The 63,497-nt window shown below is 44.5% G+C and overlaps 1 protein-coding gene across 1 annotated transcript; it reads right to left on the bottom strand.

Moving 5' to 3' along the window:
* Window positions 1–15,543: 15,543 nt before the first annotated feature.
* On the bottom strand, window positions 15,544–40,496 carry CA12 (carbonic anhydrase 12). Its single transcript, XM_075855148.1, has 10 exons — window positions 40,392–40,496; window positions 39,936–39,956; window positions 28,223–28,402; window positions 27,665–27,807; window positions 25,192–25,284; window positions 21,619–21,682; window positions 19,185–19,342; window positions 18,075–18,201; window positions 17,909–17,996; window positions 15,544–16,950 (listed from the first exon to the last, which is right to left on the bottom strand). Exons 1-10 carry the CDS (start codon window positions 40,447–40,449, stop codon window positions 16,881–16,883), a joined length of 1,002 nt encoding a protein of 333 aa, XP_075711263.1. The 5' UTR covers window positions 40,450–40,496; the 3' UTR covers window positions 15,544–16,880.
* Window positions 40,497–63,497: the final 23,001 nt, after the last annotated feature.

Below are 63,497 nucleotides of genomic sequence, written 5' to 3'. Positions count from 1 at the left end.
TTCCTATCGCTGGAGTCCCCGAGCAGAGTGCTAGTAGATGATCTGTCCTGGGACTCTGGCCCTGGGAGAGCTCCTCAAGTCACTGTCCATATATGGACAGTGACATCAGGAGTAGTGCTGGAGTCCCAGGGCAGCGCACTAGCTGATGCTCTGCTCAGGGACTACAGCTATAGGAAACTCCTGAGGTCACTGTCCCCTCTACTAGACGCCCTAATCTCTGCACCCCCAGTGCCTAGTGCAAAATATGAGTGTCTGAGCAGCTGTTAATCCTGTATGACACGAGGCATAGGGGCGTAGCCAGGGGTGGGCACTGGGGCATGTGCCCTGGGTTGCCAACAAGCCACTTTGCCTTAGCCAGGATATTTAGATAAAGGGAGGAGAGTAGCAAACTGAACCTTTGCCCCAGGTTAAGAACAGCCATGGCTCTGCAAGCCATGCATGCTCAGCAGAGTCAAATGTACATGTTACTGGGTGCTTTTGACTGTGCTGAACAAATGTCCTAGAGACTAAGATTCAGAAACCCCTCCCTTGGTTACCAAGAGAACTTGTCCGATCTCTAATCCTGATCAAACAGTGTATGTCAAGAAAGATAGATTTTTATAGATTAACTGTAAATAAATTTCAATGAATACATTAGCATTAGTCTAGCTGTGCATCAATCTCATTAGCACACTATGTGCATTGAGTTACGAAGAGGCTGTAGAGAGAGAGAGAGAGAGAGTGTGTGAGAGTGTGCACACATAGTAACTTGGGTTCCTTTGTTATATGCCTTTAAGGTTTGTGCTAATGACAGGCATTTTAATCATCTCAAATAAGACTGCATTTCACTGAACATTTCCCGTAAGCGTCGGGAAAGCTCCATCACATACGTCAAACGTACCAATAGGCTTTTATTATACCGATGTTGGCCCAAAGAGTATCCTTTTAGTTTCCTTTGGCAGTATACGTCAGGTATATATATATATATATATTTTTTTTGCTGGATAGAACAGCATAGTTGACGGTGCTATTGTATGCAGTAGTATCCAGTAAAAAAACAAAAAAACATATAAAGATGCCATAATAGCCTTTGGATGATGGATGCAACTGTGTGGCATCAGTTGCTGGCCTCTGTTAAACATTGGGACTCTCCAGTGATGTAACTATCCATATATGGGCAATTATCACTGCAGCTTCCCCAGGCAGGGATAACCCATCACAAGGCGAATGATCCCGATCCATGACAGAGCAAGGGTGCTGAGAGTCCGTCACCTTACACTGTTCTGTCAATGACTGAGGCTAATGCGCCATCCATTCCTACCCCCAATAGATAAAAAAAATAAAAATATATACTAACCTCACCACTTCTATTCTCTGGGTCCGCTCTGCATGCTGCAGCCCATACAATGTCCTGACGCCAAGCAGTGTCAGGGCCTTATATGCGACGCAGAAATCAAGGTCTTCAGTGCTGCATCGCATGCACTACAACATCCTGATGCGGCCCGGTGTCAGTACGTTGTATGAGCCGTGTCCTGCTGAGGGGACCCAGAGGGAAGAAAAGGAAGGGTAGGGTGAGCCTTTTTTTAAATTTAAATTAGTTGTCCAATGCGGGATGTGGGGCCGAGATATGAGGCCCAACATGGGCCTCTATCTTGCTACGCCCCATAATGTGAAATCTGAGCCGATCATTACTCTGTTTTTTTTCTTCTATATGGTGTGAAATCTATGCCAGTATTCTGGCGTGAATTATAATAAATATGTCAGGCCGCTGTGAAGCCATGCTTATTTTTACAAATGTGGCTCGGACGGTGTAAAAAGGACAACATTTTGGACCTTTGTCCATATATTTATTAACCTTTCTACACCTGTTTTCTGGTGTAGAAAATTTGGCAAGTGACGTCAAGGGCTTCCCCGAGCACAACGCTTAAAGTAGCGCTGTGCCCGTGGAGTCCTCAGTGAGCGGAGGGGCTCCCTCTAACTCCTCCACTCAGAACCAATTCTGAAGCAAGGAGCTGGTTCCCTGCTTCAGAAATGGGTTCAACTGAACTTGCATCCTGAGGACACAGATACAGTTAACAGCGGGACATGTCCCAGGCATCTGGGGGTACTGCCTGGAATGCGGGACTGTCCCGCTGAATCCGGGACAGTTGGGAGGTATGACGGTCACATGGTATGAAACATCATCCAAGGAGGCCGGCCTGGATGACGTCATGTTTCATCCCATGTGACTGCTGCTGCAGCCAAGCACAGGCTGGAGTGGTCTCCTGGATGAAACGTCATCCCAGGAGACCGGCCTGGTAGCAGGCCGGCTAAATGCTCAGCAGTTTCCACAGCAGATATTCCGGGCGAAAAACTGCACCACAGTTTGGTGCGTTTTTTTTGCCCGGAATTCATTGCGGCCACCGGAGCGGATACCAGATACCGCGGCCCGGTGGTTGGGGGATAACTGATCTACAGCACAAGTCGATGAAACTATAAATCACCCAGTGCAAGTATAAAGGGTAAGGCCACACTGTGCGTCGTTTATGCGGTTTTGCTGTGTTTGAAAACCGCATGCGGTCAACTGCATGTGTTTTTTGTCTCTAATGCTGCAGTTCTGTTGCGTTTTTAAAGGAAATAATTGATGGACATAGTTTTCACCCGTGCTGAAGTTTGTTAGGTGCTTCCTGTATATAGTTCATTACAATGCATTGCAGAACGGTTAGCAAAACCGCAAGCAGTTCAGCAACAACTTTGGCAGCGCGGTCAGTAACTGCATGCGGTCGGACATTATCAAGATGCAGTTAACTGCACAAAAAAAAACACATTGTAATATAATAGCAGCATGACCTGCCTAGGTAGAGTCGTGTGTTAACCTTAAACCATACTATCCCCCACCCCCATTTAGTAACGACACATGACACCGAGGTTGGATGTGAAATGGCCACAGCAGCCGTTTATTAATTTCACAGTTTTATAAAAACAATTTAAATCCGAAACATTCGGATAACTAGTTAGGAATCCACCAGAGAATTCCTCCTAATAATTCACATGACCCAACATGGGTCAGAATCATAAATAACCATTAAACGTTAACATTAACCCGAGCAGAGGAAGTCCTTGAAGCCCCTTCAGATGTTCCTTTCAAGAACACACCGAATTAGCCATCTGCAAACCACTAATTACCTCCAGCCGTAAACCAGCTCGGAAGCACCGTTCACCTCTGCAGATGGCTCCACCCACTAGAAGTCCACTTCAAGGGGATAACACCCGTTGAAGCCCTCAAGTGATATACCGACCACTAGAAGTCCACTTCAAAGGGATAACACCCGATGAAGCCTTCAAGTGACATACCTTCTACCAGAAGACCACTTCAAAGGGATAACACCCGATGAAGTCTTCAACCATGTACCTTTTTTGGGGGACGCATACCCCCGATGCGACCCCCCCACCATTTTGTACTGACTGGCCTCAAGGACTCCCCCCGCCAGCTGCCATGACAACAGAACCTACTCCGGAAAAAAGAAAAACATGTTAAATAAACACACAAAATAAAACACAACGCCCATATACGGACGTACAGAAGACCTAAGGAGTAACAAAACAAGGGTGGGAGGGTGGGAGCTTTGCTTCTTGTGTACTACTCCTCCCGCTGCTTCCGGCTCAATGCCGAGAAACAGCGGGAAGCGCAGTAACGGCCCCCCCGTCCCCCCTAGCTCCTCCCCGTCCCTCCTTCAGCTTCTTCACCTTTCCCTCACCTCTTAACATTAACCCTTTCCCTACCAGGACGGTCATGTCGGCTTCCCTCAAGCCTGCAGCTGCGTCCAGCCTCTTCTTGACCTGCCTAGGTAGAGTCGTGTGTTAACCTTAAACCATACTATCCCCCACCCCCATTTAGTAACGACACATGACACCGAGGTTGGATGTGAAATGGCCACAGCAGCCGTTTATTAATTTCACAGTTTTATAAAAACAATTTAAATCCGAAACATTCGGATAACTAGTTAGGAATCCACCAGAGAATTCCTCCTAATAATTCACATGACCCAACATGGGTCAGAATCATAAATAACCATTAAACGTTAACATTAACCCGAGCAGAGGAAGTCCTTGAAGCCCCTTCAGATGTTCCTTTCAAGAACACACCGAATTAGCCATCTGCAAACCACTAATTACCTCCAGCCGTAAACCAGCTCGGAAGCACCGTTCACCTCTGCAGATGGCTCCACCCACTAGAAGTCCACTTCAAGGGGATAACACCCGTTGAAGCCCTCAAGTGATATACCGACCACTAGAAGTCCACTTCAAAGGGATAACACCCGATGAAGCCTTCAAGTGACATACCTTCTACCAGAAGACCACTTCAAAGGGATAACACCCGATGAAGTCTTCAACCATGTACCTTTTTTGGGGGACGCATACCCCCGATGCGACCCCCCCACCATTTTGTACTGACTGGCCTCAAGGACTCCCCCCGCCACCGCGAAACAGGCCTTGACCACCTTAAGCCTGTGAGTTCCTCCACACCACCACCGCCCTTTCTATGCCTTCTGCTATAGCCAAGCTCCAAATATCAATGCCAACCTCGGTCAGATGAACCCCGTCACTCCTCCAGAAATTCCCCAATCCTGACTCCAAATCCCTATGCCTCACGCAAATGCCCCCGTTCTTTGCCACAAAACGGGACACCGCCCGGTTAACTTTTATCCGAGCCTTATTGACTCTCTCCACCGATCTAGCTAACCGCCAATGCTTCCTTGGGACTATGTCCGACCACACTACCACCAACTTGGGATAAGATACCCACAAACACAACAAATCATGTTTGATATCCCGCACCAACTCACGAAAAGGGCGGACTCCTAAGTCATTCCCACCCACGTGCAACACTAAAACCTCCGGAACCCTATCAAGCCGCACATATGTCTGGAATTCCGCCAACACCCTGTTCCACGACATACCTCTAAACCCCAGCCAATGCACAACCGCATCCTGTCGCGGAATGCGCAACTGGCGACCATCCGGGCGGACGTCCGCCCTCAAAGCCCCCCAGTGCACGTACGAATGACCCATCAACCACACCAGACAAGGAGGCGAATCTGAAACGGAAAACACAGTTAGGCACCACCATATACATTTGCAAGCATAAACAACAAAATTACAACATATGGGGGCGGACATAGGACTTAAACCTTTTAGACTCCCAACGACCAATACGCCTCACCCCCTCATCATCCAACCCCCAGCGCCCTGCTTCCGTTGCTGCGCCAATCCGGAAGGAATGAGATGAATATGAGCCTGCCGCAACCCCAACCGCCGTCAAACATTTTTTAAAAACAGCTTCAAACTGAAACCTGGACAAGAACGACCCGTCCACATGACATAACAAAGGCAAATCTGGAGACCCCCTGTTTTTTGTAAAACCACGCATGCACTCTACTGGGCACATGACCGACCCCGGGAGAGCGAACAAAACTATCAGTTTTCCCTTCCCTAATTGGTCAGTTTTTGATCTACGCAACCATACCTCCAACCGATCTGCAAAAAGGCTCACCTCCCCAGATCTCAGCCCCCCTGCCTGTTTAGTACTTGGCGACACCAACTCACCTATTCTAAATGCTCCGAAGAACGCCAACGAGAAAGCCAACCGAAACAAATCCATTTCATCTGAAGAACGACATACCGATGCCAATGAACCACCCAACAAGCCCAGCAAAGCAAACGACACCGGCCTTCTACTATCCGCCTCCACCCTACCTCTGCGCAACCCCTTCAAAGCCTGCGATACCAGAAATTCCTTCGATACATCCCGCAAGCCCCGCAACTTAAGCCCAAACGCCACCGCGGATATAAACCGGTTCACCTTCGCTACTGAAAAACCCCGCCTCCCAGGCATCCCCTAACCAATACAAAAGTGCCACCAACCTGTCTCTATCCGTATTGACATCACCCAACTCTCTTACCCACTCCTCCCACTGCCTCCAACAAGCAGCATAAGCCCTCCACGTCGTGCCCGCCAAAGACCTTTGTAACAGCTGCTCTACGGGACCGATACCAGATCCCATAGATGATCCGGACACGCCAAACCAATACGTTCCGCTCCCGGAGCCAATTGCCGAAACCGGTCCCACTGCGAGCGAGAAAGAGCATCAGCAACACAATTCCGTACACCCGGGACATGCACCGCCACCACCCACGCGTTCAGCGACAAACACACCAACACTAAATGTCGCAACAATTGAACTACCGGAGGAGAGGACGCCGTGATGTTATTAATGGCAAGCACCACACCCATGTTGTCGCAGTAAAAACGGACCTTCTTATCCCTGAGCCTGTCCCCCCAAATGGTAGCCGCCACCACGATGGGAAACAGCTCGAGCAGGGCCAGATTCCGCGTCAATCCACTGGACACCCAGCTAGCCGGCCATTGACCTGCGCACCACGGACCTCCCCCGTAAGCTCCAAAGCCACCCGCCCCAGCCGCATCCGTGAAAATATTCAGATCACTCGTATCCTGCGCTGGGGCCATCCATAGCGAGCGACCATTGTACTGGCCCAAGAAGTCATCCCAAACCTGAAGATCAGCTCGGTGCTCCTCCTTGAGCCTCACAAAATGATGCGGCGCCCGCACTCCCGCCGTTGCCGCCGCCAACCTTCTACCAAACACCCTCCCCATCGGCATAATCCGGCAGGCGAAATTCAACTTCCCCAGCAGCGACTGAAGCTCCCTCAACGACATTTTCTTCCTTCTACAAGCCCGTCGCACCTCCAGCCTCAAAGCACCCAGCTTATCCGCCGGGAGCCGACACTCCATTGCCACCGAGTCAATTTCGATTCCCAAGAAACAAATCGTCGCTACCGGGCCCTCCGTTTTTTCCGGCGCCAAAGGGATCCCAAAATCCCTCGCCACCTTCTGCAGGGCATGAAGCAAGTTACCGCAAACCGGCGAACCCCCCGGGCCAACGCACAAAAAATCATCTAAGTAATGGATCAACGAATCGACCCCGGATACTCCCCTCGTTACCCACTCCACGAAGCTACTAAACGCCTCGAAGTATGCACAAGAAAGAGAACACCCCATCGGAAGGCACCGATCCACGTAAAAGGCCCCATTCCAAAAACAGCCCAACAGCCGTTGGCTTTCTGGATGCACCGGCAACAACCTGAACGCCGCCTCGATGTCGGTTTTTGCTAGCAGCGCCCCCGGACCCGCAGCCCGCACTAACCCCACCGCCTTATCGAATGAGGTATAAACTACGGAACACAACTCGTGATCAATCCCGTCGTTTACCGACGAACCTTTGGGATACGATAAATGTTGAATCAAACGAAACTTTCCGGGCTCGCGTTTAGGGACAATACCCAAAGGGGACACAACTAAATCTTTCACCGGCGACTCCACAAATGGCCCCGACATGCGCCCCAACGAAACTTCTTTTAACAACTTTTCCGACACGACTTCCGCATGCACGTAAGCCGATTTTAAATTTCTCCGCGTAACCGGAACCTCATAAGGAGGCGGAGGAATAACAAAACCAACACTAAACCCTTCATAAAGCAACTTAGCCGCCGCCCTATCCGGATACTCATTTAGATAAGGGGCCATCCTTTCCACCCTCACCGGCGACACCCCCTTGACCAGCCCCGTGCTGGTTCCCGGACCTCTTTTTACGCAGACATTTTGCCGCCCCGTGTGATGCACCATTACACTCGGAGCACACGTGCTTGAACTTGCACGTGGCCCCGAACTTACACTGGCCTTCATTGAATTGCCAGCAAAACCCCGCCTTTCCCCCGCCGCTTGGTCCACTCTGACTAGTCTGGCCTCCCTGGCCACCGCTCCCGGGAAAGGGCTGCCTAACCGGAACCGTAACCCGTAACCAGAGAGCAATATCCTTCTGGTCCCACCGAATCGCCGGCCGAACCGCCTTCCGCTGACGGAATTGCTCATCATATCGCAGCCACGCCTGACCCCCATACGCCCTATGAGCCTCCCCAATAGCATCAAAATAACAAAATAACGCCGAACAATTTTCCGGCGCCTTTTCCCCTATCACACTAGCCAATATGGCGAACGCCTGCGACCAATTAACGAACGTCTGCGGGATAAGCCTATACCGCCGCCGTTCCTCCTCGTCCTTTTTACTCTCATCCCGCTTGCTCTTATCCAAATTGAATTTTGCCAGCGGCAAGAGAGAAAAAATTTCAACATATTCATCTTTCCAGATCCGATCACGCACCTCCTGCTTTAAATGCGCCCCCAACGGACCCTCAAAACAAACATACACCTCCCCCCGAGCACGATCGTCCATGCGCACTCGATCGCCGTCCTTCTGTGCCTCAGTCTGCACCGACACCGCGACCGCCTCTCTAACCGCCACCACAGGACGCGCCTGCAACGATCCCACTTCCCTGGGGCCTTCCCAAACTACCGCAGGGGACACTTCCGTTACTACCGGCGCCGCGGCCCTATCCAGGCGCCCCACCAGCTCCCGTAAGCAACCCACTAAATCTGCCAAACCCGCTCCGTCGCGTCCGCCCGCGCCACTACCGGCCCCCGATGCTATGCTAGCAGCCCCCCCGCCGACACCCGACATAAAAATCGCTGGATAAGACAATAAAGGAGTTATACACTCACCGGGCTGCACAGGCGCTGTGTTCCCGTCAGCCGGACCATCCTGACCTCGACGATAGACGTCCAGTTCACCTTCCTCCAGTTCTTCTCTCGCCGACGACTGTCCCTCCCAACGACCTCTTCGGAAAGGGGATGAGGACGCGCTGACCGATGGGCCGGCAACCTGCCGCCCGACCGCCGGGACCCAGACTTCCGACCGGACCTGTTGCCTCGACGTCGCTGCAGATCTAGTCGTCCGTCTAGACGATCCTGACGAAGCCTGCCCCCTGGCCGGAACATCACCATGCGGGGCGGCCGTACCTTGCCCTTGACATCTTCCATCTGATGGGGGAGGGGTGACAGGGAGCCCGGCCTGCGACTCCCTGCTTACCGCCGGACCCCGTCGCGGCCTGGGATTCCTGCCAGGACGCAGGGCCTGGGAAGGGGCGGTCCTCCCAGCTGCCTGGCCTGCAGCGTCCGGGATCGGGCTCCCTCTGCGACGCCGTGTCCGCGGGACTACCTCCGGACTCAGGCGCTCTGGAGGTCGGGACCGCCGAGAGGGACGGGTCGACACAGCCTGCATCGCCGTCACCCCTGCTACCGCTCTCTGCCTGCCCAGCGCAGGAGCGGTTGTTGCCGACTCCCCCCCCGCCGCCATAGCCATGCTCGTAGGGGGGCCGGGGGAGGGGAGCCTGTCCCTTACAACAGACCCCGAACGCCGTGCCCGACGTGGCGAAACGGCGTCCGGGATCCGCGTTAATGCAGCCACGGTCTCCTCCAGCCATCCGGGACCGTGGTGCACAGCAGCGGCACGCAGCCGCTCTAAAATCAGGGCCTCTGCCATACTAAAAAGCCGGGCAACGGGGAGCTTTGCTTCTTGTGTACTACTCCTCCCGCTGCTTCCGGCTCAATGCCGAGAAACAGCGGGAAGCGCAGTAACGGCCCCCCCGTCCCCCCTAGCTCCTCCCCGTCCCTCCTTCAGCTTCTTCACCTTTCCCTCACCTCTTAACATTAACCCTTTCCCTACCAGGACGGTCATGTCGGCTTCCCTCAAGCCTGCAGCTGCGTCCAGCCTCTTCTGTCTGTCCATAACACACATTTCACCATTGACTTCTATTGAAAATGACTTGCTGCAGTTTTAAAACGCAACATAAACGCACCGTAACTGCAGTGTGTGGCCGCACCCTAAATTGTTGTTCTGCCTGATAAGATACTTGCTGGAATTTGCCTGGACAGTTGCAGAAGGCTAGAAGAAAAACTGTACTGATTATAGAGTTCAGGTAAGAATCCACATGGGCAGTGGCGTAGCTATAGGGGTCGCAACGGTCGCAGTTGGGACCGGGCCCCTAAGCCAGCATGTTTTTCCTAACTAAATCTTCGGTGCAGTGAAGCCGGCACTTCCTGGTTACGGTCACATGGTACACTTCATGTACCATGTGACCGTGTTGTCACGTGACACGGCTTCCAGACAGAGCAGAAGAGTCGGTGCGGAGGACTCCAGGTAAGCTGCAATGTAATGTATTGTGTTGTAATGTATTGTGTTGTGATGCCTTGTAATGTATTGTGTTGTATTGTGTTGTGTTTGCGGTGGAGAGGGGGGGGGGGTGTTAAATCACAGCCCCCCCCTCCTCCACCACCACAAACTGCATAATACAGTATAGTACACATGACTATGAGAGCGAGGCTGCGGCTGAGTGATACAGTCACTGCCCCGCTCCTGAGTCCTGACATGTGCGCCCCGTCAGGATGATGTGATTCGGCCGGCGCTGCACTAATGATCTGCGGCACTGAAGACAGAACATGGCGGGCGCGCTACAAAACACCCCCATGTTCTGTCTTCGGTGCCTGCGCCGCCGCTCATTAGTGCAGCGCCGGCCGCATCACCTCATGCTGACCGCGCGTGCACTTCCTGTCAGGAGCGGGGCAATGGCTGTATTACACAGCCGCAGCCTCGCTCTATAACGGCGGAGATCAGAGAAACCTCTCCTCTCCGCTGCTATTCTCCTGAATGCTGCAATCAAAGCTGACTGCAGCATTCAGGGGAAAATGAGAAGGGGGGGATGCCCCTGGATCGCATCACAGGGAATTCCCTGTGACGCGATTGAGGGACATACCATATATGGGCAGACAGCCCAGGGTCCATTGAAGGACCCCAAGGCTGTCCTACCATATTTCCTGTTAGGGCATACTGAGGTATGTCCTAACAACTGCCTGTGTACTATCAGCTAGCATATAGCTAGAGGCCAGGACATTGAAGTTTAAAAATAAAGTAAAAACAAAAGTAATGTTAAATTAAAAAAATACACATACACCTTTTTTACAATAAACATTAAAATAAGTCTCAATACATAAAACATACACATAATCTGTATTGGCGCGGCCGTAATAACCTGCACAACTATTTTTTTTGCATCATTTATGATGTGTACTCTGTAAAAAAAAATAAATTGCTTTCTATCACTTAGGCCCCATTCACACGAACGTGCCCGCAATCACGGCCCGCGATTGCGGGCACGGCCGGCCGCCGACTGCCACCCGCATTTTCGGGCCGTACTCCCCTACAAAGTATGGGAGCACGGCCCGCAAAAGAGCAGACATGTTCCATAATTTTCGGAACATTTCTACAGCACGGACACCCATCCGTAGCGCTACGGAAATGTGTCCGCGCTCAATGAAAGTGAATGGGTCCAGGTGCGATGATGAATTTAACCTCCATGTGCCTCACATTAATAGTAATTAACCCCATCATGTACCTTACATATTAACCCATCATGACTGAGAAACATGATGGGATTAATTACTATTTATGTGAGGCACATTCAAAATTCATCACACCTCGTACCTCACATTAGAAAACAAAATAACTTTTTTTTTTTTTATTACTGTTGGCAAAGTAAACAAAGTATCGGTATCGAAGTCCAAATTTTGGTATTGTGACATCCCTACACTGTGGGTCGCGTCCCCCTGGGGGTTCGTGTGAAGACCTCCGGGGGGTCGCGAGTCACTCACCGAGGTCCCGGTTCCATTCAATCCTGGAGCAAGGAGCTGACATCTCCTTGATCCAGCATTCACTGTGCCCTGAGCGGCTCGACGCAGGCAGGCGGGATGTAGCGACATCATCACGCCTGCCTGCGCTGAGTCACTCATAGCACACACCGGAGGAGGTGAAGGATCCTCCACTCGACGTGGGAACGGGGACAGGTAAGTAATTATGCTATTTTTATATTATGCACATATGGGGGCATTATACTGTATGGGGAACTATACTGTATGGGGGGGCTGATATGGGGAGCATTATACGTTATGGGGCATTATACTGTGTGGGGGCAGCTATGGGAGCATTATACTGTGTGGCGGCATTATACTATGGGGGCTGTTGGGCAAGGCGTCTGGGCATAGGTGCGCGCAGGGGTCTGATGATGATGATGATGATGATGATGATGGTGGTGGTGGTGAGTGGTAGGGGGGCCCAAGCTGAATTCTTGCACCTGGGCCCATGAGCCTTTAGCTACGCCCCTGCACATGGGCAGTATTTCTAGATTTTCCCTTAATATAGAGCTGCTGTTCTTATTTCACCAGTTCCTTTACATGATATAAATAGTTGTAAAATGTAATTGTCTGGACAGTAGAGCAGGTCAACGCAACGACAAACCTCAGAGTCAAGGGAATATTTGTATCTTCAGGAGGTATCTTTTTCCACTCTGCAATTTTTTTACTCAGAACAAGGAGTTCTTTACCCTAACTTGTAATACTACAAAACGTGTGGTTTCTTAAATCCATTTGTTTGGAGCCAGTCATGCACAATAATAAAGGATCTAACCATAAGGGCAGATTCACACGAACGTTGCGTTTTTGCGCGCGCAAACAACGCAGCATTTTGCGAGCGCAAAAACCATTTGACAGCTGTGTGTGTCATGCGTGTCTGATGCGCGGCTGCGTGATTTTCGCGCAGCCGGCATCATAGAGATGAGGCTTGTCAACGCCCGTCACTGTCCAAGGTGCTGAAAGAGCTAAATCTTTCAGCACCCTCGACAGTGAATGCCGAACACAACAGCGAAAAACCTGTAAAAAAAAAAGATAAAGTTCCTACTTACCGAGAACTTCCCGGCCGTTGCCTTGGTGACGCGTCCTTGGTGACGCGCCTCTCTTGACATCGGGCCCCACCTCCCTGGATGACGCAGCAGTCCAAGTGACCGCTGCAGCCTGTGATTGGCTGCAGCCTGTGCTTGGCCTGTGATTGGCTGGAGCTGTCACTTGAACTGAAGTGTCATCCCGGGAGGTCGGACTGTAGGAAGGAGACAGGAGTAATCGGTAAGTTAGAACTTCGTTTTTTTTTTACAGGTTAATGTATTTTGGGATCGCAAGTCACTGTCCATGGTGCTGAAACAGTTTAACTCTTTCAGCACCATGGACAGTGACTATCTCCTGACGTCGCGTACCGATAATTTTTTTGCCGGGATCGGCCAAAACGAGTTTGGCCGAACCCGGTGAAGTTCGGTACGCTTGTCCGGCTTCGCTCATCGCAAAGACACTCCGTTTGGATGTTCAGAAACAGAAAAGCACGTGGTGCTTTTCGGTTTTCATTCATCCTTTTCACTGCTGTTGCGCGAATCACGCTCGTCCCACGGAAGTGCTTCCGTGTGGTGCGCGTGATTTTCACGCACCCATTGACTTCAATGGGTGTGTGATGCGCGAAATACGCAGAGTTATTGAACCTGTCGCGCTTTTTGCGCAGCAGACAAACGCTGCGCAAAAAACACGGACTGTCTGTACTGCCCCATAGACTTGTATTGGTCCATGCGTGCCGCGTGAAAACCACGCGGCCCGTACGGACCGAATACACGCTAGTGTGAATCCCCCCTAAACCTGTGATCTGTTCAGAGAATCAGGTGCAGTAGGAAATCTCTCTAAACAAGATGAGTAAATAAAACATAGAAGAATGAGGTCATAGAAAAAAGGGAGTAGGGGATGGAAACACGGACCAAATTTACAGGGGTTGTCCAGAATTAGAAGCGGCACGACATCGGTCCATGGCATGCGTCTGGTATAGCCGCTTATCCCTATTCAATTGAATGGTGCTGAACTGCAATATCAAAACACCATCAGCACAAAAGAGACATAGATAAACTTAAAAAACACAGAAAACACCATACTTACTGAGTGGTAGGTAGGTAAACACCCGTTCCCACCAGGATGCAGACAGGTCAAGAATGCTGGAGAAGTGGTTTTTTTTTCTGAGTTGCGATTTTTTGTGGCGGAATTGCTGCGACTCCGCCGCAAAACTTGGCTTTCTGTTGCGGGTTTGCGCCATTGAATTCAACGGGGATGCAAAACCTGCAACAGAAAATCAACGAAAACACAGCATAAATTGACATGCTGCGGATTTGAATTCCGCACCACAGGTCAATTTATTAACGCTTATGCTGCGTTTTTATTCCTCAGTGTGGGCACGAGATTTTCTGAATCTCATCCACTGTGCTGACACTGTATATGCTGCGGAATTTCCACACAGAACTCTGTTGCGGAAATTCCATAGCATTTACAAACGGGATTTTAAAAAATAAATAAATCACACAGCGTATCCAACATGGAACATGCACCACCTTCAGTCTGAAAAATCGGACCACATTATGGTGCGGTTTTTCAGACTAAATTTCCGCTGGGAGAAAAAAAAAAAAAAAAGCGCTCATACTTACCCCCTCCTTTGACGTCCGTTCCGGCCTCCTACGATGATGCTGCAGTGGTCACATGGGGTGAAATGTCATCCCAGACTGCAGGAAGAAGGAGGGCGTTCTGGGTAAGTATGATGATTTTTTTTTTTCCTGCGGTGTGGGCATGAGATTTTCTGAATCTCATCCACTGTGCTGCTACAGTAATTCCCACCCAGAACTCTGTTGTGGAAATTCCGCAGCATTTACACTACGTGGGAACCCGGCCTAAGGCTCCATTTACATAAGTGTTGGATGGATACGTTCTCCAACATCTTGTCCTTTGTACCAGAAACTGCCCTGACTTTAATGATCCTTCATTGCACAAACTCCATAGTTGTTGTTTTTTTTGGGGGGGGGGGGGGGGGGGGATTATATTAATTTGTTTATATATGCTGAAACTTTAGGTACCGGAAAAAAGTAGCGACAAAAGAAAAATCTCAATAGGATTATATAAATAGTTGCAGTTTCTGTACTTACGTTATACACGTGTGTTTTAAGACTATGTGAGATATTTGGTACTTTTCATACACCCATCAATATTTGTGTGAAACCAGTGGAGGCAGCAGGCAGAAATACAGTAGGTCCCTACCATGATAATTTAGAAAGGAAAATAAGCGTAGGTGTGATGGCACAATGATTTCTGCTTATTGCTCAGTGACGTATTCTTGCGACAGTGACATTTCCCTGTAGAAATATGACAATGCAAAACCCTAAGGGTATGTTCACACGGCAGCGTCCGTAACAGCTGAAATTACGGGGCTGTTTTCAGGAGAAAACCGCTCCGTAATTTCAGCCGTCATGGCATGTTGAGGCGCTATTTCGCTGCATCCATTACGGACGTAAATGGAGCGGTTTTTCCATGGAGTCAATGGAAAACGGCTCCATTTACGTCTGAAGAAGTGACAAGGCACTTCTTTGACGCGAGCGTCTATTTACGCGCCGTCTTTTGACAGCGACGCGTAAATATACGCCTCGTGGGAACAGACCAACGTCAAACCCATTGCTTTCAATGGGCAGGTTTGTCAACGCTTTCAAGCCGTATTTTCGGGCGTAATTCTACGCGCAAAACGCCCGAATTACGTCCGTAAATAAGCCGTGTGAACATACCCGAACGGTTAAGTCCTGGGAGGTGAAGCTTTGGCCTGGGGCACAAGAGAGTCAAGCAATAGCCAGGGTTGCAAAAGTTAATTTGCATTCTGTATGTATTGTTTTTTTTCTGAGAAAACCTGCAATTTTGTCAAATGTTTTGAGAAGTGACAGTTTTAGAAGAAAATATTTTATTATTCTAACAACCATACATTAAGAAATTATGCACTCCTAGGCATTTAAGATTACATTAAAATTGGATATTTATATCACAACAACAAACAAACTAGAGGTCATATCTTGTAATACTGTGTTGTATGGTATGTAAGCGACATGCCCTTTTCAAACTTCAAATACATATATGCTTGGCTCAATACGCAGTATGGAGATTTTGAGAAGGAACACTCAGAAAGTGAACCGTTTTTAGGATGGTTCTATATTTGGGCAGAAAAAAAAATGTGCAGTCTCTCACGTAGGCCAACCAGCACTGGGACATAACGGAAAAGCACTGGTGTAAGAGGCTTAAAAGGTGCCTGTGTTCTGCAGAAATGACGTGACCAGAAACATATCATTAATTCACCTCTAAAGTCTTATGAGAATATCCAAGGCATTTTAATTCCTCTGAAGAATATATTTGGATATTTCATATAGAATAGCAGTTGACACAGAGAAAACTACGTTGTACATTAGAGCACCCAAACTCCATGTCTAAAATCATAAAATACTCCAATATTACAAGGGAGAAATCACTTAAGATTCTGGATTTAGGCCACCAAGGTAATATTTCCACACTTGTTAAGAGAAAAAAAAAAAATCAAGTGTGATAAAGGTTTGGGCTTAAAGAATAAAAATTAAAAGCAAATAAGTAGAATTAAAAAAAAAAAAGTTCTATAGGAGTTATTAGCAGCCTCTTGATAGTTCTTATTTAGGGATCATTTCTTAAGATTTCAGGGCAGAGTAGAAAAAAAACTGAATATGAAGCAAGATAAAAACAATTTTTATATTCTGAGAAAAATCTGCAGTAGAGACATCTGCATCTGGATGGGTTGAGGGCGCTCTCAAGTCAGTGCAGTTACCAGTATAATACACGAGCCGCTTCATTTTTCTTTATGTTCAAGTTTTCATGGGCAAGATAGAAAGCTGAAATTTCATTGGACAGAAGATCACGGGAATAAAAAAAAAATATTTGTTTTGATTCTTATGGTCAATACCAAGGACAATTTACAAGCAGCATCTATTATATCCAAAAGAAAGGGGTAAATATTTCATTTCTTTAAATTCCATCATCCAAGTTGAAACAATTTGGACAGAAACTTGGATTTGCAGGCAGCTACTGATCTGCCATGAAGATTAACCTCATATTCAAGTATTGGCATATATTTAAAAAAAACTAATTGGCAGAGGTGACAAACACAAAATGTAGGTTTAAAATCAAACCACATTCATCTTTCACACACCGAATCGAATTTCCATAAAGATCTCTACTAAACGGTGTAGATCGCAGCTGGCGGTCATACTTTGGATGTGTTCTCTTCCATAGGTACAGCAGGAGTGTACAAAACTTTCTTGGTGTTCTTTCCCCTGGAAAATATTAAGTTGCCAAGTTATTTAAGAAAAAAAGAAAGGCCAGAAAACATACAGAAATATAAGGATGTGCACATAGGTCTGTAACATATAGTTTACAAGTCTAAATAGTTCTGGAGAACACCAGATGTGGGCTATGGATAGGATTGCTTGAGTAGATGCTTACATCGGTGTTACTGTAGAATCTATAATACTAGTTACCACAAACTAATAACCAAGTAAGATTTTTACCATTATTGCATTGTCATATAGTCACCACAATAGAGGAAGGAAGAAACATTACTAAAGAAAAAATAAATCTTGCAAACACAATAAAATGTTATACAACCCTAATCCCCTGTCTTCTATGTGGTCCTTCACCAGCTCCTCACCAAAACTACAAACGCATCATAAAAGCACAACCATTTTGGCAAAAAATTAAACCTGTTTCCGTGTTACTGCACTTCTCATTTAAATGGGTGATACGATATGAAATTTTTAAGAAACAGAATCACTATTGTTCAATTGCAGTGTCTTGTATTTCAGTTCAGTCCCATTCATGAAAATGAGGCTGAGCTGCAATACCAGATACATCCCGTGGACGAGAGTGGCGCTCTTTTCTAATCTCAATCTTTTTACTGCAGTCAGGTAAATGATACTTAATTTATCCAAGGAGTTTTTTTGACATAGGAAAGTTAAGAGCCTAAAAATGCTTTAGGTGTTCAACTACGGCAGCCTTGTCAGTCATGTTCTAGACGGAAACATTTACCATCATCTTCACGTTTTGTTTTTTTAGGAGGTCAAAAAGTTAGAATTGTGGCACTTTTACTGCCATTGTAAAACAGCTACAAATAAGTAGATGCTGACAATCCTCGTTTGGCCAAATAGTACTTTGTAAATTGTCCACAACCAGAAATGTTATGTTACATTTGGTTTTTAAACTAATACTCCAGAATACATGAAAAAAAATCCTTACTGTTTTTTCCGGCGAAACAGCCAACACGTCACAGCAATAATAAATAGCGTTCCAAGTACGCAGGCCAACGTGATTGCAAGAACGAGACCTAGAAGAAGACAACTTGTTATAAGAGCATTCTGAAACAATTGTATACAAATTTTGGACACCCCAAGTCAGTTCTTACCTTCCCTAAAAGACACAGACACTCGCCTGTCACCTTCCTGCTGTGGCCGTCTGTAGTTATCAGTCAGTTCTATTGGAGCAGAACTGTTCCGCTCTGTGCAGTACAGGGCCGTCTCTAGAAGGTGAAGCTAAACAGACACGTTTTCAAGTTCATAGGAAGTTAATCTGCTATATAGTTTTTTCTTTTTCACGTCAAGTATTGGTGTTTAACAAATGTCCCTCAAGTTCAACCGAATACAAATCAGATACAACCAAGTTCTTCTTGCCACCAATAGCTTGGTGGCAAGAAGAGATCGGTAAGGTTGTGAGCCAGTCCCAGTGTAAACAAGACCCATCCTTGGTTTGTATGCAGAGGATACATGAAATACATTCACTGTTGAATGAGTTAACCCTTTCCTGCTCTTCACCATGTCAATTTCCTAGCAATAATAATAGTTTTAATTATTTGTTAACCAATTTGACTTATATGTTCGATCACTAAACCTGGTTTCTGCTCTAGAGGTATGGGGGCACAGAGGTCCCCGGGTTTTACTGCCCCCAGGGAATGTTATATAGGAAAATGAAGGGCCTGTTCAGATCCGTGTTGGAGGCTCCGTTCGGGGCCCTCCAACACATATCCAGTACAAAATGTTGGCATAGTACACCATGCTGTGCTATTTTTTTCAATAAAATGACTGACACCACGACGGAAACCCCCCGAAGAACCCATTAAAGCCAATGGGTTCTGTTGGGCGACAATGGTGTCCGTCATGCAATGGAACCGGCGCAGCCAGGATTTTCATTGTTCTGCTCCTCTGATGGAGCAGAGTAAAGAAAACACTGAATGCAGACGTGACGGGCATCTCTTCTGGAAACAGATTGGTCATGTTGAAATTCAATATGCCCAATTCTTCATAGTCACCCCCAATATCTGCTGTTAGGTAGACAGTTGGGATGCACCCACAGCGTTGGCTGACTTTGATATGTGTATGGCCAGCTTTATGTGGTCATCTGGACCTCAAAATGTTCTGATTTTGCTCTAGGTTTAAAAAGTACAAATGCTGCCAATCTGAAAAAGCAAATCAATTAGTTGTATACATTGACTACCGAGGTACACAGTCCTATAGGTTACCTGCTCCTCTGAAATAAAGACAGGATTCCGGAAAACAGACCACAATACGCTAGGATTGCAGGGTGGTGTTGTAAGAGAACCCTCATAGCGATAATACTCATCCAGTCTTTCAGGGACAAGATCTTGCACATTAAACACTCGCATTTTAAAATTCTGTCCTATAAATGGAAGAAAAAGTTCAAAAAGTTATGGTAGAAGATTTACACAAATATGAAAGGTGCAAGATACATACACATTTAGAAGTTCACCGATAGCAACAATGTTCATCTAACGCTCTATAATGAGATAGTGAAACACACACACACCTTAAAAACAGTTGTAAGGAACGTTTTTTGTGTTTTCTCCTGATGGGATCAGATCCTATTTTTTTGGAACTTCATATACAGCATTCACATGGAGATGTAATACAGTAGTCAGAGAGGTTAATGATGAATAAGACTAATCTATTTGTAACTGTGACTACAGGCCGTTTTAGGGCGGGTTCACACATGGCGGAATTGCACTTAAATTCCGCTGCGGACACTCCGCAGCGTTAATCCGCAGCGGAGCCGTTTCTACATTGACTTTCACTTTAATTTAGCAGTGTTCGTTTACACGATGCGTACAATTCCGCTGCGGAGCATAGGCTGCGGAGCGGAATTTGGTGTCCGCAGCATGCTCTGTCTGTTGCGGAGCAGTGGCGGACTCATGGCGGAATTTCTCCATTGACTTCAATGGAGATTCAAAGTTCCGCAATGAAGTCCGCAGCTGTCATGCACATGTCATGTGTGCTGCGGATGCGTCTTGCTTTTTTTACTTGACATTTCTTCATTCTGGCTGGACCTATGTATTTCTAGGTCTACAGCCAGACTGAGGAAGTCAATGGGGCTCCCGTAATGACGGGAGCGTTGCTAGGAGACGTCAGTAAATAGTCACTGTCCAGGGTGCTGAAAGAGTTAAGCGATCGGCAGTAACTGTTTCTGCACCCGGGACAGTGACTACCGATCCCAATATACATGTATCTGTAAAAAAAAATGAAGTTCGTACTTACCGAGAACTCCCTGTTTCTGTCTCCAGTCCGGCCTCCCAGGATGACGTTTCAGTGTAAGTGACGGCTGCAGCCAATCACAGGCCAAGCACAGGCTGCAGCGGTCACATGGACTGGCGCGTCATCCAGGGAGGTCGGGCTGGATGCCGAAGGAGGGACGCGTCATAAAGACAACGGGCGGTAAGTATGAATTTCTTTTACTTTCACTAGGGAAAGTGCTGTCCCTTCTCTCTATCCTGCACTGATAGGGAGAAGGGAAGCACTTTTCCCGCAGTCCGCAGCAGCTAGTCCGCATCAATTTTCTGCACATTTTGTGCAGATCCGCAGCCGTAATCCGCAACCCGGATTAGGTGCGGCATTGATGCGGACAGTTGCGGAGGAATTCCGCCATGTGTGGTCATGCCCTTACATGGGCCAATGAACGGGCGGCGATCAGCAGATTAACCAGAAAACTCATTTGTCGACTGATCAGATCTTTCATACAGCCAGAAAAACGGTTGCTTGTCGGCAACATCTCCCTGTGTAAACAAGGAATGTCCTGCCGAGAAGATGCAAGTGTATGGGGACAAATGATTGTATCAACAATCGTCCTTATACATTCCGATCATTGCTCCATTGAATGAAGCAAACAAGCGCCACTTCACCTGCTGTGGAGACGTCGTCATCTGTGGCATTTAGTCGTTTCATTTTAAAAGCCGAAACCCTCTAATTACTGACATTATAGAGAGCATGTACTAGATTATCGCTGACACTATAGAGAACATGTACAGTACAGAGAGCAGTGAGAATGGGACAACCAAACAACAACAACAACAATGCGTGGAGATTCAAAGATCTCTAAGCTCAAGGGTTCCTTCAATGTAGAGGATTTGCTGAGATTCCAGCTTATGTGCTCCTACTCAAGCAATCTTCAGTGAGAAGTGTAAAAACGTTAACCCTTACATTAATAGTTAGAAACTATGCCCTATATGTTCACTGGTCCATTCTTTTAAATGACAAGCAAGCAAAATAAATATACATGTAGATAAAAATACATCTTTCTATTTGTGTTGCATTAGACATATACCCAGTAATATACCAGTAGCTCATCTATTCAGTATATGAGTAAAGCATAGCCAATAAGAATCAAATGGAAGTAAACAATGAATGTTCCTACTGAATAACTACAAGCAGAAATCTTGAACTGTGAGGAATACAGAAAGTATATTGGAAAATTGTATAACTGTAAACAAAACATAAATTTGCTGAAAGTGGATGACCCTTCCAAGCCATGCACAAAAAAAATAAAAAATAATTTACCTATCCAGAGTAATTATTTAGGGTAACGGCGGAACGTAGAGCTTCTACTTTCACGCAGATGTTACACTTCTATTCAGCTGGAATAGGACAGAATATAGATCTACTAACCTTTGTACTTGATATGTGTCAGTTTAGAAATTATATGGTCATATGCAGTATTGAAAGAACCGATCTGTAAAATAAATGCAACACTTGGCGCTTGCAGAAACACACCGATGACAAACATTGCTTTTGTTTTTTTAGAATAAACATTTTTATTGCTGTTGATTTATACAACAAAATATTCCATCATACATACATGGTTTAAATGGCCAGTGCTAGCAGGAGTTGGATCTTCATCATAGAAAGATCAGTAACCACAATCGGAAGACGGAGTCCAAGCATACACCTTAAGAGAACCTTTCACCTGCCCGTACATGTGCAACGGAGTGCAGCGTGTAATTGGCAGGGGCTTCACAAACCCTGGGGCACTTTACATTTTTTTCAATCTTCCTCCGTTATTTACATAGTTTGTATCTAACTAAATGGCAAGGTGGCGTGTTGTCTTCACTCTGACACGCACGGTCCAATCAGCTACGGACAGTGTCAGGGCGGCTTGCGCGGTGTTCCCTCCCATGAGAACACACACAAACAGAGCGCTGCAGAATCACCAGCCTGCGTGTGTTCTCACGGGAGGGAACACCGCGCAAGCCGCCCTGACACTTTCCGTAGCTGATTGGCTGTTAGATAGAAACGCCCCATTGACAGTTCAGGGGCTTATTTACACATCGGGAACCAAATATAACGGCACCGATATGTAAATAACGGAGGAAGTGCCCCAGGGTTTGTGGAGCCTTTCCTATTACATGCTGCACATATATGGGCAGGTGAAAGGTTCTCTTTAATTGAATATGGATCCACAGTCCTTACCAATGCCAGTCTTGGGGTTCGTAAAGTTAGTCTCAAGTACCAGCTATACTTCCCTAAGGCCAAACTCACACAGTGCAGTTTTCGATGCAATAATCAGTAGCACACATTTATTGGAGACATTATCTCTCTTAATAAAAGTGGACTACTACTGCTGATTCTTGTAATAAGAAATATAGAATTTCTCTCATATCTATCCAGTTAATAACAAAAAAAGAAATGTAAATCCCAATTATTATTAAGTTATACAGGGTAGGTGTGCGTGTATATATATATATATATATATATATATATATATATATATATATATATATATATATATATATATATAAAGTAGAGGAAAACACAGCACTCAATGCAAACTGAACATCAGGCCATGTGCACGTTACCAGTGGAAGGATGAATCAATTCCTTGGATTAGAATACCAAAAAGACAAAAGAGCAAGTAACAGCACCAGGACTTCAGCGTTGGGGAGATGTTGGTTTATTCACCACCAGGTGGAAGAATGAGCAACGTTTCGGTTCACACCTGAACCTTTCTCAAGCTAATTCAAACAGTGTGCAATACCACATATATATAGGAGGATACACAAAGTATACAGTATACAGTGCAATTATATAATATGCATAAAAAAGTAAATCCATATATAGAGTATGTTCATATAATTCGTGAAAACATATATTAAAGTGACCAGTGCATTGATTTCAGTACAACATCTCTCAATATAAAATACAGACATGTATATAGCACAGGTAATACTATAATTACCCTATGTAATGATATCATATCCTAATGAAGGGGCGGAGCAGAGGAATCATATCGGAATTTAGTAAAGTGCAAGAGGATTTTAAACTTATAATTGAGAAACTTACATTATCAGCTCTCGGTGAAGCATGGAGTAAGTAATGGCGTCCCCCACTCCGTAATGCGCATGCGCAAGATGGCGGACTGGCGGAAGTGCGTCACATGGAACGCATCCCCGGAACGCAGTGCAGCCGCGCATGCGCAGATATCTAATATCGTCACAACGCATATTATAGCAGGACAGAGTAATAATCAACTCAAGGAATAATCCGGCAATGAGTATTTTAGTGTAGATATCCTACCACCAATGTATATGTGTAGTTTTATGCCTATATATAATTCTAAGACTCAATATGGAGTCTAGAAAAAGAGGGGGCCACGGACTGTAACATAGGAAGGAGAAATAGCTGTGTCACAATAGTACAAACAGCAATATATCCTAAACCAAAGATTGAAGTGGTGAAACACACCCGTCTATGTATTAACATAGGACCTTGTTGATAGGAATAATAGAACAAGACATATATAAAGATGGGGGAGTCATATATAAGGTCAAAATGCCATATAAATTTTTATTCCAAATCTTTCACAGAGAGCATAAATTTATACAAATGTGTAAATAATGAATAATCAATAAACCATGACTAGCCGAAAAAAAACCGTAGCCTCTGCTCCAATGTTGTACATCCCTTCATATGGATCAGTATCTGTAATTCTATTACAGATACTGATCCATATGAAGGGATGTACAACATTGGAGCAGAGGCTACGGTTTTTTTTCGGCTAGTCATGGTTTATTGATTATTCATTATTTACACATTTGTATAAATTTATGCTCTCTGTGAAAGATTTGGAATAAAAATTTATATGGCATTTTGACCTTATATATGACTCCCCCATCTTTATATATGTCTTGTTCTATTATTCCTATCAACAAGGTCCTATGTTAATACATAGACGGGTGTGTTTCACCACTTCAATCTTTGGTTTAGGATATATTGCTGTTTGTACTATTGTGACACAGCTATTTCTCCTTCCTATGTTACAGTCCGTGGCCCCCTCTTTTTCTAGACTCCATATTGAGTCTTAGAATTATATATAGGCATAAAACTACACATATACATTGGTGGTAGGATATCTACACTAAAATACTCATTGCCGGATTATTCCTTGAGTTGATTATTACTCTGTCCTGCTATAATATGCGTTGTGACGATATTAGATATCTGCGCATGCGCGGCTGCACTGCGTTCCGGGGATGCGTTCCATGTGACGCACTTCCGCCAGTCCGCCATCTTGCGCATGCGCATTACGGAGTGGGGGACGCCATTACTTACTCCATGCTTCACCGAGAGCTGATAATGTAAGTTTCTCAATTATAAGTTTAAAATCCTCTTGCACTTTACTAAATTCCGATATGATTCCTCTGCTCCGCCCCTTCATTAGGATATGATATCATTACATAGGGTAATTATAGTATTACCTGTGCTATATACATGTCTGTATTTTATATTGAGAGATGTTGTACTGAAATCAATGCACTGGTCACTTTAATATATGTTTTCACGAATTATATGAACATACTCTATATATGGATTTACTTTTTTATGCATATTATATAATTGCACTGTATACTGTATACTTTGTGTATCCTCCTATATATATGTGGTATTGCACACTGTTTGAATTAGCTTGAGAAAGGTTCAGGTGTGAACCGAAACGTTGCTCATTCTTCCACCTGGTGGTGAATAAACCAACATCTCCCCAACGCTGAAGTCCTGGTGCTGTTACTTGCTCTTTTGTCTTTTTGGTATATATATATATATATATATATATATATATATATATATATATATATATATATATATTTATATATATTTTTCTTTCAGTGAAGGTTTTTAGAGTTCCACTAAGATTTCCTACAAAATACAAATTCACACCTTTACAAACAAGTACAAGCCGTGTCTCACCTCTATGAAAATTCCGAGCACAGCCAACCCATCTGCAGCCTCCATGGCTGTGCTAAAATCGGCATACTTAGCATTATAATGCACAATATGCATCTGAAATAAAATGGCATATGTTAGCATATACTTGATCTTGGTCCAGGTGCAATAGGAAATTTATTAATGTCTACCTGGACGTCATGTGTATTCAGAATCCTGACACTTCTGAATCTTTTCTGTGAGATATCCAGCAAGGGAAACAAAATCTCGTTTACCTCGTAATCTCGCGAGATTACGCGTGGTTTGCTGGAATCTCACAGAAAAGATTCAGAAGTGTCAGGATTCTGAGTACACATGACGTCCAGGCTGGAGGTCATGTGTATTCATTACCAGGACACTTGTGTATGTGGCTGCACATCGTTCTAGTAAGAACACTTATGTGCTGTGTAAATGAATGGAGAGGAGTGCATGATGCTGATTGGTCACTGATTCGTCAGCATCATACACTTCTATTCACAACGCTCAGTTAGTAAAACAAGTAAACACGCCCAGTTAAAAACACAATACACGCCCAGTTGGACATACGAAAAAAAAACACGCCCAGTTGTCCATTTCAAAGCTCATTTGCATATATATATATAAAAAAAGCTCATAACTTGGCCAAAACTGAAAGTTTTTCCAAAAAAAACACGTTACTGTTATCTACATTGCAGCGCCGATCACATGCAATAGGAGATGGGGATTTGAGAATCTGGTGACAGAGCCTCTTTAAGGCATACGCACATCATTGTTTAGGTCGCCATCATAATGGAGTCGCAAGCTGGATACCAGAATGGAGAGGTGCTCTGTTAGGGTGCAGTCACATGTGGCACATTTTCTTGCAAAAATTTCTGCGACTGAATATCAGTTCTATTCATCTGAATGGAACGTGCAGAAATCAATGTTTGCTGCAGAAACAACTCAATTCAGATGAACGTAACGGATTTTCAGTCACAGAAATTTCTGCAACAAAATCTGCCACATTACTGCATCCTTAGGCTAGATTCTGACAGTGCAGATTTTGCCTGCATTTTGTAAGTCAAAAACAGAATTGGATCCAGAAGATCAGACCTACAAGGTCATATATATATATATATATATATATAAAAATTTCTTCTGTTTAGGTTCCGCTGGTTTTTCACTGTGTGAACCCAGCCTACCCAGCCTAAGAGACCAGAGGCAGACCAGGCTCATCCATAGATGTCCATTCAATCAGCCACAACAGGGAAAGATATAGCCAAACAGGTCTTCCCCGGTGAGAACAGCGGGTTTGCGGTGGTAGGGATGAATAGCGTTAGAGGAGATGCAAGAACCGTGCACTAGCGCCACACGGCTTCTTTTTATTAACGGGTTGTCTTTGGTTAGCGGTGCCAATGTGCTAATTATAAGATGAACCTCACGATTCTGTGTACTGAATTCATGGTTGGTCACTAGCTTCTGACCGTTTCTCACCGCATCCTGCTGCACACAGGTCATACACTACAGAAGCAATGACAGTTTATCAGTTGGTGTCCAGATGATCAAACCCTCTTGATATTTTAGGGTGAGTTCACACAGCGGATTTTGTGTGGCAGGTTCTCCCCCCATTGACTTCAAATGGGAGGTTCGGGCGGAATCCGCCCGAAGATCGGGCAGGATGCTTTTTTCCCGCTAAAGAAAAAAAAAAAAAAAAAAAAAAAAAAAAAAGCAGCTGGCGGGAAAATGAAGCATCCGACGCCCATTGAAATGAATAGGAGGCGGAATTTTGCAAGGGAATCAGATGGCAGGTTATGTTACAAAAATTCCGCTGTGTGAGCAGGGCCTTACACTATTTAGTGCTAAATATTTAGTGTAAGGGTATGTTCACACAACCAAGTTTCAGACGTAATGGAAGTGTTCTACGCGCCGAATTAAGTCTGAAAAAACGTCTCCATTACGCCTACAAACATCTGCCCATTACTTTCAATGGGTTTTACGATGTACTGTGCGAACGACCTGTCAAAGGACGGCGCGTAAAAAAGACAGCTCGTCAAAAAAAGTGCAGGACACTTCTTGGGACGCAATTGGAGCAGTTTTTCATTGACGCCATTGAAAAACAGCTCCAATTCTATCCGTAATGGACGCCCCGAAAAACGCGACTACGAGCAATTACGTCTGAAATTCAGGAGCGGTTTTCTCCTGAAAACAGCTCCGTAATTTCAGACGTGTTTGCCATTATCGTGTGCACATACCCGGAGAATACCTCACAATATGGTTTTAGGGCCCGTTTAGAATACTGGATAGTTCCTGCTAAAGGAAAACGCTTCACCTGTCCTATAAGAACACAACAGAATCTAAGATATTATTGCATGTCTAATACAGGTGTCCAATAAACAAGTATGTATGAAGTCAGACTGTCATATCTGACGGATATCATTATATATAAAAAAAAAATTATATATCTCTGAACATGAGATGCTAAATCTGTTGTAAAGTTTACCTCCGCTGGAAACCTCTTGCCTCCAATGCAATGTTCTGATCCTTTATGAGCGGCCAGGCTACCCCAGTGAAAGTGAAGTTGTGAAGCAACATAGCGGAAAGGTGGTATATCCATGTACATACTCGGAAGCAGGGATACAGACACTAAGATAAAAAAGGTAAATACTTTTATTTTAGTTTCTAGTGGTTGCAGATGAGCAAAGAAATTAAACTCTGTGGGGGGGGGGAGGATTTATTAAGACTGGAGTTTCATACAAACTAACTGAATTACATTGAAGTGAAATGTGCCAAATTTATTAAGAAATGCCACATCTGGGGCAGGCCTTAAAACAGAAGGTGTAGATATATTTTCTATAACCAGGTGTAGATTTGTGCCATTTCCGCTATTTAGAATTGATAAGTGTCAGAAACTCGCTGGCCCCCACCCAGTCAACCGGTTCACTTCTCTCACTACCTTGGAAAGTGGTCAGAGGAATTTTAGCACAAATCTAGCGTGCGCCAAAATTTGTGACTTTTCATGCCAGAAAAGCAAACGTAAAGACCATAATTCCCTACATACCTGTATGTCCATTGTTGGATATGGTGAAGTAATCTGTTCTGGAAGCATTGTATCCATACAGCTGAATGGGTTTCAGCGTGGAGTCGTACTGTAGGACATTGCCATGGAAGTCAAGAGGGGACTGGTAGACCCCACCACAGAAGCTGTATTTTGTTGCCCAGTTGTCCTCCCCATTGTTGCCTACGAGAGGATTTCATAGTCACTTAATTCAATGTTAAAGAAAACTCAGTTCCCTCCCATAATTTTACCAGTTAAACACAGTTAGGGTATGTTCACACGTAGTGACCAAAAACATCTGAAAATACGGAGCGGTTTTCAGGCGAAAACAGCTCCGGATTTTCAGAAGTTTTTGTTTTTTTTTGTTTTTTTTTTAACAACTCGCGTTTTTCACGGCCGTTTTTTGGATCTGTTTTTCAATGGAGTCAATGAAAAATGCCTTAAAAAACGTCCCAAGTTGTGTTCCGGACTTTTGACGAGCCGGCATTTTATGCGCCGTATTTTGACAGCGACGCGTAAAATAAAGGCTCATGGGAACAGAACATCGTAAAACCCATTGCAGGCAATGGGCAGATGTTTGTAGGCGTATTAGGGGCGTTTTTTCAGGCGTGATTTGTGGCGTAAAACGTCCGATTTAGGTCTGAAACCACTGTGTGTAAACATACCCTTATAGTCAAATTTAGTTTCTGAAATAGGAATTTCTGGACCCAGCAGCCACGATTTAGTCAAACTGGAACTTTCGACCAGAAAGTTCTTGCTTTTATTGCTTAATCCTCTGTGAAAGAATGTGAGAAGCTGCCGTATAACTCACCATCCAGGCAGAGACAGAGGAATTAGAAGGCTCTGTTCACACCTGTTTTCATTTAGCTGATATGTCATGAAAAAAATCTTCTGACAGTTACAAAGCATGTATTGCCCCGACATATAAAGCCAGAGATGTAGCAGCTTGAAGCGCCTGATCCCCAATGCATAATCTGTAACATTTATTATGTGCCACCTATATTATTGGTGCCTTCTCATGGGGCAGAGAGGCTTTTGGCCCCCCTTAGACACGAAGGCCCAGGTGCAACCGCTACCTCGTCACCACTATGTCATACAGTTGCATACACTGCCTATTGACTCCCATTGTAAAAAAAACTATACCACACAGTATAAAAATGTCTTCTACATTTAGAATACAAGTATATAGACAACGCTTATTAATACAGTAAAACATCAACATAAATGCATGAGAGGACACTTGTATACAGAAAAATTTGCAATACAAGCGCGGTGCGAACAGGTCCTTAGTTGTAACTACATCATTTTGTTGCAGAAGGGTGCACTGACAGGTGCCCACCACACTGAAACCTAAGCATATAAAAGGACTATTTCCTGGCTGGTAATAATAGTCCTACATTGGTACCAATCCATAACAAATACTTCTAAGATCTTTGTATTGCCCATGACAAAGGCCCCAGTGTTTTATTCTAAGAGTCATTGTCAGCAACGGTTGAGCACAAGGAATCCCTCTTTGTACGTGTAACTTCATATGCATGCTGAATGGTCACACAGAACACGGGAGTCTGGGAACCAACACCCGTGGAAACGTCAAAAGCGGTATTCCCAGTATGAACAATTACCACCTATAAACACGATAGATGATAAGCGTCTGGGCACAGAGTGCCCCAAAGCTCTTCCTTACTGCACCCCCTCCCCCCTCAGTGAGAAGGAGCTTGAATTAAGCAGCGGTCAAGCATGTGCCCTGCCATAGTCAATAAACTATGTGATGGATGGAAACAGACAAGCGCTGGTCTCTGACAGTCCTACAGACTTTGAACGGAATGGCACCGCGAGTGCTCGACCGCCGCTCCATTCAAAGTTCTCCTCACTACGGTAATGCATTGAGGAGGATCTGGGGGTTCGGGGCTCCCTTTTTATGCAATAAAGCGAGGTCCAGCGGTGGGGCCCCCCATTTAACAGACAATTATCACCCATCATATGGTTAGGTGATAATTGACAATTCTGGGAATGCCCTTTTGAGGGTATGTTCACACGCAGTGTTTTCAGGCGTAATTTGGGGCGTTTTACGCCTCGAATTACGCCTGAAAAAAACGCCCCTAATACGCCTACAAACATCTGCTTATTGCTTTCAATGGGAATTACGATGTTCTGTTCCCACGAGCCTTTATTTTACGCGTCGCTGTCAAAATACGGCGTGTAAAATGATGGCTCGTCAAAAGAAGTGCAGAACACTTCTTAGGACGTTTTTGGAGGCGTTTTTCATGGACTCCATTGAAAAACAGCTCCAAAAACGGCCGTAAAAAACGCCGCCAAAAAACGCGAGTTGCTAAAAAAAACGTCTGAAAATCAGGAGCTGTTTTCGCCTGAAAACAGCTCCGTATTTTCAGAAGTTTTTGCTCACTGCGTGTGAACATACCCTAATACACTGAAGAAAATCAATTCTGCCAAACTGCATTGCTTTCTGAATCATTAAGTCTAGACCTCAAATATAGCCATATCACAGTTCTGTAGAACCTGAGCGTTTCACAAAGCCATAAGGCTGCGTTCCCACAGTGCTGATGTGCTGCAGATTTTGCATGCATTTATTTTTTTTTTTACAAAACTAGGAACAGAACCGAAACAGATAAAGAAAAGCCTTATAGGTCTCCTCTCCTGGATCCAATTTTGGCTAAAAAAAAAAAAAATACACGTGCAAAATCTGCCGCAAATCTGTACTGTGGGAGCCCAGCCTAATAGGGCACCATAAAAGGTATGTGGGCCCTTACGCTACCTCTGCATGCCCCAGCGTTGCTTCCAGGAGAGTACATGACGTGGCATTCTGCTGCACACGGTGCCCCTATGGCTCTATACTACAGAGAGTGCCATGTTCTGCTGTACAGCCTCCTGCACACGACTTTGCCAAGTTATATCTTGATAAGGACTGAATAGCAGCTACTGCTCATGGAAATAGGTTTCATGTAGCTTGTGCCTACAATGTACTGCGTATAGCCACCCGAAACTTGCTACTTGTACCAGCGGTAGCTCTGTGTGGTCTGCATCATACAGAATTGTAGCAATCCAAGTTATTTTCATAACAGATGATCATTTACAGAAGAGGTTCTCATATTGAAACATTGTAGCAGTCTCCAGCCTCCCATACAGACAGTTCTAGGTGAAAGTTCCATTGTGTTCAAATATACATCTCCTCCCGTGTTTTGACAGCGACGCGTAAAATGACAGTTCGTAAACCCATTGAAAGTAATGGGCAGATGTTTGTCGCCGTAATGGAGCCGTCTTTTCAGACGTAATTCGGGGCGTAAAACGCCCAAATTACGTCTGAAACTTGGTCGTGTGAACCCAACCTAAGGGCTTATTCAGACGAAAGGGATATACGTCTGTGCAACGCGCGTGATTTTCACACGCGTCGCACAGACCTATGTTAGTCTATGGGGCCGTGCAGACAGGTGCGTGATTTTTACACAGCGTGAGTCCGCAGCGAAAAACTCACGACATGTCCATTCTTTGAGCATATTTCCCTCATCACGCACCCATTGAAGTCAATGGGTGCGTGAAAATCATGCGCACCACACGGAAGCACTTCTGTGTGACGAGCGTGATTCACGCAACAGCTGTGAAAAGGATGAATGAAAACAGAAAAGCACCACGTGATTTTCTGTTTACAAACGGAGTGTCATAATGATGGCGGCTGCGCGAAAATCACGCAGCCACGCATCATATGGGGCTGACACACGGAGCTGTCAAGTGCCCGTTGCGCGCACAAAGCGCCGCGTTTTTTGCAAGCGCAAAACGCACACTCTTGTGTGAATCCGGCCTAAGAGAAAGCAGATAAATGAAGATTTGCATCCACATACAAGTTCACTTCTCAGTCAACCCTAGTAGGTCATTTTTTCTTCTACCAGTTTGTGGAGGTTCTAGCTACAGATTTATTATAAAAAAACCAACAACCTCCCACTAATGTTACACCGGAGTAGCTGTGGGTTTTTATTGCGATGTAAAACATTTTATAATTGCCACATCCATTTGGAAAGTGTGATCGCCCACATGAATGATGTTATAACACGCCAGAATACATTCAGCCATACAACATTCATTTTTTTACTTTTAGAGTATGTTCACACGCAGTGTTTTCAGACTTAATTCGGACGTTTTACGCCTCAAATTACGCCAGAAAAAACGGCTCCATTGCGCCTACAAACATCTGCCCATTGCTTTCAATGGGTTTTACGATGTTCTGTTCCCACGAGGTGTAATTTTACGCGTCGCTGTCAAAATACGCCGCGTAAAAAGACGTCCGCGAAAAAGAAGTGCATGTCACTTCTTGGGACATTTTTGGAGCAGTTTTTCATTGACTCCATTGAAAAACAGCTCCAATAACGTCCGTAAAATACGCCATGAAAAACGCGAGTACTTGCAAAAACGTCTGAAAATCAGGAGCTGTTTTCACCTGAAAATAGCTCCGTATTTTCAGATGTTTTTGGTCACTGCGTGTGAACATACCCCTAAAGTTTGTTTCTGTATTTCAGACATTCCACAACATACATTTATACACTAACCAAAGCAGAAAAGAAAATAATGAATTCGAAACTTTATATATGAGAACAGAAGCTATAAAACACACGTATGTATGCAAAGATAAGGGCTGAGATTTTATTGGATAACTACCAAGGACCTTTTATTTTTTATAAAGACATTTTTTTTTTTGCTTTGTATAATATCTATCAATCAGAATCTATATGGAAATTTCTCCCCATCATTCGTATGTGGACATGGTTTAGGGCTCATTCACGCGACCGTGTTTTTCCTTCAGTGGGCCATGTTCATTTTATGCACATAGCACACTAACCCATTTATTTCTATGGGTCCATGCACAAAGTGTTTTTTTGCAGAAACTTTGTTCCGTTCTGCAAATGATAGAACATGTCCTACCCGTCAGTTTTTGCGGATCAGTGCCACGACTCAAATTTATGGGTCCGCAAAAATAACGGACTGCACTTGGAAGCCATCAGCGTACTTTCCGTATTTTGTGGATACGTTACTCGGAAATGCCTTGGAGATCTTATCACGTGACTTTCCTATGGGTGCGGACCGCAAAATATGGATGACATACACAAACATGGCCATAATATACGGACATACAGAACGCTTGCAGAAGAAACTCATTACGTACAAAGTGGATAAGATTTAGAAAATCTCTCGCTCACACCGCGGAAAAACAAAAAAATGCAACGTAAACATTAATAAAATCGACCTGCGTTATGGAATTTAAATCCGCAGAATGTCAATTTATGCTGCATATTCGTTGCTTTTCCGTTGCGGATTTTCACCATTGAATTCAATGGGGATGCAAAACTCGCAACAGAAATCCAGTGTTGCGACTTTTGCACCGATTCCGCCGCAAATAAAAAAATCGCAACTCAGGAAAAAAAAACAAAACATAATTACCCACAACTCTCTCCTCCTTTCTGCACTCCGGCCTCCCCTGGGATGACGTTGCAGCGTCACACAGCCAGCAACGTCATCCAGCGAGGCCGGACTTGGTGCAGAGAAGAGGGAGGGGGCAAATACGAACGTTGTTTTTTTGCCCCACAGTGCTGCTTTCCGCAGTGGAAATTCCGTTTGAAAAACTGCAACACAATGTGGTGTGGTTTTTCAGACGGAAGGTGCTGCGGTTTCCAGGTCGGATATGCTGCACTGTTTTTACGCAGCGTAACCAACCCGTGGGAACCCAGCGTTATGCAAAATAACTTCACATGAATTCACTGGATCAGGCAAACCACTCGGCTCATCTTCGTTTTAGCAGTCTACATGGTTTTATTTGGATTTTTCTTGCATGCAGTTAATCCATAACTTTTAAGAGACTTCTAGAGGTATTGTATAAATGCGAGGAGTTACTGTATAACATTGAAGCTATTCTCTCACCTATTAGCTCTTTATTACAGTACATAGACGTTATATGCTGCATTGTAAAGGTGTCAGTTTTTCCATGGGATAGTGAAATATATGCTCATTTGAAAAATACAACTTGATGTGCGTGATGTAGGAAGCAGTGAGGACGCCGATAGATGGTTTCATTGTCAGAGCACAGTAAACACAATAACATAACTCCACAATGATGTTAGTAACTACGCAGGACTACGACAAAAACAAAACAAAAACAAAAAACAAAAAAAAAAAACACTGAAAAACTTTACAGCAGCCTAAGGGCTTATTCAGACGAACGTATAATACGTCCGTGCTACGCGCGTGATTTTCACGCGCGTCGCACGAACCTGTGTTAGTCAATGGGGCCGTTCAGACTGTCAGCGATTTTCACGCAGCGTATGTCCGCTGCGTAAAACTCACGACATGTCCTAGATTTGCCCGTTTTTCGTGCATCACACACCAATTGAAGTCAATGGGTGCGTGAAAACCGCACACGTCACACTTCCGTGTGTCGCGCGTGATGCGCGCTACAGTAGTCAAAACTATGAATGAAAGCAGAAAAGCACCACTGTTTTTATGTTAACAGAAAAACACGAGTGTCATAATGATGGCGGCTGCGCGAAAATCACGCAGCCACGCATCATATGCTGATGACACACGGAGCTTTTGCAGACCTTTTGCACGCTCGTGTGAATCCGGCCTCAGGCTGGGTTCACACTGGGTTTTTTGCAGGTGGAAAATCTGCTTCAAGATTTTGTTTGGAATTTTGGAGGCAGATTTTCTTATGCCTGCACGACGATTTTTGCAACGTTTTTCGCCTGCGGCCATTGAGCGACGCGGGCAAAAAACGCCACCATAGAGATGAGGCTAGTCGACGCCCGTCACTGTCCAAGGTGCTGAAAGAGCTAACTGATCGGCAGTAACTCTTTCAGCACCCTCGACAGTGAATGCCGAACACAATATACAGCAACCTGTTAAAAAAAAAAAAAAGAAAAAAGTTCGTACTTACCGAGAACTTCCCGGCCGTTGCCTTGGTGACGCGTCCTTGGTGACGCGCCTCTCTTGACATTGGGCCCCACCTCCCTGCATGACGCGGCAGTCCATGTGACCGCTGCAGCCTGTGCTTGGCCTGTGATTGGCTGGAGCTGTCACTTGGATTGAATTGTCATCCCGGGAGGTCAGACTGGAGGAAGAAGCCAGGAGTTATCGGTAAGTCAGAACTTCGTTTTTTTTTACAGGTTCATGTTTATTGGGATCGGTAGTCACTGTCCATGGTGCTGAAACAGTTTAACTCTTTCAGCACCCTGGACAGTGACTATCTCCAGACGTCGCGTACCGGAATTTTTTTGCCGGTGTTCGGCCAAAACGAGTTCGGCCGAACCCGGTGAAGTTCGGTTCGATTGTCCGGGTTCGTTCATCTCAAAGACACTCCATTTGGATGTTTGGAAACAGAAAAGCACGTGGTGCTTTTCTGGTTACATTCATCCTTTTGACAGCTGGTGCTCTGTTTCAGTCGGTTCGCACGGAATTGCTTCCGTGCGACCTGCGTGGTTTTCACGCACCCATTGACTTCAATGGGTGCGTGATGCGCGAAATACGCGGAGATATTGAACCTGTCGCGCTTTTTGCACAGCTGACAAATGCTGCGCAAAAAGCACGGACTGTCTGTACTGCCCCATAGACTTGTATTGGTCTGTGCGTGGCGCGTGAAAACCACGCGGCCCGCACGGACCGAATACATGCTCGTGTGAATCCCCCCTTAAGGGCCAGGACTTTAAGGAAGAATATATCTGAAATATGGCATCAGATGTACTATGCTAAGAATCCTTATGAACCCAATAGAAACCGTGTAAAACCGCAGGAACAGTATAGGACCATAAACTGCTATGGGTGCCATTTAATAACTCCATACAACAGGACGCTTGTACGGAGCCGTAATACAGCAATTGACATGAGCCCTTAGACTCCTGGAATCTGCGCTACTTGGAGAGGTTGGAGAAGGTGTCTGATGGCCGTTATTTTGTACTCCATTGTAAACCTTCATGAAGTGAACTAGGATTTTAGATCAGACTTGGAGCAGGTAAGAAAATGAACCCGTTATCATGACATCTGCCCTTCACTAATGGAACGTCTGTCCCTGGCTATAACCAAGTTTATGGAGAAAAGCAAAGGAAACAGTCCACACAATGGCCCACATTTATCAGAAGTGGCATCATTTTAGCCCATCTAAGGTACAGCTAGACGGTTTTATTGACATATGATGTGACATTTATGATGGCATCTGCCTTTTTTAATAAATCTGTCACAACGTCTGCCATTAAACTTTCACACTGGCTAACATTACTCCACTTCTTCGACGCCAGGGCCTGTGTGGCGTAGAGGTGCCACTTTTTTTAATTATTTTTTCATTTGCGATTTAAAAATAAATAAAAAATAATGAGTTCATCAATGTGTCTAAATCCTGGCCAAACATTAAGTGATCTCCCACTTTTCACTCCACTTTTACAAACGGACATGTATGGCGCAAATAGTTCAAAAACGTCGCACAGCAGATTAGACGCTATTTTGGAGTAAAATGGGCCAAAAAAGGCACAAATACATAAATTTGGGCCAATGACTGTTCAGCCAACTTTGATCTAATGTGTATGGCCAGCTTTTTAGGGGCGATATTACTAAACAGCTTTCCCGACTCAATTTGTCAGGGGATTGTGAAATATATAATCCAAAAAAAACCACACTTCCACAGAAGGACAAAACAATATATATTTGTGGCTATAAAATATTTCCTATGAAAACTGGTATATTTACACATGGCAGATTTGTTGCAGGAAGTTCTGGAACTGTCCCATTCATCTGAATAGAATTTGCAGAAATCCATTCACCTGCTGCAGAAAATCACATTCTGATGAATGGAACAGATTTTCAGTCAGAGAAATCTCCGCAACAAATTTGCGACATGTGAATTCACCCTTAAGCAAAGATCACACGTGCTGTAAAAATTCTGGAATTTCCATGCAGCAATGCCACGGCGTGATACAGAGGCAGCAAAGAGTAGGAGATTTCAACTAATCTCGTCAACACGCTGTGTAAATCATACGCAGAAAAAAAAAAAAAGTGCGGAAATGGATGCGGCGTGGTTTCTCAATCTGCAGCAGGTCAATTTCTGTTTCGAAAATGCTGCACAATTTCCACACAAAAATAAAAAGGTCAGAAATTCGGCAGTGTTTATGCCACATGTAAAATTAGCCTTACAGTTTACAAACCCCCCCACCTACTATTACTATGTAAGGTGCCAAAAAACACAGGTCTGCCAAGCAGCTAAAATCGGTTACCAGACGGTCTACAAATAATGAACATCCAGATTCTAGGAGATCCTGCATCAATGGGCAAATGTAAGAGCATTTCCTTGCAAAAAAGGATTTGTAGAGGGATGTTATTAGCAGCCCTGTGTAAACACATTACAGGAGGTTAAAAGCCCTTCAGAGCCATTATCATTACCCAAGATCGTCCTGTTCTCGAAACATGATCCAATTTGGCAAAGCACCAAAGTTGAATAGCCCATAGTTTGGACAGGACTTCTGCCCAATGAGGAGCTCAGATTTCCTGATCACTCATGAGGGCGAAGGAGGGGGGCGGCTGGAGGTCCTAGCTAGGTGTATCAGAATACAGTGTATGGTAAGGGTATGTTCACACGAGGGCGTCCGTAACGGCTGAAATTACGGGGATGTTTCAGCCTGAAAACATCCCCGTAATTTCAGCCGTAACGGCATGTGCAGGCGCTTGAACGCCGCGTCCATTACGGCCGTAATTAGCGCTGCTATTCATTGGAGTCAATGAATAACGGCTCCAATTACGGCCAAAGAAGTGACAGGTTACTTCTTTGACGCGGGCATCTATTTACGCGCCGTCTTTTGACAGCGGCGCGTAAATTACGCCTCGTGTGAACAGACAAACGTCTGCCCATTGCTTTCAATGGGCAGATGTTTGTCAGCGCTATTGAGGCGCTATTTTCGGACGTAATTCGGGGCAAAAACGCCCGAAAGTATTGCGTGTGAACATACCCTAAAAGTGATGGAACAATACCCAAGTATACAGTGCAAGTAAAAAAACACCTACCACGCAAATGATAGCCTTTTTGTGTGCACAATTAAAAACATAGGAGATAAAATTTCTTTAGATACTATTCTACAAATTTTCCCCGCACATTACGGCAGCATGTCCTGGCCCGACCGCGGGTCTAATGAACTGAGCTAACCGCTTCTTAGAGATCAATGATGCCATTAGCATTTTGGGGGAAAAAAAAAAAATCTGCACACATAGCATTTTAGTTTGTAGCATTTTTCTGTTTTGTCTTTTTTTATGTCACTGGTATTATTCAGAAGAAAAAAAACAAAAAAACAGCATGTTGAATGTATGGCAGTTCTTTTCAGACTTTTTTTTCCATAGACTTCAACAGGTATTTCAACATACCTTCAAAAACTAAAGAAGCCATAAAAAGACTTTAAATGTTAAAATACCAAACAGCGTTTTGTAGGCACTTTAGAGCACAAAAAGTAAAAAAATACATTTCAATATATTTTTATTTAATCCCAGACTCATCTCTGTATAAGGCTTTGTTAACATCTGCGTCAGGGCTCCGTTCCTTGGTTTCGTCTGAGATTTCAGTCAGGGGAACCCATGAACGGAACCCTGGATGAAACAATCGGAAACCATTGATTTCAATATTGACTGATCCGATGCAAATGGTTTCCATTTGTCCCCGTTGTGTAAGGGTTCCATCGTTTTGACGGAATGAACAGCGCAGTCAACTACGGTATTGCTTCCGTCAAAGCGACGGAACCCTTACACAATGGTGACAAACGGAAAGCATGTGCACCAGATCCATCACTATTGCAATCCATGGTGATGCAAATGGACACCTATGGTTTGAGTCAGGGTTCCGTTCATGGGCTCCCCTGACAGAAAGCTCAGATGGAACACCTGAACGGAGCCCTTACGCAGTGAACAAAGCTTTATGTGGCATGATAAATTTAAACTAAAACTTGTACTTACCTTTACAATAGTCAGGCTTAGCTTCACATTAGCACATAACATTTTTTGACACTTTGGGTATGTTCATAAGTGGCAGATTCGTTGCAGAAATTACTGTGAATAAAAAATAAAAAAAATCCATTCAATATATGTGAATGGGGCTGATTCTGCAGCATCTTCATAGATTTCTGCAAACCACATTTAGATAAATAGGAAAGTCACAGAAATTTTTGCAACAAATCTACCGCGTGTAACACACCCAGAAGCTTTCACAGATTCCATTAATTTGTATGGTACGCAAAAATGCATTGGGGTGTATAAATGCAAAGATATATATATTTTACACACACACACACAAAAAATAAGGACTATGGTACAAATCACAGCATGTTCTGGCGATATTAAGTTTTGGTTCAGTAGAATCGCGCGGGGGGGGGGGGGCTGTTTATTACGAACACAATCCAAAAAGCAAAATGTGAAGACCCCATTCACAAAGTGCAGGTTTAGTACAGCAGTGTAGAGGTTTTTTTCCTCTGTTTAGTCAAAACTGAGACTGGGTTTAAAATGTGCCCATAGACTTTATTAGGCAAACATATGCCAAAAGGGTGTTGTGCATTTTTACGCCACATGCGACTGCACCCTTATAGATGCTATACAAAGAAAGAACAGAAGTATTGTATATGAATATATGGGAATAGAAGAAAATTTTATCTTTTTCATGATGTAAGGTTACAACCACATAATACCAAGTGGGACTTACCATTATATGCCCAGCTGTATCCTGCAGAGAAGAAGAAACCAGTTATTTCCTGAAGTCATCCTATCGGACGGCATAGTCAATACAAACTTCATTACTAGCCCAACGCAAAAGATTTCTTAGCATTGAAGACAGAATGTTGACACTTATTAAATTGTATAAAATACAGATGTAGCAGAGCTGAATTTGAAATGTAAATATTTGGGGCATCAAGAGAATTCACATGGAGAACTGCAGGTAATATTGCATTCTTCTATCACAATGCTAAATCTACTGTATCTGTGTATATGAAAGGAATAGGTCTGGGATTTCTCGCACTAGCAGAGATACATTTATGTTTTCTCCACTATTTGAGATTTTTTTTGTCAACAACACATAAACTCCGCTGACCACCCCCTGCACTTATAAAGTCTTTTGTAGAAGTCTAGTTCTGTAGTAATAAATGGGGAACGGTCTTACCTTCAGAGGCTGCCCGTATAACAGGCAGGACTACTAAGGAGAGAAGCAGCCTGTACATCTGTGCACGTTTCAGTACCACGGATTTACCTCTGTCCTCTAAACTATTCCTCCTTCATACTCAGCCCCGCCACAATAACCTCTCAGTCTCATACAACTGACTATGCTGTCAGGCTCAGCCCAAAGCCTTTCGCCACCAATAACACAGCACAGCTTGTTACCTGGAATAGTTTCCAACTCCTCCTTTCTACCTGCTTTACATCCCCCAAGAATGATCACACCTGAGAGAGCCGCTTAACTTTACAACCTGGACATTGTTCTGTATTGATGCATGGTTATAAGAACAGCGAAAGAGCATTCATCATGTATATAGTCATGTGTACATCAAAAGCTCAAAGTCAATGAAAGGACAACAAATACAAAGCCGAAGCTGACATTTCCAGAATCCTTTTTTTGTAATTGATTTAAAATGAATTGGTCAAGCGATGCAAAAATGTTTGTTTGTTCCTTTACGGATGAAATTTCTATTTTTCAGAACGCATCAAAGCATTAGGCTGCATTTTTGCTCATACCAATCAGTTTTCGGGTGTATTTGTGGCACCTTAACTACGACATCTGAATACACCATTAGGCCAGGATCACACACACAGTTTTGATGTAGTTTTTGGCTCCGTTTTTTGAGCCAAACAGAAGCGGAGACAAAAAAAAAAAGAAAAGCATCAGTCTTTTCTTTATACCTTTCCTTCCTTTTGGATCCACTTCTAATGGTATGTTCACACGCTAAACAAAAACAGCTGTAAAATACGGAGCCGTTTTCAACGGAAAACAGCCTCTGATTTTCAGTCGTTTTTTAAGCATCAAGCGTTTTTTTGATGCGTTTTTTACGGACGTTTTTGTAGCTGTTGTTCTATTGACACAAAAAAAAACGTCTCCAAACGGCTCAAGAAGTGACATGCACTTCTTTTTACAGGGCGTTTTTTTATGCTGCGTTTTTTCAAACGGCTGCATAAAAAAACGTCCCCGTCGGAACCAAACTCAGTTTTTCCCATTGTAATGAATGTGCAGATGTTTGGAGGCCTTCAGTTCCGTATTTTCAGCCATTTTTCGGGGCATTTCCAGCCCGAAAAATGGCTGAAAATAAGCCGTGCGAACATACCCTAACGTAGTGTTTTCAGCCGTTTTTCTAGACGTCCCGAAAAATGACTGAAAAATCGGAAGCACAACACCTACAAACAACTGCCCATTGATTTAAATGGGAAAACGGCATTCTGTTCTGAGGGGGCGTTTTTTTACGCCTCGTTTTCCAAAAATGGCCCGTAAAACGAAGCCAGAGAAAAAGAAGTGCATGTCACTTCTTGGGACGTTTTTGGAGCCGTTTTTCATTGACTCTATAGAAAACAGCTCCAAAAACGGCCGTAAAAAACGCAGCGAAAAACAGCTCCATATTTTCATATGTTTTTTAGTATGCGTGTGAACGTACCCTAACTATGGCTCAAAAAAGCGAGCTAAACACTCCCACAAGAACTGCATCAATACTGTGTGTGAGATCCTGGCCTTAGGGTTTATTCAGACGGTGCAGTTTAGATGCATTTCTGGCAACGGGGCCAGAAAACTTTCCTGCAAATTGTTGCAGTTCCACAGCTAGCACAGGTGAAACTCATTAAAACTGCAAAACTGCGGCAAATTGCAGACGAATAGCGTGCTGTTTTTGCAATGTGGTTATCAGCCACCCAGCAAGAACTGCACCTTAACCCCTTCCCGCCGCAGCCATTTTCCTGGATTTTCATTTACATTTTTTCCTCCCCACCTTCCAAAAGCCATAACTTTTTTATTTTTCCGTCGATAAAGCCATATGAGAGCTTGTTTTTTGCGGGACAAATTTTAGTTTTTCACGGCACCATTTATTGTACCATATAATGTATTGGGAACCTGGAAAAAAATTATTTGTGGGGTGGAATAGGAAAAAAACTGTGATTCCTCAATTTTTGGGAGATTTCGTTTTTATGGCTTTCACTGTACAGTAAAAATGGCAGGTTAACTTTATTCTACCGGTCAATGTGATTACGGCGATAATAAATTTATATCGTTTTTTTTATGTTTTACTACTTTTACAAGGAAGAAACTAACTGTTAGGGGGGATTCACACGAGCGTGTATTCGGTCCGTGCGGGCTGCGTGGTTTTCACGCGGCACGCATGGACCAATACAAGTCTATGGGGCAGTACAGACAGTCCGTGCTTTTTGCGCAGCGTTTGTCTGCTGCGCAAAAAGCGCGACAGGTTCAATAACTCTGCGTATTTCGCGCATCACGCACCCATTGAAGTCAATGGGTGCGTGAAAATCACGCGCACCACACGGAAGCACTTCCGTGGGACGAGCGTGATTCGCGCAACAGCAGTGAAAAGGATGAATGAAAACAGAAAAGCACCACGTGCTTTTCTGTTTCCAAGCATCCAAACGGAGTGTCTTTGCGAGGAGCGAACCCCGACAACCGAGGCAAACTTCACCGGGTTCGGCCAAAAAAATTCCGGTCCGCGACGTCGGGAGAGATTCACTGTGCATGGTGCTGAAAGAGTTAAACTGTTTCAGCACCATGGACAGTGACTTGCGATCCCAAAATACATGAACCTGTAAAAAAAAACGAAGTTCTAACTTACCGATTACTCCTGTCTCCTTCCTGCAGTCCGACCTCCCGGGATGACACTTCAGTTCAAGTGACAGCTCCAGCCAATCACAGGCCAAGCACAGGCTCCAGCCAATCACAGGCCAAGCACAGGCTGCAGCCAATCACAGGCTGCAGCGGTCACTTGGACTGCCGCGTCATCCAGGGAGGTGGGGCCCGATGTCAAGAGAGGCGCGTCACCAAGGACGCGTCACCAAGGACGCGTCACCAAGGCAACGGCCGGGAAGTTCTCGGTAAGTAGGAACTTTATCTTTTTTTTTTACAGGTTTTTCGCTGTTGTGTTCGGCATTCACTGTCGAGGGTGCTGAAAGAGTTAGCTCTTTCAGCACCTTGGACAGTGACGGGCGTCGACAAGCCTCATCTCTATGATGCCGGCTGCGCGAAAATCACGCAGCCGCGCATCAGACACGCATGACACACGCAGCTGTCAAATGGTTTTTGCACTCGCAAAACGCTGCGTTGTTTGCGCGCGCAAAAACGCAACGTTCGTGTGAATCTCCCCTTAAAAATACAATTTCTGTTTTTTCACCACATTCTGAGAGCCATAACTTTTTTAATTTTTTTGGCTATTGAGGAGTATGAGGGCTTATTTTTTTGCAGGACGAGCTGTAGTTTCTATTGGTACCATTTTGGGCTACATGAGACTTTTTGATCCGTTTTTATTTCATTTTTTGTGGGATATGAAGAGACCCAATAACAGCGATTCTTTTTTATTTTTACCATGTGGTTAAATAATGGTATATTATCATAGTTCGGACTTTTACGGACGCAGCAATGCCAATTTTGTTTATTTTTTTATTTTTTACATTACTTTAGAGGAAACATGGGAAAAGTTATTTTTTTAACTTTTAATATTTTTTATATATTTTTTTACACTACTAAAAACTTTATTAGCCTGTGTTCACATCAGCGTTGGTTTCCGTTGAGGGGTTCCGTCAGAGCTTTCCGTCGGGGGAACCCCTCAACAAAAAGGCATACGGAAACCATAGCTTCCGTTTGCACGTCCATTGATTTCAATGGTGACGGATACTTTGCTAATGGCTTCCGTTTGTCACCGTTGTGAAAGGGTTCAGTTTTTTGACGGAATCAATAGCATAGTCGACTGTGCCCTTTCACAACATTGAGAAACGGAAACCATTAGCAAAGCATCCATCACCATTGAGATCAATGATGATGCAAAAGGAGCTATGGTTTCCGTTTAAGGGGTTCCCCCGACGGAAAGCTCAGACGGAACCTCTCAACGGAAAGACAACGCTGATGTGAACAGGCCCTTAAACTTTTTTTCTATATTTTATTAGTCCACCTAGGGGACTTGAACCAGCGATCATTCGATCGATGGTACAATACTACAATACTATTGTACTGCAGTATATTGTAATTTTTACAGTCTCCTGTTAAGCCCTGTCAGAGGCAGGGCTTAACTGGAGATGAAGAAAGGCAGCCCTGGGGGCCTTTATTAGGCCCCTCGGCTGCCATGACAACTTTTTGCACCCCTGAACGTGTTACGGGGAGGGGATAAGCTGTCAGAGGGGGGCGCCCCCGTTTTTTTAACATCCTAGATTCTGTAATAAGGATTGATCACAGCACTTAAAGGGTTAAATTTCCAGGAACAGCGGGATCGCTGTCCCTGGCCGTTAGGGCGGATTTACACGAGCGTGTGCGTTTTACGCGCGCAAAAAAACAGTGCGTTTTGCGTGCGCAAAAGGCACTTAACAGCTCCGTGTGTCATGTTCATATGGTGCGCGGCTGTGTGCTTTTCACGCAGCCGTCATCATAAATGACACTCCGTTTGGATGTTTGTAAACAGAAAAGCACGTGGTGCTTTTCTGTTTACATTCATTTTTTTACTGCTGTTGCGCGAATAACGCGCGTCCCAAGGAAGTGCTTCTGTGTGGTGTGCGTGATTTTCACGTACCCATTGACTTCAATGGGTGCGTGATGCGCGGAAAACGCCGAAATATAGAACCTGTCGTGAGTTTTACACAGCGGACTCACGCTGCGCAAAAACCACGGACAGTCTGCACTGCCCCATAGACTTGCATAAGTCCGTGCGACCCGCGTGAAATTAACGCGGGTTGCACGGACGCAAATCACGTTCGTGTAAATCCGCCCTTAGTCTCGGGTGTCAGCTGTAATACACAGCTGACACCTGCTTCCTACAGAGCAGGATCAGCGGGTGAACCCGCTCCAAACATCGCTCCCCACTACGACTAAATAGTACATCGTGGTGCGGATAGGGGTTAACTGCACCCTCTGATTTAGATGAAGTTCACATCTGTGTTGGAGGCTTCATTAGGAGCCTCCATTGCGGATCTGGTAAAAAATGCTGGAAGAAATGGCTCAGCATGCTGCGCTATTTCTTCTGACAGATATCCTGATTGAAACCTGACTGGTGTGCCCTGCGCACTCTTTTAAAAAGTGTTTCGGATCCATTTCTGGCTTTGGCTAAAAAAAAAGTGAGCCAAAAACTGCGTGTCTGATCCTGGCCTTAGACTGGGAAGCTCCACGACAGTGGCGGATCATCATTAGGGCCGTTCGGGTGACTGTCCGTGGCCCAAGGTTCCCATGGGGCCCATGGCCTCCCGAACTGCACGTGCCCCCCTCATGCCGGTGGCGTCGCTAGCACAGGAGGGGACCCCGGTGATAGCAACAGCCACTATAACTTTTATCTGTGTCCTCAGGACTCAGATACAAATGAATATTATAGGCTACAGGCCACGTTAGGTAAGTACGATATATATATTTTTTAGGGAGGATAGTGCTGAGGGGCCCTATATACAACGGGGGAGTGCTGTGTAGCACTTTATACAAGGGGAGGGGTGCTGTGTGGCACTATATACAAGGGTTGAGAGCGCGATGTGGCCCTATATACAACAGGGGAGTGCTGTGTGACACTATATACAAGGGCGGAGTGGTGTGTGACACTATATACAAGGGGGAGTGCTGTGTGGCACTATATGCAAAGGGGGGAGCACTGTGTGGCACTATATACAAGGGGGAGCGCTGTTTGGCACTATATACAAGGGGGAGCGCTGTTTGGCACTATATACAAGCGGGGGCTGTGTGGCACTATATACAAGGAGGGCTCTGTGGCACTGTATACAAGGGTGGCTGTGTGGCACTATATTCAAGGGGGCTGTGTGGCACTACTTACAAGGGGGGCTGTGTGGCACTACATTCAAGGGGGGGGCTGTGTGGCACTATATTCAAGGGGGGACTGTGTGGCACTATATTCAAGGGGAGGCTGTTTGGCACTATATTCAAGGGGGGCTATGTGGCACTATTTACAAGAGGGGAAGGGCTGTGTGGCACTCTCTACAGGGGGCTGTTTGTGGCGCTCTCTACAAGGGGACTGTGTGTCGCTATCTACAGGGGGCTGTGTGTGGCGCTCTTTACAGAGGGGGCTGCGTGGCGCAATCTATAGGGGGCTTTGTGTGATGCTCTCTACGGGGGTGTGGTGTGATGTGGTGCTAGCTATAGGGGGATGTATGATATCTACAGGGGCTGTGTGTGAAGCTATCTACAGGGGGCTGTGTATGGCACTATGTACAGGGGGCACTGTGTATGTGGTGCATTACTTTACAGTCTTTGACACAATTATATTCAGGGGCACAGTTCTTGGTACTATTTTATTCAGGGGCTCAGTGTATGGTGCTATTATATTTAGGGGCACAGTGTGTGGCCCCATGATAATTTTATCTTCGTTTATAGGTGTGGAAATGTAGGAGAAGTAAGGAGCTGAAGACATCTGAGTGGCAAATTCTGCAGAAATGCGTTATGGCCGGGAGAAGTCGTCATGAAGTCTGGACCGGATGGAGTAGAAAAGAGGAAAAAAAACTACTAGAATCTGAGAAGTCGTCGCCTGTGAGTCACTAGATTTATAGAAAATCTGTCACCTCTCCTGACATGTTTATTATAGGAAATCCTTGTATTTCACAAAAAGTCTTTGTGCAGTCCAGGACTGATAGACAATTCCCCATGTCAGGAGGATGTGTCCCAGCACAGTGTGATATCGTCAGTGATGGTTGGAGACTGTCAGTATGTAGGGATACAGCCATTTGACAAGGGGAATCGTAACACCCATTTGTTAATGCTTGCACAAAAAGGTAATGTTAACAATAGTTACGGCGCGGCAGGGCGGCGGAGAAAGGGGGCCCAAGTTTGGGTAACAGCCCAGGGCCTATGGTTTACTTAATCCGCCACTGATTGCACGCAATGTACTGCAATGCGATATCAAGCTTGAGAAAGGCCCCCCCACTATAGTGTGCTGAAACGTGCCACATGTGGGCAAAATATCAGATTCTGTATGAAAACCTCTATGTGTCTCCGTATGAAATAGGAAGCATAGGGAGGTATAGTAGGACCCTATAGAAACTTGTAGGTGCTGTATTATGGCTCCGTATAACGCGGAGGTTTTATAGAGCCGCAATATGCTCTTTGAAGGATAAAATTTATTGCAGCCAATGGCAGAAATAAAAAGCTTAATCATAAGGAACAGGAAAGCTGTTGTAATTGTATAAGATCACAAGACTTCTATATGTTGTAGTCGTAACTAGTGATCCAGTAAAACCTCTCCAGGCAGAGCGCCAGACTCAATGTTATTCTATGGAAACTGCACTGACAACATGACCTGGGAGATTTATATTCAGATTTATATTGTAAATAAAGTGTTACATGCAGATTAAACCTAAAATGGTGATGTCTTTGCAATTGGTCATTGCAGTATACATTATGTACATCTTTTTTACAGTTGCTTTTAGTGGTTTAAGGTCCTATTGCACGGCCGTGAAAACGAGCGCCGATCAACGAGACAGCTCGTTGTCCCCATCCATAGCTCCAAGTGATAGGACCAAACGAGCGCTGATCAATGATATCTCGTTGATTGGCGTTCGCTGCACCGGCCGATTGTCGGCTGGTGTAAAAGGCCCTTTAGTTTGAGGCTCCACAGCAATATTGTGTATTGTGATTGACTCCCTTTGTTGTTGTGTTAGATTCCAGTGTGATATCATATGTTATTTACACAGCTTAAAACGAAACTAGTCAGGCAGACGATGCACCAAATTTACCATAGTGGCACACGCTGTGTGATAGATTTGGAACTTTTAACTAGACATATTAGACACTTTTCTGTTCCTTACGCCACCTCTTGGTTGACTTACTATATATAGACCAATATTTTTCACCAAACATTTGCCACATTTTAAGACTAATCTAAGACACGGACTCTTTTCTAGACACTTTTCAAAACTGTCTAGTAAGGCACAAACAGTGTCTAAAACACATAATAAAGCTGTGTAAGGCATGTAAGCTATTTTTTTTTACGCACATTGAGCCACAATTCTGTCTCACAAATTTCCCCCAATGTGCCTAGTTTCTTTGAGTCTTGATTTGCTATACAATTGTTGTCACTTGCATGGTTGGACTGGCCCACCAGACTACCGGAGGTTCTGACATAATAATGGGCAAGAAGACCAACATATTTGGAGCTGACTTTAGAGCAAATCACTAAACTCTATGGTCTACTTTTCGTAGGTTGACTCACCAATTACATATTAGACCTTATTGATGATATGTTCTCTATGTAAAATGATAACAGTAAAGTTTACAATGCAATCAAAAGTGGATGTGCACACGTTCTATATAGATGGACGGTCTGCCCTTAGAATTATTTCCTATGGTTGGCCTAAGTAACCCCATCTCAGCAATGATCTTTAGTAAATATAAGTCCATAAATTATTTTATTCTGCTGCTTTTTAGTTCCTTTTACTGCCAGTTCCCTGATATCTTGTCTATAGATCTAAATGATCAGTGCTGAGCAGTAAAGAACCAGAACCAGCTGCATACAACTCTGTGTCAGTAAACTCCATTCCATTCTGCTCTCTTCTGACCTGTGTTCACTACAGTCTTGTGCTCTACAAAGACATGTACAGTGACTGGAAAGTACAGCGTGAACATTATTGGCGTCTGCTGACTGCAAGAGTTAATCCATATCATTTATGGATAAAACGTTAAACAGAAATGTAACCTTGACAATTAGATTTGTGGCTAGAACTCAAAATTATCAGTCTGCTACCAATGAAAGATGTAATAATAACATATATACTAGTCCTTCTCAATGAATTAGAATATCATCAAAAAGTTAATTTATTTCAGTAATTCAATATAAAAAGTGAAACTCATATATTATATAGATTCATTACACACACACTGATCTATTTCCAGCAATTTTTTTCTTTTAATGTTGATGATTATGGCTAACAGTTAATGAAAACCCACAATTTTGTGTCTCAGAAAATGTAAATATTAAATAAGCCCAATTTAAAAAATGATTTTTAATACCGAAATGTTGGCCTACGGAAAAACATGTCCAGTATATGCACTCAATACTTGGTCGGGGCTACTTTTGCATGAATTCCTGCATCAATGTGGCGTGGCATGGAGGCGAACAGCCTCTGGCACTGCTGAGGTGTTATGGAAGCCCAGGATGCTTCAGCTCATCTGCATTGTTGGGTCTGGTGTCTCATCTTCCTCTTGACAATACCCCATAGATTCTCTATGGGGTTTAGGTCAGGCGAGTTTGCTGGCGAGTCAAGCACCGTGATACTGTGGTAATTAAACCAGGTATTGGTACTTTTGGCAGTGTGGACAGGCGCCAAGTCCTGCTGGAAAATGAAATCAGCATCTCCATAAGGCTGGGTTCACACGACCATGTTACGTTCGTAATGGACGGAACGTATTTCAGCCGGAAGACCCGGACCGAACACACAGCAGGGGGCCGGGCTCCTAGCATCATAGTTATGTACGACGCTAGGAGTCCCTGCCTCTGCGTGGAACTACTGTCCCGTACTGAAAACATGATTACAGTACGGGACAGTTGTCCTGCAGCGAGGCAGGGACTCCTAGCATCGTACATCACTATGATGCTAGGAGCCCGGCTCCCTGCACTGTGTTCGGTCCGGGTCTTCCGGCCGAAATACTTTCCGTACTTTACGGACGTAACATGGTCGTGTGAACCCAGCCTAAAGCTTGTCAGCAGAGGGAAGCATGAAGTGCTCGAAAATTTCCTGGTAGACGGCTGCGCTGACTCTGGACTTGATATAACACAGTGAACCAACACCAGCAGATGACATGGCTCCCCAAACCATCACTGACTGTGGAAACATCACACTGGACCGCAAGCAACTTGGATTGATGCCTCTCCACTCTTCCTCCAGGCTCTGGGACCTTGATTTCCAAATGGAATGCAAAATTTACTTTCATCTGAAAACAGGACTTTGGACCACTGAGCAACAGTCCAGTCCTTTTTCTCCTTAGCCCAGGTAAGACGCTTCTGATGTTGTCTCGAGGAATGCGACAGTTGTAGCCCATGTCCTGGATACGTCTGTGTTTGGTGTCTCTTGAAGCACTGACTCCAGCCGCAGTCCACTCCTTGTGTTTCCCCTAGATTCTTGAATGGCCTTTCCTTGACAATCCTTTCAAGGCTGCTGTTATCCCTGTTGCTTGTGCATCTTTTTCTACCTCACTTTTTCCTCTCAACTTTCCATTAATATGCTTGGATACAGCACTCTATGAACAGCAGCTTCTTTAGCAATGTCCTTTTGTGGCTTACCCCCTTGTGGAGGGTGTCAATGACTGTCTTCTGGACAACTGTCAAGTCAGCAGTCTTCCCCATGATTGTGTAGCTACTGAACCAGACTGTTGGACCATTTAAAGACTTAGGGTTTTCTTGAAATTCAACAATTTTAAGGAACGCCCTACCTAACTGCGGGATCGCCGTCTCCTAAAATTGGAGTGTCCATAATGCCCCCTAGGGATGGTAAATTGATCATCAGAAAGTTCTGAATCTGTAATATAGGGTTCAACTCCCTTGGGGCATCTTCCAGGCCCCCTTTCATTTCTTCTGGGACCCCTAAGGTCAGATTCCTCTCCCTGGCAACAGTAGATTTTACCCGTGGCATAGTCATCCAGGTCTCGCTGCCAGTTTTGGCGTTTTGTTTTTTCAATATCGCCACAAAATTTCTGTAGGTAAGTGGTCATCTTGTCTTTCAAGATTTTCAACTCTTGCATAGGCACAATCTCTGTCATCTGAACATCTCTTTCACTGATCCGTATTTTGACGAGATCAATTTCCTTCTGGAGGAATTCAATATTTAATAACAGGAGATCTTGAGAATATTTGTTAGAAATGGCTTCAAATCTTTCTTTGAATAATATATTAGATGGGAAGAGATTGGGTCTCAAATGAGAACGCATACCACGTGGAATGCGGAGGTATCTATAGTATTCACCAAAGGTTGATAAATGCAGTTCTAGAGAGATCAGCCTTTTAGAGTCTGCCTCCCATTTTCTCCTCACATTTTCCACAGTAGGCAAACTTAGGAAGGTTACATCTCCAGATAGGCCCTGGAGGATACGGTCAGCGTCTTCTCTGGTGTAGGTAAAAACTTGAGGTGTAATCACACCTAAATCCACGTAATCTTCAATAGACATTATATCACAGTGGGTGCACGTGTCCCAATTCAACAAACATAGTCCAAAAGCAAATGGACACAGCACTCCAACATACCATAGATTAGGCTATGTGCTCGTTTCCAGGGGATGAATCAATTCCCAAATTTCAATACAAAATGACCATAGAGCAAAGTAACGAAACCAGGACTTCAAGGTAGAAGAAACAGGTAGATTAATGATTAAAGCATGGAGAGAACAATGTATTCACTAATTGGTGATTTTACTTCCTATTTAAACCTGACACTGTGTGCAGTGTGTTGTAGCTTGAGAAAGGCAGTTGTATCTGCCGAAACTTCGCTCACTTGAGGTGAATAAATCCACCCTGATTCATCTACTCTGAAGTCCTGGTGCCGTTACTTTGCTCTATAGTCATTTTTATATATATATATATATATATATGAGACAGCATATCTGTAGCGCTCTAACCCTATAGCTATGGATAGGTTTAGATACAGTGGCTCAGCAGACAGTATCACACATAATTGGATTAGATACAGGGCTCAGCTCGCTGACATTTTTGTGTTTGTGTTTTTTTTACAGGTTTGGTCGTTGGACTACGTCGGATTCGAGGACTACTTTGATGACGACTTTTTTTATTCTCAATAAAATAGTTCATGAGGGTTGTGTGTGAGCTTTTTATTTCAATAAAATATTTTTTTATACTTTATTACTACTGCCTTATTAATAGCTGCTGGCTGATTGACAGCGTCCATTACTAAGGTGGGGTTTAGTGTTAGGCGGGGCAGAGGCTAACACAAACCCCCATTATTACCCCAGTACTCACTGCCACCAGGGGTTCCGGGAAGAGCCGAGTGTGATCCAGTACCTGACCATCTGTAGTGATGGTCGGGCACTGGGGCAGCTGCAGGCTGGTATACTTAGGCTGGGAAAGGCTAAAAACAGTGGTCCTTCCCACCCTGGTAATGTTAGCCTGCTGCTACTGTATTGTATCTGGCTGGCTGGTGATGAAAAATGGGGGGGGAGCATGTAGTTTTTTCCAGTTAATTATTTAAAAAATAAATAGATAAAAAAAATAACGTGGTGTCCCCCCCAATTTTCATAACCAGCCAGATACAACACAGCAGCAGAAGTTATCCTCAAATCCGACGTAGTCCAACGACCGAACCTGTAAAAAAAACACAAACACAAAAAAAACAACCCATTAGTAACACATGGTCCATGTGTGATACTGTCTGTTAGAACATGTATCTAAGCCTACCACAAGATAGGCTTAGATACAGGGCCCCAGCAGACAGTAATGTTATACTGTATAAGATTATGGTCTGCTGGGCCCTGTATCTTAGCCTACTATGTGGTAAGCTTAGATACAGGGCCCATCAGACATGGGCCATGTATCTAAGAATACCATGTGGTAGGCTTAGATACAGGGTCCATGTGTGACACGGTCTGTTAGACCCTGTATCTAAGCTTACCACAAGGCAGGCTTTGATACAGGTCCACAGCAGACAGTAATCTTGTATAGTATAAGATTACTGTCTGCTGGGCCCTGTATCTAAGCCTAACGAGGAAGTCTTAGATACAGGGTTCATTTGTGATACTGTCTTTTACACCCTTTATCTAAGCCTAACACAAGGCAGGCTTAGATACAGGATGGCAGCAGGCAGTACTGTTAGGGTATGTGCACACGATAACGTCAATTACGGCTGAAATTACGGAGCTGTTTTCAGGAGAAAACAGCTCCTGCATTTCAGACGTAATTGCTCGTACTCGCGTTTTGTGAGGCGTCAATTACGGACGTAATTTGGAGCTGTTCTTCATTGGATTCCAATTATGTCCCAAGAAGTGTCCTGCACTTCTTTGACGGGGCTGTTATTTTACGCGCCGTCTTTTGACAGCGACGCGTAAAACTACAGGTCGTCGGCACAGTACATCGACAAACCCATTGAAATGAATGGGCAGATGTTTGCCGACGTATTGGAGCCGGGTTTTCAGACTTATTTCGAGGCGTAAAACGCCTCCAATACGTCTGAAAATAGGTCGTGTGAACCCAGCCTTACACTTACCCTCGACTTCGCCTCTGGATGCAGCGGATGTCCCGACACCATCTAGCGCCGTGACGTCATCCACGGCGCATAACGTCGTGACGTCATGACACGAGTAGACATCAGGACTTTAGCTGCGCTTGGGAAGGAAGATGGGTAAGTATGTGTCGTTACTATAGTAACAGGGACCCATGTATTTTATTACATAGGCCCCAGTTACTATAGTAACTTTTAGAAATGTGGTGTGGGCAATTGTGACACGAATGTGGCTGTCGCCGGGCACCAGGGCTTGGATCCCAAAGGCCCGATGCTAGCGACACCCCTGGTAAGCAATGTCGCTCTGCTCCGCTGCGGATAAAAGTAGCTCGCTGCCTGGGCCCTCCGGAGGATCCTCAGATCCTCCAGTGGGCCAGTCCAATGCTGCAGACAGTTCATCTGGTTGCCTCATTGTGTGGCTATTTTTGTATATCATTGACTTCAATGGGGAAAACTGTTTGATCCCCATTAAGTTTTATCATCATCCAGACCAGCTAGTTTGATGGTTTATGTCTGCAAAGCTTTTTCACCTCATGTGTCTAGTCTATTTGATTAGTAGCTGAACGAGCTTAATTTGGCCTAGATCTGAGCATCTACTCCCCTATAAATTTAGTTGTAGCATAAGGGGAAGACACTCGTGCAGAGGGGCACGACGGCAGAAGTCATCTCTGTGTAAGTGTCATATTGTCAAAGTGTCGCTGCAGTTATACATGGCAGTTAGTCAGGGAAAGTCACAGGTAATCTGTGTGGACTAAACATACAAACTTGCTTACATTATAATTATTGCTTTGAACATTATCTATTTTTCGTTACAAAATTCACTCACTCATTATTGTAGCTGTTGTTTGTTTACAATCCTACCACCCATTTATGCCTTTGCTTAACTCTATCCACATCAGTCCCTCTCTCCTTCCGTCGCCTATGTGCAGCGCCCATGCACTATTCACTTTCCTCAATCACCTTAAACCATCTCCCACTGCTCAACACAAAAGTCATTCTTATAAATCACTGGACCATTTGCAGACTCTTTCCATTCTCCAGCTACTAGCTGCAGGTGACATCTCTCCCAACCCTGACCCTCCCTTTTCTTCGGCTAAGCTCAACCCCTTACCAGCCACACATGGAAACCCAGCAAATCTTCTTACCATTCCTTGTATGTCTTCTCCTGTCTCTTTTAACTGTGCTCTCTGGAATTCTCGGTCCGTGTGCAACAAACTCACCTTTATTCATGACATTTTCCTTACTAACTCACGCAACCTCGTGGCTATTAGGGTATGTTCACACGGCTTCGCAAAATACGTCTGAAAATACGGAGCTGTTTTCAGGCGAAAACAGCTCCTGATTTTCAGAAGTTTTTGTAGCAACTCACGTTTTTTGTAGCAACTCACGTTTTTTTGTAGCAACTCACGTTTTGCGGCGTATTTTACGGACGTTATTGGAGCTGTTTTTCAATGGATTCAATGAAAAATGGCTCCAAAAACGTCCCAAGAAGTGACATGCACTTCTTTTTCGCGGGCGCCTATTTACGCGCCGTATTTTGACAGCGATGCGTAAAATTACGCCTCTTGGGAACAGAACACCGTAAAACCCATTGCAAGCAATGGGCAGATTTTTGTAGGCGTATTAGGGGTGTTTTTTCAGGCGTAATTCGAGGCGTAAAATAACCGAATTACATCTGAAAATAGTGAGTGTGAACATACCCTTACAGAAACATGGCTACACCTGTCTGACACTGCATCCCCTGCTGCTCTATCTTATGGTGGTCTCCACTTCTCTCATGCCTCCAGACCGGAGAACAGGCAGGGTGGAGGAGTATGCATACTTCTACCCTAAGGCCTCATGCACACGACCGTAAAAACTCCCGTTATTACGGGTCGTGATTACGACCCCTAATAACGGGCTCATAGACTTCTATTGGCGACGGGTGCCTTCCCGTTTTCTCACGGGAAGGTGCCCGTGCCGTTGAAAAAGATAGAACATGTCCTACTTCAGGCCGTAATAACGGCACGGACAGTCCATAGAAGTCTATGGAGCTCTCGTAATGACGGGTGGCTACATGTGTGCACCCGTCATTACGGCAGCGTTGCTAAGCGACGTCAGTAAATAGTCACTGTCCAGGGAGCTGAAAGAGTTAACTGATCGGCAGTAACTCTTTCAGCACCCTGGACAGTGACTACCGATCAGTATAAACCTGTAAAAAATAAAAATAAAAGACGTTTATACTTACCGACAACTTCCTGCTTCCTCCAGTCCGGTCTCCCGCCCGTTGCCTTGGTGACGCGTCTCTCTCGACATCCGGCCCGACGTCCTGGATGACGTTTCAGGCCATGTGACCGCTGCAGCCAATCACAGGTCAATCACAGGCTGCAGCGGTCACATGGACTGCCGCGTCATCCAGGGATGTCGGGCTGGCTGTGAAGAGAGGGACGCGTCACCAAGACAACGGCGCGTAAGTATGAATTTCTTTAACTTTTATTACAGAAAAGGCTGTCCCTTCTCTCTATCCTGCACTGATAGAGAGAAGGGGCTGCTGATTAGTGCAGTGCCGCCAAAAACGTGCTCGTAAATACGGGTGGAATACGTGTGACACCGGACCCATATTTACGAGCACGGGTTCGTAAATACTGGTGCAAAACGGGTGGAATACGTGTGACACCGGACCCGTATTTACGCCAGTATTTACGGGTGGGAAAAAATACGGTCGTGTGCATGAGGCCTCACACTGCATGTTCAAGGTCATTCCCCCTGTCCCCTCACTCACATTTCCACACATTTCACATTCAAGTCCACACCCTCAAACTCTTTCGCCCATTCTCCCTCCGAGTGGCAATAGTCTACCACCCCCCGGGCTCGCCACGTTAATTCCTGGATCATTTTGCTGCCTGGCTTTTACAATTCCTATCATCTGAAACACCAATTGTCATCATAGGTGACTTTAACAACCCCATTGATAACCCAATCTCCTGATCTGCCCCCCAGTTTCTATCTTTAACCTCCTCTCTAGGTCTGTCACAACTTACTAACTCTCCTACACATGAAGACGGGCATTCACTTGACCTGGTCTTCTTCCGTTTCTGCTCACTTTCTGACTTTAATAATTCTCCTCTCCCGCACTCTGATCACAACCTTCTCTCCTGTACTATCAAAAAATCTCAGCCTCCTCAGGACATGACTACCCATCAGACATACAGAAATATACATGCCATTAATACTCAGCAACTCATAGACAGTCTACAGTCCTCATTGTCCCCTATCTGTTCCCTCTCCTGTCCCAATCTGGCTACCAAACATTACAATAACACTCTCAAAAATGCTTTGGATGAAGCAGCCCCCCCCCTACACTCCGAACGACCCGGCAAAGACGTGCACAACCCTGGCACGCTCCTCAATCCCGCTTTCTTCAGTGGTGCTCGAGATGTGCCCAACGTCTGTGCAGAAAATCGCACTGGTCAGCAGACTTCCTCCATTACAAATTTATGCTGAGAACTTACAACTCTGGCCTTCACCGCGCCAAACAAGTCTATTTCACGTCTCTCATCTCCACACTATCTAATAATCCAAAACGCCTCTTTGACACATTTAATTCCCTCCTTAGTCCTAAAGTGCAGACGCCAATCACAGATCTCATTGCTGAAGACCTGGCCACTTATTTTAACCCGTTAGTGACCGCCAATAAGCCTTTTCACGGCAGCCACTAATGGGCTTTATTCCGATGTCGATGGTTCCTATGGCAGCCGGGGGGCCTAATAAAGCCCCCCCGGTCTGCCACTAGTTATGCCTGCTAGGCCATGCCAGACGCATGGCTTAGCAGATGCCCGTCCGTTTTACAAGGACAGGCACTAATACACTGCAATACAAAAGTATTACAAAATGCTTTATTATTAAAAAAACAAAACAAAAGTAAAAAAGTTACACTTATATGATATCGCAGAGTCCGAAACGACCCCAACTATAAAGTTATTACATTATTTAACCCACACGGTGAATGCTGTAAAAAATAAAATAAAAAACAATGCAAAAATTGCTGTTTTCTGTGAATCCTGCCTTAAAGAAAATGTGATAAAAAATGATCTACTCCAATGGTACCAATAAAAACTACAAGTCGTCCCGCACAAAAAAAGCCCTCATACAACTGCATCGGTGGAAAAAGAAGAAAGTTATGGCTCTTGAAATATGTAGACACGAAAACAAATAATTTTGAAAAAAAAAAGGGGTTTTACTGTGTAAAAGTAGTAAAACATACAAAATCTATATACATTTGGTATCGTTACAATTGTAACAACCCGCTGAATACATTTATTGTGTTATTTATACCGGTGTGAATTTAGGATGGGAAAAAGTGTGGCAAAATTGATGTTTTTTTTCTATTCCCCGCCATATAAAAGTTGCTAAAAGTTAATAAATAAATTCTATGTACCCCAAAATGGTGCTATTAAAAAATACAACGTGTCCCGCAAAAAACAAGACCTTTTACAGCTATGTCGACGCAAAAATACAAATGTTATAGCTCTTTGAATGAGACAATGGAAAAACGTAAAAAATAGCTTGGTCATTAATGCCTAAAATAGGCTGATCACTTAGGGGTTAAAGTTAAAATTGACAACATCAGGCATGATATTATCTCCCTGTCCCCTAGTAGCATCGATCCCCTTCCCTCCCGCACTCCCTCTTTTTCACTTTCAGCATTGAAGTCTCCAGGCTCCTTTCTTCTTCTCGTTCTACTACCTGTCCTAGTGAACCTATCCCCTCAAACCTCATCCAGTCCCTCTACCCGGATGTCACTAGTCACCTGACTAAAAAATATAACCTTTCTCTTTCTTCTGGAATGATTCCCTCCTTTTTTAAACATGCCATTATAAACCCATTACTGAAAAAAAACAACTCTTGACCCATCCAGCGCTGCTAACTACCAACCAGTCTCTAATCTGCCCTTCATCTCCGAACACCTCGAACGCTTGGTCTACTCTCGCCTTATTCGCTATCTCTCTGCCAACTCCATTCTAGACCCCTTACAATCTGGTTTCCGCACTCTACACTCCACAGAAACTGCCCTTACTAAAGTCTCAAATGATCTCTTGGCGGCTAAATCTAACAGCAAATACTCGCTACTGATTCTCCTGGATCTCTCTGCAGCCTTTGGCACTGTAGACCACCAACTCCTACTTAACATGCCCCACTGTTGACCTTAAAGATACTGCTCTCTCTTGGTTTTCCTCCTATCTCTCTGACCGCTCGTTCAGTGTGTCATTTGCTGGTTCTACCACTTCTCTTCCCCTTGCTATCAGGGTTCCTCAGGGATCGGTCCTAGGGCCGCTTCTCTTTTCTCTCTACACAGTCCCTATTGGGCAAACCATCAGTAGATTTGGCTTCCAGTATCATCTTTACGCTGATGACACCCAACTATATACCTCTTCCCATGACATCACCCCTGCTCTAATACAAAACACCAGTGATTGTCTGTCAGCTGTCTCTAACATCATGTCCTCTCTCTATCTGAAACTGAATCTTTCTAAAACTGAGCTCCTTGTTTTCCCACCATCTACTAACCTACCTAAACCTGATGTCTCCATCTCTGTGTGTGGCACTATCATAACTCCTAGGCAGAATGCCTGCTGTCTCTGGGTTATTTTTGACTCAGATCTTTCCTTTACTTCACACATTCAATCACTTACACGCTCCTGTCACTTTCACCTCAAAAACATCTCCAGAATCCGCTCTTTTCTTACTGAGGAAACAGCCAAAACTCTCATTGTCCCTCTGATTCACTCTCGTCTTTATTAGGGTATGTTCACACGGCCTATTTACGGACGTAAATCGGGCGTTTTTGCCCCGAATTACGCCCGAAAATAGCGCCTCAATAGCGCTGACAAACATCTGCCCATTGAAAGCAATGGGCAGACGTTTGTCTGTTCACACGAGGCGTATATTTACGCGCCGCTGTCAAATGACGGCGCGTAAATAGACGCCCGCGTCAAAGAAGTGACCTGTCACTTCTTTGGCCGTAATTGGAGCCGTTATTCATTCACTCCAATGAATAGCAGCGCCAATTACGGCCGTAATTGACACGGCGTTCAAGCGCCTGCACATGCCGGTACGGCTGAAATTACGGGGATGTTTTCAGGCTGAAGCATCCCCGTAATTTCAGCCGTAACGGACGCCCTCGTGTGAACATACCCTTACTGTAACTCATTACTAATCGGTCTTCCATTCACTAAACTCTCCCCTCTCCAATCTATCCTCAATGCAGCAGCCAGGCTCATCTTTCTGACCAACCGCTGCAATGCCTCTACCCTCTGCAAGTCACTGCACTGGTTGCCCATACCCTTCAGAATTCAAACTTATTACTCTCACCCACAAATCTCTCCACAGTGCTGCACCACCTTACATCTCCTCCCTCATCTCTGTCTACCAACCTACCCGTGCTCTATGTTCTGCCAATGACCTCAGATTAACATCCGCCATAATCCGAACCTCCCACTCCCGTTTCCAAGATTTTTCTCGTGCTGCACCAGTTCTCTTGAATGCGCTACCCCAGACAATCAGATCAATTCCCAATATCCACCGTTTTAGACGTGCCCTGAAAACACATCTTCTTAGACAGGCCTATAACATTCCCTAATCTGACTCCTTTCCCTGGCCCACTCAGATGCATATTTTACTTTCTATACTATATAATATTGTTAATTTCAGGTCTTTTCGATATTATATTTCTCTATTAAATTAAATCAAACACTTTGGCAGTTTTAGGTAAACAATGTTCTTAGGCTATGTTCATACATAAGGTTGCGTTAGGTTTAATGTGGTTGTTTCATCATCTTCATAGTTGATGATCATGGCAGACAAAATTTTTAGTGTAAATGTAAAATTAAAAATGCTAATTTTGTGACAACTTTACACTGTCCGCTAAATGACTTTGTCCAGTTGATAAGGGTATATTTCTTCAAATCCCATCCAATCATAAACCCGTGATCATGCCAGGACATGCGGCCATAAAACGGGTGTAAAAATTTAAAAAACGCTCTTGTAAAGCCAGCCTTTTAATGCCCCAATAGCTGAATGCAAATTCAATTTTTTTTCTAATTACTAACATTTAACATAGCTTTAAAAATATGCTCTGTTCTTAGGCAAGGTTCTATTGTGTATTTTGTTTTGTGTCTTTTTCCTTCATATTTACCAGAACAAGAAAATGCAACAGTTTTTGATTGTTTTTCTAAACCATTTTACATTAAAAATATATATACATTTATAACCAAATAGCTTCTCCAAACTATTATCCATTGACCTTAAAAAAAAGTAAAACAAAGCTTAAGTGAATAAGCTCTCTGTGTTACAAAATGGGCCATTAAGCACCTGGAATTTACTACATAATCTCGAAATATTAAAATGGTAAATAAAATGAATTGATCTTAGTGACTACTTTCCCATGCCTCCCAACCGTCCCAGATCCAGCAGGACAGTCCCGGATTCCTCAGGACACAGATACAGTTATATACAATGGTGGATCAGGGAGCAGGGAGCCGTCAGCTCTCTTCTTTACCATTCACCCTGTGACGCCTGCTGTGAGCAGTACAAACCAGAGGAGACCTGCAGAGGGCTCTCCTCCATTTGTCGTGGGATGGAGCTAGGTGAGTATTTTTTTTATTTTTAGGAGGTACTATGGAGGCATGATACTGTGTGTGGGGGTACTATGGGGGCATAATGCTGTGTGTGAAGTCAATATAAGAGCATTTTTCTGTAGAGGGGTTACTATACTTTGTAGGGATTCACTCTGGGGACAATATAATTTGTAGGGGGCACTATGGGGGCAAGATACTGCAGGGGGAGCTATCGGGGCATTATACTGTGTAGGGGGAACTATGGGGGAATTATACTGTGGGGGCACTACGGGGCATTATACTGTGTGTGGGGAACCACGGGAACATTATACCATGTGGGGGCACTACATTGGTATTATACAGTGTGAGGGGCACTATGGGGACATTATACTGTGTGGGGGGCACTGTGAGGGCATTCTAGTGTGCTGGCACTACGGGGCCATTATACTGTGTGGGGGCACTACGGTAGCATAATACGGTGTGGGGGCATTACAGGGGGCATTATACTGTGTGTAGAGCACTACAGGGGCCTTGTACTGTATAGAGGGCACTACAGGGGCATTACACTGTGTGGGGACACTACGGGGGCATTATGCTGTGTGGGTGGTACTACAAGGGCATGATATTGTGTGGAGGCATTATGGGGCATTATACTATGTGGAGGGCACTGTGGGGGCATTATAATGTGTGTGTGGGCACTATGAGGCATGATACTGCGTGTGGGGGCACTATGGGGGCATGATATTGCGTGGGGGTACTAAGGAGGCATCCTTATTTGCTCTTCAACTGAAAACTTACCTGATGTCAGGGCTACAGCTTGAAAAGACAGTGACATGGTCCCTTGAAAATGTGGGTATGGGAGTCACATTTAAAAGTGCTGTTGGTGGCTTTGCTCTACCCTTATTTTAGAGATTGTCATAATGGCATTATGCTACTGATTCTTGCAAATGAGCTTTTACTTATACATATTTAGGATTAAATTCGTATTTGAACAGTAAGGCTACCTGCACACATGGCGGAAAATTCTGCCGCGAGTCTGCATGCATATTTCTCCACATATCTGCAGTGATTCTGCAACATTTAACCAGAAACAGCAGGAAAATTCAGCAACATAACGTAACATGATGCAGATTATAAAATCAACACTGCAGGTCAATTTCTGTGTGGAAAATGTACAATTTGTTAAATTCCTATCTACTTTGCTAGTACTGTGTTACGCTGTGAATTTTTTGTCGGTATATCCGCCCAGATAATGTGCATGTTATCTGCCCTGTGTGCAGGTGGTCTTAAGGCCAGGTTCCCACGGGACGGGTATGCTGCATAAAAAACACGCAGCGTATCCGACCTTCAATCGGCAGTACGTTCCGTCCGAAAAATTGCACAGTTTTTTGGTGGAATTTCCACAGCGGAATAAATTGTTCATACTTACCCCCTCACTCTTCTCTGTGTGTAGTCCGGCCTCCTGGGATGATGTTGCAGGCCATGTGATGCTGCAGCCTGTGATTGGCTGTAGCAGCCACATGGGATGCAACGTCATCCCAGGAGGCCAGACTGCAGGAATAAGCAGGGTGTTCTGGGTAAGTATGATTTTTTTTTATTTTTTTTAAGTAGTTGTGATTTTTGCGGCGTAATCGCTGCAAATACGCCGCAAAAGTCACAACACTTGGCTTTCTGTTGCAGGTTTTGCATCCCCATTGAATTCAATTGGGAAAACCCGCAATGGAAAATCAACAAAAATGCAGCATAAATTGACATGCTGCAGATTTAATTTCCGCACCACAGGTCAATATATTAACGTTTACATTGCGGGTTTTTTCCGCAGCGTGGGCATGAGATTTTCATAATCTCATCCACTTTGCTGCTACTGTAAATGCTGCGGAATTTCCACACAGAATTATGTTGCGGAAATTCTGCAGCGTTGACGCTACGTGGGAAGAAATTACTGAGCACGAATATTGTACAATCTTCAACTCACCAGATTTTTGTCAGCGTATCTTTGTGATCTGCAGATGGTTTAATTGTCTCTTACTGTCTGGCATTGGGGGGAATAACTTTGGGTTTGCATGGAGCCTTTTTGTAGCAGAACTTTAAAATTTTCACTTTCGAGCTTCAGCTACAGTCCAGAGGAATACTTTATTTTGCTTGCAACTCAGTGGACTGCTAACACGATAGTTAAAAAAAAAAAAAGTCTCTATGTAACCCCAGCCTAAGGGCCCATTCAGATGTTGCGGTTGAGGTACGGTTCAAACCACATCGAAAACTGCATGCATTTTTACTACACT

The sequence above is a fragment of the Rhinoderma darwinii genome, chromosome 3 (genome assembly GCF_050947455.1).
Source record: "Rhinoderma darwinii isolate aRhiDar2 chromosome 3, aRhiDar2.hap1, whole genome shotgun sequence".
Taxonomy (NCBI): Eukaryota; Metazoa; Chordata; class Amphibia; order Anura; family Rhinodermatidae; genus Rhinoderma; species Rhinoderma darwinii.
This window is presented reverse-complemented; position numbering and strand designations above follow the sequence as displayed.

Bases quoted from the DNA above. Each gene is read 5' to 3' on its own strand.
- CA12 (XM_075855148.1), bottom strand. From the start codon at position 40,449: ATGTACAGGCTGCTTCTCTCCTTAGTAGTCCTGCCTGTTATACGGGCA. The intron at 19,343-21,618 runs GTTAGTAGATCT...TTCCATTTATAG, and splicing joins GACACATATCAAGTACAAAG to GACAGAATTTTAAAATGCGA. The intron at 17,997-18,074 runs GTAAGAACTGAC...GTCTTCTTCTAG, and splicing joins GTCTGTGTCTTTTAGGGAAG to GTCTCGTTCTTGCAATCACG.